Source organism: Vicia villosa, linkage group LG5, assembly GCF_029867415.1.
Source record: "Vicia villosa cultivar HV-30 ecotype Madison, WI linkage group LG5, Vvil1.0, whole genome shotgun sequence".
Taxonomy (NCBI): domain Eukaryota; kingdom Viridiplantae; phylum Streptophyta; class Magnoliopsida; order Fabales; family Fabaceae; genus Vicia; species Vicia villosa.
Window position 1 is genome coordinate 165349639 of NC_081184.1, and position 72089 is coordinate 165421727.

General features: G+C 31.3%; 7 protein-coding genes across 9 annotated transcripts; 5 read left to right on the plus strand and 2 right to left on the minus strand.

Annotated features, from left to right (window-relative positions):
• The first annotated feature begins 9369 nt into the window (after positions 1–9369).
• LOC131608092 (uncharacterized) lies at positions 9370–10304 on the plus strand. Its single transcript, XM_058880028.1, has 2 exons — positions 9370–9846; positions 9993–10304. Exons 1-2 carry the CDS (start codon positions 9427–9429, stop codon positions 10002–10004), a joined length of 432 nt encoding a protein of 143 aa, XP_058736011.1. The 5' UTR covers positions 9370–9426; the 3' UTR covers positions 10005–10304.
• A 6884-nt stretch (positions 10305–17188) lies between these two features.
• On the plus strand, positions 17189–19572 carry LOC131608093 (uncharacterized). 3 transcript variants are annotated; one of them, XR_009285495.1, is made up of 6 exons: positions 17189–17349; positions 17486–17550; positions 18162–18299; positions 18393–18497; positions 18578–18931; positions 19204–19572. XR_009285495.1 is itself a non-coding variant. In XM_058880029.1 (5 exons), exons 4-5 carry the CDS (start codon positions 18728–18730, stop codon positions 19411–19413), a joined length of 414 nt encoding a protein of 137 aa, XP_058736012.1. In that variant the 5' UTR covers positions 17189–17349; positions 17486–17550; positions 18162–18497; positions 18578–18727; the 3' UTR covers positions 19414–19572. The 3 variants fall into 3 exon arrangements, 2 of the variants coding, with proteins under 2 accessions (XP_058736012.1, XP_058736013.1); XM_058880029.1 differs by having other exon boundaries at positions 18162–18497; XM_058880030.1 differs by lacking the exon at positions 18162–18299.
• Positions 19573–29691: 10119 nt separating this feature from the next.
• On the plus strand, positions 29692–30443 carry LOC131608094 (uncharacterized). The gene is made up of 2 exons (XM_058880031.1): positions 29692–30157; positions 30329–30443. The coding sequence occupies exons 1-2, from the start codon at positions 29744–29746 to the stop codon at positions 30338–30340; spliced, it is 426 nt and encodes a 141-aa protein (XP_058736014.1). The 5' UTR covers positions 29692–29743; the 3' UTR covers positions 30341–30443.
• Positions 30444–33606: 3163 nt separating this feature from the next.
• Positions 33607–34679, plus strand: LOC131603707 (uncharacterized). The gene is made up of 2 exons (XM_058876123.1): positions 33607–34202; positions 34328–34679. Exons 1-2 carry the CDS (start codon positions 33675–33677, stop codon positions 34337–34339), a joined length of 540 nt encoding a protein of 179 aa, XP_058732106.1. The 5' UTR covers positions 33607–33674; the 3' UTR covers positions 34340–34679.
• A 2172-nt stretch (positions 34680–36851) lies between these two features.
• LOC131603706 (uncharacterized) lies at positions 36852–37918 on the plus strand. The gene is made up of 2 exons (XM_058876122.1): positions 36852–37580; positions 37738–37918. Exons 1-2 carry the CDS (start codon positions 36969–36971, stop codon positions 37750–37752), a joined length of 627 nt encoding a protein of 208 aa, XP_058732105.1. The 5' UTR covers positions 36852–36968; the 3' UTR covers positions 37753–37918.
• A 57-nt stretch (positions 37919–37975) lies between these two features.
• On the minus strand, positions 37976–41051 carry LOC131603705 (uncharacterized). Its single transcript, XM_058876121.1, has 6 exons — positions 40813–41051; positions 40639–40700; positions 39733–39868; positions 39529–39601; positions 38656–38721; positions 37976–38462 (listed from the first exon to the last, which is right to left on the minus strand). Exons 1-6 carry the CDS (start codon positions 40956–40958, stop codon positions 38250–38252), a joined length of 696 nt encoding a protein of 231 aa, XP_058732104.1. The 5' UTR covers positions 40959–41051; the 3' UTR covers positions 37976–38249.
• Positions 41052–51605: 10554 nt separating this feature from the next.
• On the minus strand, positions 51606–52272 carry LOC131608096 (subtilisin-like protease SBT2.5). The gene is made up of 3 exons (XM_058880032.1): positions 52143–52272; positions 51898–52045; positions 51606–51798 (listed from the first exon to the last, which is right to left on the minus strand). Exons 1-3 carry the CDS (start codon positions 52214–52216, stop codon positions 51736–51738), a joined length of 285 nt encoding a protein of 94 aa, XP_058736015.1. The 5' UTR covers positions 52217–52272; the 3' UTR covers positions 51606–51735.
• Between the last annotated feature and the right edge of the window lie 19817 nt (positions 52273–72089).

Consider the following 72089-nt stretch of genomic DNA (forward strand, 5'->3'; position numbering starts at 1 on the left):
AAAAAGTATGTATAATTGCATGGAAATATGAGAAGTTATGAAATTTTTTTGAAATATTTATACTTAAAAATAATTATTTTCAATCTTCATACAAATATGAGTATAGTAATTTCTTATTTAGGTATTTTTGAGAATATGATTTTTAAACTTGAAATGAACACCCTTAACTATTAATCAATTTGATATTTTTAAAAATTAGCCATATTTAAAATTTTAATAAATATAGTCCCAAGTACAAATTTATTGAAAAATAATATTCTACACAGACTTTTTCTTTTGACAATTATTATATGAAGTTGATTTTCTTGCTGCTAAATTTGAGGAAAATGACTCATGTTTAATGTATAAAGATGGAATTAGCAAACACTATTATTTATGTGGATATACAAATATTTTTTGTTGATTAAAATTTATAAATAAAGGAAAATATGTAAATAATAAATGTTCTATTATATAAATGTTCTATTATATATTTTGAAATAAGAATTTTCAAAGAATTTTGAATGGTTTAAATAAATACAAAGATTCATAATATTTTGAAAATTAAAAATATTAATTATTTATCATTCATTATAAAATAATCATCTAAAAAATGTAAAATATTCTTCTATCTTTTTCTCTAATCTTTCTTCTAGACAATTTCTCCCCTTTTTCATACGGAAAATTAATTGTTTTCTTAAACTTTCTATTCTCCCACCAAATCCTTATTTCCTTTCTGTTACTTGAAGTCAACATTTGGAAGCTTCATTACTAATATTGATGTTTTTGGTCGCCAAACTTGGCATTCCCACCTTTGCTTCAGTTGAGTGACTCAGTCAAATATATGTAGTACCTAGTAATTGTGATGTCCCACTCCATAACCGGGTAAGTACCGATATTACAAACAGATTAAAAATTTTAGATTTTAAGTTTGTATCCTTTTACTTTTCTTAAGGTTAGTATAGTTTTTTTTTTTGTCTATTTGTATATATTTGCTTGCATTGCATTATTTATTTATTTTGGTCTTAAATTGAGGTCGAAAACTCTATATTGTTCCTATAAGGATAAACAGCACATTGTTGAGGTATATTTTTTTTTATTTTAGAGATTGAGGCATTGGTGGACTCACAAATTTTTCAAAACATGCTGTATTATGAAATCCAAGTAAAATGTAGGACTAACGAAAAAAACATTAATTATACTATATATAGATATTAAACTTATGAGTCAGGACATTAAAATTAAGAAATAGAGTTATTGAGTGAAGATTTAAACAAACTTAAATTATTAATGAACAATTTAATTTAATTTTATGTACGAGGAGATTTTGAGTAAATAACTAGCTAGATATATGTGCGGCTACATAATTAAATTTATTTGATAGGTATAAAATATATTAAGACATATATATAAATTTGAAATAAATAATTTAATTGTAAAATAACAATTATAAATTCAATTGTATTAAATAATTATAAAAAAATAAAAAAAGAGGCACATGAGATGGAGAGAAAAAAACAAGAAAAATTTGACATTTGTTACTCAAATAAAGACAATTGTTGATTAAAATAAATTATAAATTATACTGACAGTGACCCGTGAGATGGAAAGTTATTTGTTTGCACTGCTATTGAGTATTATCTAATTTGATACGGTATCAAATGTATTTAAATACTCATGTAAACTTGAAATGAATTACTGAATTGTAAAATGAACAATCATCATTGTTGAAGCTGGCATAGCGGCAAGCAACAAAAGATTTGAAAATATTTATCCAGGAATTATCGTGTCCACGGAGAATAGTGTAGAATGTCATTCAAAGGTTTCTATGGTTTCGAACTCGGGTTTGAATGAACAAAAGTATAAAAATGGAAAAGTAAATATCAACACAAAAGAACTCATTCTTCGGAAACATAAGATTAATCAAACATTGCATACAGTCTACTTTTCACAAACTTAAACTTATCGACCAGTTATACTCAATCTAAGATACTCGTCAAGAACATCCGTATTCTCGCGTCGGCGATCTTTCATGCGTCACTCAAACACGAAAGCATTAAGGACAGATAGACAAGTGATTGTCAGCTCTAAATCTATCTTTAGAGTTCAGAAACTAACAGATAATCGTCCTAGATAAGAATTCAAGAAGTTTATCTCTAAAGCAACCCAAATCCCGAGCACAGAGCAAAATCTAAGACAACAATCAACACAGATTGTAAAGCAAGTTTTATGTAACGTCATGGGCGACAAATATACATGAGTTCAAAGTAAATACATACACAAAACCCAACTATAAGAGAAAACACAAAGAGGAAGAGAAATGAACTGAAAATCTCCTGGTTTGTCAGCTCCGTTCGACGATCAATTCACCTCCAATCATCCAAATGCAAGCTCCATAGTTGTTTTTTAACCCAATCTAACCTAAAAATGAGAGTGATGAAGTTTGGGAGCAAAAATTCTCAAAACCCCATAACCTCACTATGTTACAAATGAAAGAATATAAAGAAAAATCTGCGCAAGCTCGCTTAGCCAGCTCATTGGGCTAAGCGAACTACACTTATTCCTAAAATATCTAGTACAATAAACGAAATCTCGCTTAGCGAGGTGACTTCGCTAAGCGAGCTCAGAAAATCTACTCCTCTATGTTTTGTGCCTAAGTAAGCGCGCTTCAGTTTGGCTAAGCGAGCTTTTGCAGAATTTCCATTTTATTGCTCCAAAACTGCGTATTCGAAACCGTGCTTTCGGCACTTTATTCCTCGAGGCTCCGATATGCATAAATACCTATAAAATAAAGGAAAAACTATCAAATAGTACGCAAAATGAATCAAAACTCAAGTATAAGAATATATACACAAAAGTTGAGATTTTATTATAAAAATCAAAAGAATATAATCGATAAGTGCCACAAATATATACTCAAAATAACGAAATTTTGGCACCTATCAATCATATAAACTCAATTTAAATAACCATACAAAAAGAAGAAGAAAAGGGACATGTGAGATGGAGAAAGAAAAAAGGATTTTTTTACATTTGAAAATAAAATTTGTTGATTGCGTAGACGATTTGTTGATTACGAGTAATGGCGAAGAGTGCATTTTTAAGTTTAAGAGTGATCTTACGAAGGAGTTTGAGATGACCAACATTGGCCTCATGACATACTTCATTGTTATTGAATTCTACAAGTTTAAGAATGGACTGCTCATGCACCAAAGAAAGTATGCCCTTGAGATTTTTGAAAAAGTTTGAAATGGAGCGTTGTAATGCTGTCATTACTCCAGTTAAATCGAGGTTGTAGTTGTCAAAGAATGAGGATGAGCAAGATGTTAATCCAACTTAGTATAGGAGGTTGATTGGATCCTTGCGTTACTTGTGCAATACACTATCAAATTTGCCGTTTAGTGTCGGTATTATGAGTAGATTCATGGAGAGATCGAGGTGTCTCACTTGGCAGAAGTCAAGAGGATTCTAAGATAAGTCAAAGGATCTATTGACTGGAGAATTCTTTCTCCTGTAATGAGCACGAGAAGAAAATGTAATTTGATCGATTTTACCAATTCTAATTGGTTCAGAGATAAAGATGATAGAAAGTCTACAGTTGGATACATCTTTATGTCCGATGAAACACCAATCACATGGTATTCAAGGAAGGAACTGATATTAACACTCTCTTCTTGTGAGGCTAAGTACATTGCCACTTTATTGTGTGCGTGTCAAGCCGTATGGTTAATGAATTTGTTGAAGGAGATGGGCAGTGAAAAGGGTGATATTGTAACGTTCGTGGCTAATATTTTTTCCGCTATAAACCTTACTAAGAATCCAATTGTACATGCTAAGAGAAAATATATTGAAATGAGATTTCACTACTTGAGAGAACTTGTTAGTGAAGGAAGACTGAGATTGACATATTGTAGAAGTGAAGACCAAGTGGTCAATTTACTGACCAAAGGAGTCACAATTGAAGTGTTCAATAGATTGAAGAAGAACATGGGCATAGGAGACTTAGAGCACTTGAAATAAGGTGGTGTATTGTGAAAATCACATAATTCAAGTGTTGTGCCCGGATATTGTAACCGATTACAATGTTTTGGTAACCGGGTCACCAATATATTGATTTGTCTTGTTTAGAACAATTTTACTCGTGTAATGCGTTTTGGTATGCGTGTACCACTGTATTGAGAATTAATTTTAGAATACCTATAAGTGGATATTATACCCTGATTACAGACAAATATTTTCTATTTTTTCATTTAGTTGCTTGTATCCCAATCAATTGTACTTGTGTATATATATCTTTGAGGTATCAATTGTTTTTGCATATCCTTGGCTTGGGAGCTCAAGCTTTTGTGACCTTCTGGTGCTCTTGTTTTTGCATTTCTAGGGTTTTCCTCTTTTTGTATTAGTGTTTTCGTTTTTTATTGTGTTGTATTAGTGATTTTGTTTTTTGGTTGTTTTATTGTTGTGTTTTGTTTTTGCTGGTTGTTTCGGTACTTCTTGTGCTGCCTATCAGCTTCTTGTTCTATACTCTTGGCCTTTAGTGTCTTGTTATATACTGTATGCTTCTTTCTTTTTTAAAAAGAAGGTTTCTTATGTCAGTATTGTTGGTTGTTTAATGTATGTTATGATGTCCACTTGAAATTTTTTTGCACAAGTTGTAAGTCATGTTTTTAAGTTTATGTCTAAATCGAGAAAATGTCACTAGGAATGAGTCAATGAGTTTTCAGGTACTTGAAGGGTACGACGAGTCAAAGTATCAGGTTTAGTAGTGAACAATGTATTTTTATTTAGTTGCATGATATGTTCATTCAAACTATGGTGATATGGATCATAAAAGGTCTACAACAGGGTATGTCTTTACTTTAGCAGAAAGACCTATTTGTTGAAAATCATCGGTTCAATATATAATGACAATGTCGATAACTTAAGCATAATACACAATGGTAGGTAAAGTTGTCAATTAAGCCTTATAGGTTACATGGTTGGTGAGAGAATTGAATGTTGTGCATGGTAGAGCTTTGTTGCATTGTGATAGTTAAATTGCCATTTATTTGGCAAACAATCAGGTGTGTCATGCAAGGATCAATCATACTGATAGGAGGTTTCACAAGATCGCATAGTTACTTATATCTGGACATATATTACTTGAAAAAGTTCATAATTTAGAGAATGTCGTTGATATGTTTACTAAGTCAGCCATCAACAAAAAATTTAAGCATTGTTTGGACTTGTTACATGTTTTCTTAATTTTAAGTAGGAGGTGGAGATGGTTTAGTATGACATATGTTAAGATAAAAAGAAGCATAATTTGTGAAAACTTCAAATTTGTCTGGCCCAACCATTTTTGGTGGAGATTCTTGAGTATGACATTTGTCAAAACACTCTAGAATACATATGAGGTTGGCCTGATTAATCTAATAATGGGGCCAACTTCATTACCCTTCAATTAAAAGTGGGTAATTTTACCCATCTGACTTGGCTGAAACGTATTGGTGTAAAATTAGGTTATTTGACATATCATTAAGAAGATTTTATTTTTAATTGTTGCAGCATAATTCTTTATAATTACAATTGCATCCTTAATGTTTCCAATGCACTAATTACAATTGCATCCATTATGTTTCCAATGCAAATTTTGTTCGCTTGCCTCTGTAAAATAATTGAAGTTTAATGATCACTTTTACTTTGGTAAATAGATGTTTTTTTTAATGTAATTGCTATTTCTTAATAATAAAACTTTATAACTTTGGCATATAATTTAATTACGTACTGTATGCTGTTTACTATATAGTATATTGGCAAATAAAAATTTTATATAATTTTTCAAAAATATTTATTTATTTGTTACACTCTATTCTATACTAGTACTTAGACCCGTGCGAGGCACGGGTTAAATATTTTTTAAGTAAAACAAATATTTTAAAAATATTTATATTTTATAATTTAAAAATTTTACTTAAAGTAAAATCACTTTTATATAGATAAAATGTCATTGTAATTAATAATATACATAAAAAAAAGTTAATTTAACTATTTTTTTTATAAATTATAAAATAATTTGAATATTTCTAATTTATTAATAATTTAGATAAATTTTAAAAAAAATTAACTTGTTAAATAAAAAGAGAATCAATCAAGATGATATTCAAAAATGTATATTTGTAATAATTATTATAATAAAATTTCTCTTTTTATTAAATATAAATTATAATAATGGTCATAAGTAAACAAATTAAAATTTTCAAAAGCAATAAATAAGATGATAAATTAATTAAAACTACTATAAATAAATACGAAATAAATTCTTAAATTTATCATAAATTTAAATTTGGTTAATTATATTTTAATATCAATATAACTAATATATGTCACAATTTTAAAAATAAAAAAATGAAATATATTCTATCTATTATAAACTAATGTTTCATTCTGTTGTTAATTGTAGAAAATAATTTATTTAATAAAAAATAATTGACTAATTTAATAATTTTTAAATAAAAAATTATTTAATAATTATTTATTATTAATTTACTATATATTTGAACAATTATTTTCAATTATTATAATAAAATTTCTATTTTTATTAAAACTAAATTGTAATAGTGGTCATAAGAACAACGTTTGTGAATACAACGTTTGAATATCATCAGAGTCAAACAGCTTGGTGCAAAGCATCTTCTGATCTTCTGACCTTGAAGTGCTTCTGTGCGTGATACCATCAGAACTTCAGTGCTTCTGATCTCATGTTCTTCTGATGCTTCCATAGACCCATGTTCTGATTCTGCTTCGACCATCTTCTGATGTCTTGCCAGACCATGTTCTGATGTTGCATGTTGAACCCTTGAGACAGAGCTTCTGAGCGCTGAATTATGCATACTCTTTATATATTTCCTGAAAAGGAAATTGCATTGGATTAGAGTACCATATTATCTTAAGCAAAATTCATATTATTGTTATCATCAAAACTAAGATAATTGATCAGAACAAATCTTGTTCTAACAACATCTTGTATTGTCACATTTTATCATATATGTCAACAATACATCATCCATCAAACTAACAAATCATTTACATCATACTCATATTCTTGCATAGAATGTCTCATAAGCTTCATCATACAATCAAACAAATCATCACACAACTCATACTTTAAACATATCATGTATTGTCATATCTCATCTTATATATACACAATACATCATTCAATAAGAAAATAAATCATGATCTAAAATAATCAAAGTTACACCTCATTTCATCATCTAAGCACATAGGTTATTTCATAAGGTTCATCATGCTCGAAACGACACTAAAAACGATCATACGGTTTGAAAGTTATGGCTTTTATAAAATATTTTATTTTTCAAAAACAAACAGTGGTAACTGGTTACCCAAACCCCAGTAACCAGTTACTGCATCTCACGTAACCCAGAGTTTTGTTTTTAATAGGGGTAATTGGTTACTGCCATTTCAGTAACCGATTACTGCCTCCCAGACTTCAGTGGTAACCGATTACCCAAACCCCAGTAACCGGTTACTTCGTACCTGTAACCCCAAAATTGCCATTTTACAGCACCCGTACCATTTCACATTCCATCCAATGCGTACCATGACATGTTAAATCACCAAACAGTACGAGAATACACCTTTTAACACAGCTTTAGCACGTTTTAATGGTAATCTAACATCATACATAACATTATTCAGTCAATTCATCAAATCTCCCAAAATCCCAATTATTCCAAAACCTAACACATCTCACAATCGACATAAACAACATACTCATTCAATCCCACCATCTATAATCTCATAATAGATGCTAAATGGAAGAGTCCCCCCTTACCTTAAGGTTGATCTTGAGTCTTCCTCTCTTCACGCTTCTTCGCGTTCTCTGCTTTTTTCATGTTCTGAACTTTTCTTCTCCTTTGCTTCTATTCTCTCCTTTTCCCAATTATCTTATTTTATGAAAATAAAGCAAAATAACTTTAGTAATAGGGCCTACCAATCACACCCCTTCCATTACTAACCACAACTTGGCCCAATAACCTTATTTATTGACAATTCTCTAATAAATTCAATAAAATGTCAAATAATTCTTATAATTCAATTTAAAAATTAATTAAATTAAATTAAGAAAATATGGAGTGTTACAAGGTCTATGAATTATGATCTGAAAAGGTGATGGTGGACTTCTGAAAATGCATTTAAATTATATTTTATTAATTTAGAATATTTAATGATTATTGATTTATTTTAAATAAAATAAGAAATATAAAATATTTTTCCACATATATTCAATAAAATCACTCATAATATTTTTCCACATACTTTTTTGTAAAAATATTTTAAAAATAAATTTATAAAAATGAAAATATGATAGATTTGATAGAATGCATGTGTAAAAAATAATACTACCATAAAACTTATAAATTAATACTATATTTTACAAATTATTTAAATTTAAATAAAAATAAATGAAATAGTTTTTATCGAATAATATTTGAAAATAAAATATGTTAAGCAATTTGTTTGAGGGCCGTTGATAGTAAAAAAATTATTAATAAGTTGAATGAGGAGCACTTCACATAGTGTAGTTTAAGAAAAATAAATGATAAGAATAAAATAAATGGATTAGAAAGCATATGCATCGAAAAGTAAAATGGTGGCTACACAAAAGTAGAGGTAAAAATATCATTAATGATTTTGGGGTAAATTTATAAATATTTAAAATTAAGTCTATTAATAATAACTGAAATATAATTGACACATAAGTGTTTTAATGATTGACAAGTCAGATGGGTAGAATACCCAACTTTTTTGAAAAGGGTAGATAAGAATTCACCTCTAATAATTGCTAATTGCTATTCATAGTAGTCCACCCATGATAGATTTGTTAGGAGGAACATCACCCTACAAGCCACCATACATGAAGCATAAAAAATAGAGTAAATCAACTTTATTCATTCTGACATTTCTAAAGTTCACATTCAGATTAGAAAAATTTGTGTTTTTATTTGTAAATACACATCTAGACACAAAAACTACGTCTTTCCAAATATTTACCTCCAAAGTGATTTTGAGGAATAGGAAAACTCACCATCTAAAATGGACCACATTGGGATTCCATATTAACCATTATCAATTAGGCTTTCTCTATATGATTCTCATCTCTGCCAAATTATTAAAAGTGTCCGAACGAAATTAATTTGGTATATATTCAGTTGGCAAAATGATAAAAAGATGATGACACTATAGAATAAAATACCATAACATGCCATATTATTCAACCCACAAAAAAAAGAATATATATTCCAAAATCGTTCATTGATTGATTATGTAACGTTAACTTATCAATATTCAATACCTCACGAGTTCCTATAAATATGAGAATTCATTCTCAACATTTCAAAAGCACAAACAACAAGCAAACAAACATCACCACAAAACCAAACAATGGCCTCTGCTCAATGCTACAAAACCTGTGAACAAACCTGCCAACAGAAAACCCACCACCACCAGCAACAACATAGCTCAATCGGACAGAAGGTAACTGGCCTGTTCAAAGGCCACCACAATGATGGAACACAAACCAAAACCGAATACTATAGCGAGACAGATGTGATTTACCAACCAGGATATGTTGCCAAAAATCAAAGTAACACATGCACCGGAACACGTCACAATCACAATCACGCCGCTACTGGCACCACCGTTGTTACCGGCACCACTGTGGCAAAATGCCAAGGAAGAAATAGGAAAGAGAAGAGAAACATGTTCCAGAAGATCAAGGATGGTATATCAGGTCACAGCAGTGACAGTGGCAGTAGCAGTGATGAGTGTGACAGCGACAATGAAAACCGTCGCAGCAGAAAGGCAAGTATATAGAGATTTAGTATTATTGTTGATAAAAAAGTTTGATGATTATATTTATTTTTGTTTTTACTTTTCAAATATTTGACTTTTATAGTAAATTATTAAGTCATGTATTGAGTTCAAACTTTGTTTATGTGTGTATACAGAATTGCAATTGAGGAGCAGCTATACTGAAAATAAATTGGAGTTTGGGGATGGAAGTATTCAACTCAAAGTTCAATATAATGTGTGTGGTGATGGTTGGCAAGTATGAATAAATTGGCAACAATAAAGTATAAGTAATAGCAAAAACTCCTAAATAAAGTATCTTTAAAATAAAAATGAGGGTATGTGTGAAATTAAGCCAATGTGCTTTGCTTATGGTGCCAGTGTTAGTTTGAGACAAACCAAAAACAGATGCATGTAATGTACTTGATCGATGTTTATGTATGAATAAAACTGTATTGTGATGGTTAAAATCGGTTTTTGCTTTTTTTTAATCTTTTCCTTTTTAATGTGGTGTCTATATCATATCCAAATGATTAACAATTTGAATTTCATATTGTATGGGAATTTGAAAAACCATAGTCAAACTCAAACTAACAAGAAAATAATGTGGAGTAAATAATAATAACAATGACAATTAATAACTAAACACACAATAAACACAAATACAAGATAAAGGATGAAAAAGAACAAAGACACTTATACTTATTTTATCAGTTTGATCAAAATTGGTTTACGTCCGGAGGGAAGAGAAATTTTTCAATCTACTATGTAATAGTTATTAAATAAGTTAGAAAAAAATTAATTACATAGTAGCTATGATAACTATGTGTATATAATTTTCTTTTTATACAGGAATTTAGAGTAGTTAGCTAGCGGTTGTGGTGCCTCATCGTGTCACTGTGTTAAGAGATGACTGAGGAAAATGAGAATCGAGGGTTGGTGTGTGGCATATGTTATTTTTACCGAGACCCCATGATGGACACCAATTGTGCGTGCAAGAAATACAAACAAGATGACCCTACATACAAGAAGGATCGAATGAGGGTTTGTATCTTTTGATTATGCAAAATTAGTGAGTTTTCTTCCAACACTAGAGGTTGGGTATTTTGTAGACAGTGCTTTGGAGTTTGGGCTGGATCATGAAAAGAAAACGATATGTGGGAGGAACGGTTCTTCCTACTCGCTCCGTCTCATAATAAGTATCCCATTTGGACTATGCGCGGTTCTTAAGAAAATAATTAGATGTAGATAAAATTATATGTTTGTACAAAAATGCCCTTAGAAATAACTTTTCAATTTTTTTTAGTTTTTTAATGTAACTAGTAATAAACCCGTGCGTCCGCATGGGTTCTGGTACGGGACACACATTTGACCCAACTATACATTTAAATTAAGAAACATAATTTTGTTAAATGAACATAATTAAAGTAATTCACATTAAGTTGTGTATAAAAAAATAGGAACAACAACAAAGCACTTGAATTAGAGAAATAAATCATATTAATTAAAATTAAATTATAAAATATCAAAATATTAATTGATAAAATAAAAAATCGGGATGAAAGATTAATGTTTATGTTTTAAAAAACAACTATTGTTAAAAAAAACTATTAAATACATACTGTGTAAAAAAACAATTGTGAAAAATAGAAAAAAAAATTATTTTTTTTAGGAATGATAGAGTTATAATAAAAGGATTATAAAGTTTAAAAAATGAGACAGATAAATATCTAAAATTAGAATTAGTGAAAATCAATAGAAAAATAAATTTACAAAAAAGCCTAAAATAAAAATGATCTAAAACAATTAAGTTTAATGTTGTATTTATTAAATTTTGGAATATAATTTAAAATATATAAAAACGAAAATTCAGTAGTACAATTGACATGAGTTATAAATTTATTTTCTTTAATCGTACAAAAATATAAAAATCCGTGAGTTTGCATGGATTTTGGTATGATTACCCGTGCCTTCACATGATACGGGTGTGTTACCTGTGCGTTCGCAAGAGTGGTGGTGTGATATGCACTTTTTTTTTTTAAATGTAATAATGTGTGAATAAGAAAAACAAAATAGTTTTACCGAAGTAGTTTTTTATTTTTAAAAGAAAGACATATTTTTATGATAAAAAACAAAATTCTATAAATTTTTCAATTTTTAAAAGAAAGGCATGAATAATATATATTTCAATTATTTATATATTATTTTAAAAATTATGTTTTGCATTTTAAATTAAAAATAATTTAAAAAATATATATTAAATACATAATTAATTAAAAAACAACTAATTTTTCTCGTATTTGGATTCATACATTATTTTTAATATTTTATTTTTATTTTCTTTAATTGTACAAAAAATATAATAACCTATGCTTTTATTCGAATTTTGACATGGTTACTCGTACGTTCATATGGTACTGGTATGTTACCTGTGCGTTCACACATATTTTAGCCTGATTACACATGCTTCACACAGATTTTAGCACAATTACACATGCATTTACACGGTACATATGTGTCACTCGTGCGTTCGCACGGGTACAAGTATGATACGTTGAATTGTCTTCGGATGTTTTTAGAAATTAAAAAAAGAATAAGAAATTAAAATTTACTTTAGAGGAAGTGTTATAGATAAATTTAATTTATAAGATATTTTTAGTAGAAAAAGAAACGAAAAAGGCATATAGTAAAAATGTTTTAAAAATAAGAATAAAATACAACTTTAAGGTTATATTAAAATTATTAGGTAAATAAAGAATGAAACCAAAATAACATGTGACGTGTGAAAATATGAAACTTACAAATATTGGACTGTCATATTTTAAAACTCTAATCGTTGCTCGTTCATTCCCTCTTCTCCATTCTCATAATATTCATTGTATAAGAGCTCTTTAAAAGTGATATTTTTAATGTGATTAAAGTAAAAATTAAACACTTGTAAAAATTTAATTATTATAAATATTAAGATGTAATATATTTTCGTTTTTTAATATATATATATATATATATATATATATATATATATATATATATATATATATATATATATATATATATATATATATATATATATATATATATATATATATATATATGTAAATTAAATCTCACTATTAATCAGCATACCATTGATTCACTAAGTTACAAACATTCTCTATTGTACCACTTAATATATACATATTGAAGGATACTAAACATTTTTTATCTTAAAATAATATCAATTTATTATTATTTAAGCAAATCACATTTATCATTGTTACATTAATTTCAAATAATATGAGAGTAAATAATTAATAAAATGGTTAAGCATATTTTATTTCCAATTATAAATTTATTAAGGAAATAGAATAATTTGTTTTAAAGAAATTTGACACGGGCAGAGCTATTGCTGGATTAGGCATATCTCCCCCTAAACTTCAAATTAATGTTGTAGTTTGATTTGCAAGAAACAAAATGAATACAAAATCAAACAGTTATTGGCAGTGCAACACATGTAATAAGAATCACAAAACTATATTAGTTTAGAACATGTGAAAGTACAAGATGAAGTTGAAAAGAAGTTACCAGCTGAACTATCCAATGCTAACTAACTCCTAACTGATTTTCTGTTAAGCTTTTTCAGTTAGTTATTTGTTAGTTAGGAAACTGTTATAGAGTTGCAATAGAGCTGTATAAATAGTTGAACCTACTTCTATTGTAACTATTGAGAAAGAGTGATCAATATACATAAAGTTTTCTCTGCAACTTTATCTTCTTCTTCTTCATATGAACAATGGTATTTCACCATTGATTTTTACATGGTATCAGGAGCAAGATCTCCACCATTGTCTTCCGCTTCTCATCACCTTTCTCTTTCACTCTATATTTTGTCTCGATCCACTATTTTTCCTGTTAATCAACACCTTGTTGATTACTCTTGATCTGTTCTTGATTTCTTTTCTGTTACAACTTCAAGAATTATTCTCATTTTGCAACCATGCCTGCAACTAATCCCGGTGACTGTGGCTCTCCGACCACCGTCCATTCTTCCCGGGAATATCAAACTGATATACTCAGTCCCTACTTCATGCACCCCAGCGAAAACCCTGGTAACATTCTCACCACCCCTCTCTTATCTGGTCCCAATTATCACTCTTGGTCACGCGCTGTGCAAGTTGCACTACGATCCAAACACAAGCTTCACTTTATCAATGGCGCTTTGCCTCGTCCACCTGATGAAGACCGTGATTTCATCGCATGGGATAGATGCAACACCATGATCATGTCATGGATCAGCAATTCAGTAGACCCAGAAATCTCTCAAAGCATCCTATGGATGGAGACTGCTGCAGACATTTGGAAGGAACTCAAAGAAAGATTTTACCAAGGTGATATTTTTCGCATTTCTGATTTACAAGAGGAGATTTATACGTTGAAACAAGGTGACTGCACCATTTCTACTTACTATACGAAGATGAAGAAACTATGGCAAGAACTTGACAACTTTCGTCCCATTCCACACAATGGTTGTGCTGATGCATGTATCGTGCTTGATAAAATGCGTCAATATCGAGATAATGACCAGGTTATACGATTCCTCAAGGGCCTCAATGAGCAATATGCAGCTGTGAGGTCCCAGATTATGCTCATGGAACCCCTCCCTAACATTGGAAAGGTGTACTCATTGCTTGTCCAACAAGAACGCCAATCCTCTATCCAACTTGAAGAATCCAAGATTCTTGCTGTGTCAAACAATCCATCCACCAATCAGTATCCCAACAGAAATTTTCCTCCACAATCTCAAAGAGGAAGAGGTGGCAGACACAATTTTGGTCGAGGGAGAGGCAGAAACAATCGCATTTGCACTCATTGTGGTATGACTAATCATACCATTGATCAATGCTTCAAGAAGCATGGCTTCCCTCCACATATGCAGCAAGGAGCATCTGTGAACAATTGTCAGAACAATGGTGAAGAAGAGGACATCAAATCCATAGCTTATGATGAGGAGCATACTGAACCTGAAAAAGGGTATTTGTCCTTCACTCCAGAACAGCATAAGGCCTTGCTATCAATGCTCCAACAGTCATCTCATATCCAGTCTCATAGTGTAAACCAAATCACCACCAATTCATCTGACCAAACAGGTATTGTTTGCACCATACATGATTTACATAACTCAAATCATTCATTCATTCTAGATACAGGAGCCACTGATCACATATGCCATTCATTGAATTTGTTTCAAGTCATTAAGAAAATCAAACCTCTACATATTAAGTTACCTAATGGCACACTGGCCTCTACAGAATATGCTGGAACCATAGTCTTTGATAATAGGTTCTATCTCACCAATGTCCTCTACTTTCCTAATTTTGCCTTCAATCTGATATCTGTCCCAAAAATCACTCAATATTTGAACTGTTCTTTGTTATTTGATGGCTCTAAATGTTCTATACAGGACTCTTCATCCAAGAGAATGATTGGTGTAGCTGAGATGAATCATGGCCTATATGTGCTTACTCAACCTTCCATCAGCTCTATGACCACCCTCCCCAACCATTGTAGTAAAATTCTTTGTAAATCCATTAATACAATTACCAATTGTAATAAACATGATGATGGTAATTTGTGGCATATGAGGTTTGGCCACCCTTCTGTAGATAAACTGCATGAAATCAATAAAATTTTCCATTTTGCCAAATATACAAAATCTATTTTACCTTGTGGTACTTATTTTTATGCCAAGCAAAAATGGTTACCCTTCCCTACCAGTTCCAGTATATCCACCAGCACTTTTGATTTAGTCCACATGGACATTTGGGGACCCTTATCCATTCAATCCTTGTCAGGTTTCAAATACTTCTTAACAGTTGTAGATGATAAAAGTAGATATACCTGGATTTTTTTGATGAAACTGAAGTCTGAAACTGTCACTCTTGTCAAAAACTTTGTCCACACGGCTTCAACATAATTCAACACCAAAATCAAATGTATTAGAAGTGACAATGGTCCTGAATTTAAACTCACTTCCTTTTATAATGATCATGGCATTTTTCACCAAACCTCATGTGTTGGCACCCCTCAACAAAATGGCATTGTTGAGAGGAAACATCAACACCTACTAGCCATTACTCGAGCTCTTTTATTTCAGTCTAACCTGCCCAAGATATTTTGGGCACATGCCATCAGTCATTCAGTCCACATAATTAACAGGCTACCAACACCCTACTTGTCACAAAAATCTCCCTTCCATGTTTTGTATAATGAAGTCCCTGATGTGTCCAATCTCAAAGTTTTTGGTTCCTTATGCTTTGCCACTACCCTTCCTGCTCATAGAAAGAAACTTGACCCTAGATCAAAGAAATGCATACATCTTGGTTTTAAACCTGGTGTCAAAGGCTTCATTCTATTTAACCTCCACTCAAAAGAACTATTCCTTTCTAGAGATGTCATATTTTTTGAACATATTTTCCCTTATCAAAATGTCACTGATAACAATCTTGCATCTCATGTTCATCATAACTATCTTCCTTATGATGACACTTTCCTTGACACATTCATAGACCCAGTGGACAATACCCTATCAGACAATACCACAATCCCTCACCTTTCCACATCTACCACTGAACACCTTTATAATCCTCTGACTCAGCCATTTGTATCACCCATAGAACAAAACAATACCCCAGTTTCTCAGTCCCACTACAACATTTTTCACTTTAGGCAACGGAAGAATAGGCAACGGCTAGAAAACCGCCCTTAAAGGTATAATAGACTACGCTTTTAAATGTGTTCGTGAGTTTCTATACAACAGCTGGAAAACCGTCCCTTATTTACTTCGCGCTACGGTTTTCAAAATGCGGGCATAACGTAACCGTTGTCTATTCATCATAAGCGACGTGGATAGAATTTAACCGTCCCGTATACTTTTTATGCCGCGGTTATGAAAAGCGACGTGGATAGAATTTAACCGTCCCGTATACTTTTTATGCCGCGGTTATGAAAGCGTGGTTGCATATTTTATTGAAACAACACTTTAAAAGCGCGGCTTATTATAATTTAAGTTATTTGCCATCTTATTAAATGTAGAATAGGGGGAATCGAACCCAGTCCTTGAAGGTTATTTTATTTGTATTATATTTTTTTAATGTGATTAATATAAATATGAAAAATTAATTTAGTCAAAATGTACATCCTAAGATTCGAATTCAGGTTTTTATCAACAACAGAATTTTTCAGCGCCACTACACCACACATGATTTCTTGTAACAGTTTGAACCTTTATTTAATATATACATATATCTATATTTAACGTTTTTTATTTTTATAAAACTTTCATTGATTGTGAAAAACTTGAAACCCTAAACTTTCTTTCTCTATACAAATTACAGAGTTGTGTCGTTTCCTCTCTCGCTCTCCATTACGCCTTTCTCTGTAACTCACTCGTTAACTCTCTCACGCCGGCCACTATTCTCCGCCATTGCACGCTTTCCACTGCTCATGTTACATCATTTACTGCAATACCTCTCAAAAGTAAGTTTCTCCTTTTCACTCTCAAGTTCATAATCTTCCTCATGAAGACCTCCGACCACCACACTCCTTTGTTCTTCTTCTATTTCATTTACTTCTCTATTTTGAGTACCTTCTTTTTTCTTATTTGTGAAAATAGAAGCAGTTAGACAGGACCACCGCCTCAGACTCCCTCGTATTGTTGTGCAGTATTTTTCTCCAAGGGTGAGTCTCATTGTTCTTGAAAATACACAGATACTTAAATTGTGTTCATGCTACATCTTTGTTTTCATTTGCAATAGAAATGCAATTAGAACCTAATTATGGAATATGTAAGGGAAGTTAGGGATTTTCCATTTAAATTGAAGGTTGGATGACAAATCATTAGAGGAAATAAAACTAAAAATAAGCAGCAGTTGGACCTGTGTTATTAACTACATGTGTTTCTTCCTACATCTTCATAAGGTTTTGTGATTGGCCGTGTTTTTGATAGTTGATCTCTGCTTGGAATATGTGCTGTATCTTAACATATTCAAATTAGTTAACTTTGTGTTTAAAATCTGTTGATTGTAGTATATAGAAAGAAACAAAGTGTATTTTTGTTTATTAATAATGAATTATGAATGAGTTCCAATTCAGTATTTTTGTTGAGGTAAATTAGGGAGATAGAATTATAATTACAAGGTATCATTCAAACTTCATGTTATCTTACTTTTTGCATTGTTTATAAAATCATAAAGAGCTTAAAAGTTATAGATTATCCAAGTGTGTATTTTTGGAAATTTGTCTTAAAAGGCTAATGGGCTTGATTCTAATTACTAGTATTCATGTTGCAGAATTTATACCAAGGTCTCTGAATCTATTTCCTCGATTATCGAGAGACCTTATCATATGAATAACACTAAGGACTTAATTTTGGGTTTGTAACCTTAGACCTCAACTTCAAAAGTAGTCTTTTAGAAATAACAAATCTGGTATGGTATTTGTGTGTGATTCTCTATATAATGTGTTTTTTCAATCTCTTATTAATTAATATTTGGTTTTTTAATATATGAATATTAATGTAGCGGGAAAAAAAGGATGGACAAGAAGTCACTCAAGCTGAGATGTTTATTGAAACTCGAAAAAGTCGTAAGGGAAAATAAGTGGATGAGGAAACCCAATTTACGATTGTAAGTTATATTTATAATATCCATTTTAATTGCACATGTAGTTTTTAATTTTGTTCAAAAATAATAGTTTGATATATTAGGATAAACTTCAAGAGTCTATTGAAAATTCAACTGAAGTTGGAACACAAACATTTCAATCATTGTTTGGAAAAGAAAAGCCCGGTAGAGTGAGATGTTATGGAAGAACTGTTACACCATCATTGTTGAAAAAGAATGAAGAAATTTCTTTAATGAAAATGCAATATGATGGTAAAATTTCTGACATGACACAAAAGATGGGAGCAATGGAGGCGCTTTTGAAAAGCATGTATATGCAACAAAATCCGCATTTAAGTGAAGAGGAAGTAGATGAAAAGATGAGAGAAGCTTTGCACAATGATAATATTCCAACACCACGCTCATCGACATCAACCTATGCTCCGGATAATCAAAAGGTATCACAATTGATTAATCAAAATCGACATTTATTATTTTAAGTGTCAAGTTTCTATTTCTTTAGTGTTTTGATGGGTAAGATTTATGTATAAATTTCATTAAGATTTGTGGTTAATGATGTTTAAAAATTTGGTTATTATGTTCAATGCATGCTTAGTAAATTACTGCACTTTGCATAGAAATAAATTTGCTTCTTTGGTGTCTTTAACTTTAAAAAAGTAATTTTTTAATGTTTGTATTAATTTACAAGTTTTTTTCTTCATATTTTCAGGTTAGAAACGAAGATGATCCTCTGGATGAACAAGATGAAGATCTCCAAGATGACGACGATCTTTATTATGATCAAGATGATGAGGATCTTCAATATGATCAAGATGAGGATCTTCAATATGATCAAGATGACATTCTTCAAGATGACGATTCTCTACATGATGATTCTCATGATCCTCAATACAATGAATGTGATGAAGACCTTCATTGATTCGAATATGAACAATTATATTTTGTTTTATGGAGTTACATAAGTCAACTAGTTAGTTTATTACATTTCAAAGAGTTTGGATTTATTTTGAAAATTTTATTCTTACATTTCAAAGAGTTGATTACACTTCAACTTATTAATTAATACTTCATATTGATATTTTTTGATCAATTTATATACATGTGTTTCTTCTCTTTTGATTAATAATATTCACATATAATCTATAGGAATAAAATAAAGGTTTATGACTGAAATGTATCACCATATAAATGTATAGGAAATTTTTTACTAATTAAATTTAAAGCTATAGAAGTTACAGCATTTACCTCTTTTTTTTTTAATTCATAGGCAACGGTTTTTACTTGTTGCTTATTAAAAACCGTGGACTTTTCCTAAGTTTTAGGCACGGTTTAGCGTATTTCGTATCAATGAAACTATACATTAGCTACGGTTTCCGTTTGTTGCTTTTTACCAACCGTTGCAGATTCTTGTTTTGGAGACGGTTATTTTGTGTTGTTACTATAAAACCGCGGCTTAACACTACAACTAAAACCGTGGACTTTTGATGTTTCTGGCGACGGTGTTTTGAATCCGTGGGTAAAAATAGAAAAACCGCCCTCTAAATGAATAGGCAACGGGCGTTTATTCCACAGCTGAAAAACCGCCCCCTAAAGTCTTAGGCTACGGTTATTGCACTTTAGACCGCGGTTTTGCGTTGTTGCCAGAGGTCATTTTTGTTGTAGTGTCCCCTATGCAAGGTACACATGCCACAGTACCATCTCAGTCAAGCCATCCTACCCCTGCACCTATTCAATCGAGTCCTCCCATCACTCAGCCTAGTAGACAGTCTACAAGACAAACACACCTCCCCAAACACCTTCAAGACTACCATTGTTACTTACTGAGTAACACACAACATGATTCATCATCATCTACACTTCATTCCTCTTCTAAATGTAAGTATCCTATTTCTTCATCTCTTTCATATAATAATATCTCTCCCTCATATCATCATTTCATTTCCAATATTTCCCATATATCTGAACCTACATGCTATGAGACTGCTATATGTGATGCAAATTGGAAGCATGCTATCAAGACTGAACTGTCTGCTTTGGAAAAGAACAATACTTGGACTCTGGTTCCTTTGCCTCCTCAGAAACATGCTATTGGTTGTAAATGGGTGTTCAAACTCAAACTACATGCTAATGGCTCCATTGAGAGGTATAAAGCAAGACTGGTTGCCAAGGGCTTCACTCAGACTGAAGGTATTGATTACATGGACACTTTCAGCCTAGTTGTGAAAATGACAACCATTCGGGTCTTACTTGCCATTGCAGTCGTTCAACAATGGCCCCTATATCAATTGGATGTCAATACAGCCTTTCTTCATGGTGATCTGAATGAAGAAGTGTATATGACTCCACCACCTGGGTTGCACACTCCTTCAAGTCAACATGTTTGCAAACTGCAGAGGTCACTCTATGGCCTCAAGCAAGCCAGCAGACAATGGAATACTAAGTTAACTGACACTCTTATTTCTTGTGGATATGTTCAATCCAGGTCTGATTATTCCCTCTTTACAAAACTTAGATCTCATGGTTTCATAGTTATTCTTGTGTATGTGGATGATCTAGTTTTAGGGGGGACTGATGCCAAAGAAATTGAACATATCAAAGCCACTCTAGATGATAAGTTCAGCATTAAAGACTTGGGAGCCCTCAAATACTTCTTAGGATTTGAAGTAGCAAGAACACAAGCTGGAATATCACTGTGCCAAAGGAAATATGTATTGGACTTAATCACAGATGCAGGGCTACTAGGGGTAAAACCCTGCAACACACCTATGCAACCACAACTACAGCTGCACAAATCCTCAGGAGAACTCATATCCAATCCTACAGCTTATAGAAGACTTGTTGGAAGATTATTATACCTAACTCATAGCAGACCTGATATTGCTTATATTGTAAGTAAGCTCAGTCAATTCCTTGATGCACCAACAAATGAACATATGCTGGCAGGATTACACACTCTGAAATACCTCAAACAAAGCCCTGGACAAGGCCTATTTTTCAGTGCCACTTCACCTTTGACACTTAAAGGTTTCTCAGATTCAGATTGGGGGGCTTGTCCCGACACTAGGAGATCTACCACATGATTTTGCTTCTTTCTTGGGAGTTCCTTGATCAGTTGGAAGAGTAAGAAACAAACTGTGGTGTCCAGGTCTTCATCAGAGGCAGAGTATAGGACTCTAGCACATACTACTTGTGAAGGACAATGGCTCAAGTACTTGTTGCAAGACTTTCACATAGAACACTCAAAGCCTATCATCATCTATTGTGACAATAAATCTACATTACACATAGCTGCCAACCCTGTATTTCATGAGAGGACAAAACACATAGAGATTGACTGCCATGTGGTTAGAGACAAAGTCCAAACAGGTCTCATTCATTTGCTGCATGTATCTTCACAAGAACAGGTTGCTGACATACTGACTAAACCTTTGCATCCAGGTCCATTTCAAACTTTACAAACCAAGCTATGAATGATTAACATCTTCTCTAGCTTGAGGGGGGATGTGAAAGTACAAGATGAAGTGGAAAAGAAGTTACCAACTGAACTATCCAATGCTAACTAAATCCTAACTGATTTTCTGTTAAGCTTTTTCAGTTAGTTATTTGTTAGTTAGGAAACTGTTATAGAGTTGCAATAGAGCTGTATAAATAGTTGAACCTACTTCTATTGTAACTATTGAGAAAGAGTGATCAATATACATAAAGTTTTCTCTGCAACTTTATCTTCTTCTTCTTCATATGAATAATGGTATTTCACCATTGATTTTTACAGAACATATATGACAGGAAGAATGATAACAATTTTTCATGTCAACCAACTATATAGTAAAAGAGACATGTTATATGATGGAGACTTGTATTGTAGAATTCACTTGCTGATGTGGTCATCAGCATACTATTTACCAAATAAAGGCCACCGAAGACACAAAAGATGGCCAAAAAATGGTTATGACACAAAGCAAACTTAGAAATGATTTCCGGTTCCTGATGCCACTGAAAAAAGAATTAAAATACAACCTATAGCATACATTTATAGATTCACATATGATAAACTGTAAAAACTTAAAATATTTAACAACATAAAATAATAGAGCAAATGACTATAAGTGTAGAGCCCTTGGAAGTAACATCAAATGAGTTGGAATAAAAGAATTGAGTTGTATTTGAGCATTGATTGTGCTGCAGACTACAGGTTCAGGTTTTACCAAGGTCATCATCCCTTACTTTTATGAATTCTCAGTTGTCTGGATTGTCTTAGAATGGACAGCCTGCCATGATGTATAACTCTTTAACATCAATTGTCCCAGTTGATGCAGCAGAAATCCATGGGCCAACCTCAGCTTCATCAACAACAACAACAACAACAACAACAACAATCCCAACTACAAGCATCTGTTCATCATCAACAACAACAGTCTCCGAGAATGCTAGGACCTTCAGTCCAAAAAACACTAAGTTTAACATAATGAGCACATTAAAAAAAACATACTTGACATTTGAATGAAACCATGATTATTGTTAGTATGGACATTTCAGTACCCTGAAAATGTTCTTTTCATGACCTCTAGAAATAGCTCCGGTTAAAATAATGACCATACGGAAGAAGGTATAACAATACCGTAATTACTTCACACTCATCATATGCACTTGCCTCATCAACACGCTCTTTAATGTGTAACTATCGCACTTGATCTGAATGAGAAAATTGAATAGGTATGACGTACCGACGAAAGATTTACCGAATCAGACATACCACACTTGATCTGAATGAGAAAATTGAATAGGTATGACGTACCGACGAAAGACTTACCGAATCAGATGTACCGATGATTATCTGCGGTTATTTGCTTGATTCGGGCATTGAAGAAGAACCGACGAAAGACTTATCCAAACCAATTGCTGTACCACTGAGAAATTCATTATCTGTAACATCTAAAAAGGAATTCTTTTTCCTATTGGCTTCTCCTAAAGTAATGAAATTGGTATTTTCTGTAGCCCGCCGGCGAATCTTCAGGTAGCCGAACTTTCCCGCACCTACTAAATCTCTCAATTCTCCAAAAGCAAAAACATGTCCTGTGATAAAACTTATGATATTAGCAGCATAAAAGAATGCTTCTATAACATGTGTTGCATACATAGTCTGTTTCAATTATTCACCAGTTTAAGATGATTTTGCTAGTTTTTATTGTTTGGATTTTCACACGAAAAGAGATAGAAAGCAGTAGAGGATAGGTGCAATCATGTTTATTTATCACTGTTGGATGCAGCTAAGGACAATGGGAAAGACCTGCACCAAATCAACTGCTATCCGCATGAAAACCTGTAGCATGCCGCATAAAATTCGGTTCAGTACAATATCAAAATAAACGTTGAAGGATGGACAAATTACACATTTGTTTTGTCTATAAAAGCTACTTTCATCTGCAGAATCAAATAATTGTTGAAGTAAACATTACTATAGGAAATCAAAAAGGGATTTTATGATACATAAATCAAAACAGAAATATGAGGGGATGGAACAATTGAAAAGATGAGATCTTTATGCTTACATTGGTGGAAAATTCAAGTTGATCAAAGATAAAAATATATATTACAACAGGGAATTTATAGTCCTGTTGGAAAGTCAGGGTGTGTTTCACGATGAAATTACAACATGCATATGCAGTATCAGGAAAAACATACTTTGTCAACTGTATAGCCTCCTTCATTGTTCGATCATAAGCCTCTGCAATATTTCCCGAGGAGAACAGTGTCATATGCATTAGAATGTGTAGGTGTTGGAATACACAGGCATATGCAACGAAATTGAACATATAGCCCACATCTTACAAAAACTGTAATTAACAGGCATTCGAGTGCGACAAGAGCGTGCATTTCCAGAAGAATAAGAGTTGCACTCCTCAAAAGGATCCAGAGATTGATCGAGTTGAGAAGATTTGAGTTTTCAAAGCATTAGTTTATAAATAAAGATGATATTATTAAGGCTGCTCTAACAGGTTTCTCATTGTAAGGCTGAATAAGTCTTATTTCTACTACACTAAATCAAAGTATAGAGCACAATTATGAATCTTACTTTGATAATTTGAATCTCTCTCCCTATGTCATTAACATTCAAACTCTTACGCTAAGAATAACCACATGACCACTGTATGAGTGCACATTTTGTTTCGGGTTTAACGACACTGTTAGTTTCTTCTTACCACATTGAGTTGGATGAGCATGGAACAACTACAAAACATATCACTACAAATTGATTTCAAACCAGACTACTGCGGTTAACCCGGTCGAAATCGACTAACCAAGCATCACATCGATAGATTACAAATTAAGCTAATCTAATTAAAAACCATATCAGGAAGTTGCTGCAGTGTCAAGACTCAAATTGACATTAAAAATAAATATTAGAGGAAAAATTATGAAATTCCAAAATATCCTTTAATTTTTCACATTACAGTGCATACCAAAAGATCTACTTATATGACCTCGGAATGTCTATCTCCACTTTCCCCGCTGTTTGTTATGGAAGAAAATTCTAAGCAAAAAATTCAATGGTAGAAATGACATTTAAGTCATAAGCAAAAAATTCTAAGATTACTTATATGCAAAACCAGCTACTTGAAATACATGAGGGGTTAATTCTCTAAGAGACTCCATTACCAAAACTGAGGCAGGGTGTGAGCAGCAATGCAATTTCAATATTGTGCTAAGATCATATTTTTGTCCTGATACTAATATACTGACCTGAAAACAAACATTGTTATACTACAAGCACTGCATATCGAAGAAAATTAGAACTTGTAATAAGTTCTATAAACCATTTCAATAATAACACAACACGTGAAACAAAAACCATTGCTCAAAACTAAGATGATGTTGGTTCTAAAACTATTATACAACTTCCCTTTTGAACACGATGAAAAGTTATGCAAGAAAGAACTATATGCTCAAACCTTCCATCTACTCATCAACATCGCAGCAGTAATTTTTTCCGTATATTCCCGCAATATAAAGACTCCAACAGGCTGCAACGTAATCACAACTGCATTTTAAAATCATGAACCATATTCTCAAATTAGACAATTTACTTCATTGGTTTTTACTTTAGTAACAAAACCTGAAAAATCAAAAAGTTGAAGTAGTTGATGATACAAAACTCAGGCTTCCGACTGTCCCACCTCTACTGCGAACTATACCAAAAAAAAGGATATCAGAAAAAGCCAACATCTTGGTTAGATTATCTGAAACTCCATAAAATTTATTGAAACATGTTATATAAATTGTTGTTACAGCTGTTGAATGTAAATGTTACTTTTGAATTTAGAAAATTAAATTCCAATTTCCATTTGAGGAATATCAAAATCAAATACATGTGAAAAACAACTAAAAAGTATAATCTACCATAGATACAACATCTCACCATCACCAGCAACATCTTCTAGCTCATACTTCCTAAAACAGACACCTTTCCGAAATAAATCACCTTATCGAAGGTGAAAAACCTATCAATGTATTTTCCAACGATATCCTGAGACACTATAACAATAAAACATCAACAACCACAAATCTGAAACAAAAAAATTAAGAAAGTCATTGGTATAGAACTTTAATCAAACACTTTGCAGGCAACCTGTTTAAAGTCAATATTTGAAGGAACAAAACACTAACAGGGTTTATACCATATATGAAAGTCAATGATTTGGTCTGAACAAAGTTGCCCCCAAAGAGATTTGAAACCCTCTAATTCAATACATTTTAACAAACATGAGAGATACAGTATAAACAAAAACCATATTTTCTCTAATTGTACAACAAATAAACCAAAAACCATGAAGTTCACAATCATATTAACAGAGCAAATCAAAAAAATAAGGTTGAAATCTAATTTGATTCAGAATAATAACCGGCAACCACCGCGACCAAACACCGACGATAAATCCATCATCGAAAGTCATAAATATCGTCGTTTGCGTTTCAGCTCTAACCATCATCACCCAACGAAAAACGTAGATCATCCAAAAAAATACTCTTATGAGCTATATCTTCATGATCTGTTAATTTCACCCTACAAAATGTTAAAATGAAGAAGATGCAAAACTTCAGATCTTAGAAAAGAAAGAGAAAAAGGACGAGAGAGATCAAGTAAGAAGAAGTGTTGTTGATGTATTTTGACAGCGGTCTTCCACATCTCTTTTCGGTCGTTGATGTCGTTAATCATCTCGAAAGATCTTGCCATTTCTAAAGTCTTTGAATATGGTAATTGAGGCTGTAGAAAATCAAAGGCGAAGATTGATGGGTGTGAGAAGAGAAAAGCTTGATGAAAAGGTGATGGGTTTGTATCGATTTAGAGAAACCCATGTTTGCAAGCAAGGCCAAACATTCAGACTGAGACTAAGATAGGAAAGAGATGGGAAAGAGGAAGGTGAAGTGATTAGACATGTTAAGTAAAGTAAACAGTATATTGGGTTTTCAAGAAAAATAGTAGATGGAAAAGTTTATTTTATGTTCACTTATGCAAGAAAGAAATTTTGAAAAAAAAGAACCAAAATAATTCGTTGGGAGACGCAAGATTGTAGCATGGGAAGAAGAGGAAGGGATGCAATTCAAAGAAGCAAGCCACGTGGATCAACAACAAAGCAAAGGGGCATATTGGTCATTTCCAGAACATTAAACTTTCTTATATTGTAGATTACCATTGAGCCACTAAAAGGCAACTATGATCATAATTATACCATTTGGTACCGCTTGAGTATAACAAAAGCTTTTGTATACCAACCAATCAGTATACATGCAGTAAAAAAATGTAATCAATCACTATAGAAATCAATCAATTAATGTGTGTACATGAAGTAAAGAAATCACTAATTTTTTCACTCTCACTTTCCAAATTCTCCCGCCACTGAATATAATTTCCCACTTTCTTTTACCAAATCACTAAATTTTCCCACCAAAGCTTTTGTATATATAGAGCATTATTAAGACTATTTTTTTTATTTTTAGAATGGAGTTTAATTTAGGGATACCTGATCTTAATATTGATATTTCAAATGTTGAATTTGCACAAATTCAAATTCCAGATCTAAATATTAATCCAAATGATGCATCAAATAACCTTTCTTTTTTTTATATCTTAGTTTATTTATTGTAAATTTATAAAAAAAATTTTTAAATTTATACAACAAGTATTAGAAATTTATGTTGCAAGTATATTCAAGAAATAATTTAAAAAAAAAATCATGAGAGAGATGTGACTAAAAGTTAGAGAGAGTATTAAGTTAGGAGTAGCATGTGTTGTCAAAACATTTGGAGTGTAAATATAAATAAGGGTAGTATTGGAAAAAAGTACTTAAATACTGCATTGGGATTCTAAAGGGACAATTATTTTGAGACATGAAAAAAGTGGAAATGGAACACTTATTATGAGACGGAGGGAGTAACAAGTATGTGGGAGGAATGGTTCTTCCTCCTAGATTGGAGGAAAAATTTCTTTTTTTGCAGACATGACAAAAACTGGAAAAATCCAAGATATCTCATGCTACGTGTTGGTGAGATGGACCTGCAATAGACATGGGTTTGAGTCGGGCGACCAAAGCCATAATCGGGCGACCCCAAAATGCGCCCGCCCGATTCCTCCAATGACCGTTTCACAACTCATTTGGGTTGGTTAGACCATGCGTTGCTACTCTCAAAGGCCCAATAAAATTATCCCAGTCCATATTTGATTAGGCCCTCTAGATGAATTTGTTTATGATTTGTTTGATATATGTAATTTGTTTAGTATTATTTCAGACAATTATAATCATTTTATCATTCAATAAAGTTTTTGCCTAATGCTTGATTCATTGACAGATAACGTTATTGATTCCAAGTTGTGCTTGAGTACTAACCCTAACTTGCACAACTTTATCCAACTTTAAATTCACCTTTAGTATTTCTAGACATAAGATATTAGTTAAATTGAGATATATTAGTTAAAAATCGATAAAACTTTTTACAATTGTGAATTCACCTAAGACATTATGAAGTTGTAAATGCATCAGAGGGTTATGTACCAAGACATTGGGCAAAATTATTTTGTTAACTACTCATGCCAACTAAGAATATAATTATAGATTCAGACAGAATTACCAAACAAGTAGATACAAAGGATTCAAAAAGGGCCTAATCGTTTTCATCAATAAATTTTTTTTAATTCAAAAAGGGCCAAATTGTTTTAATCAATATATTTTTTTAAATGTTATTTAAAAACATTGTCTCTACCAAAGTACATTACTAATTGCTACCATAAGTACATTACTAGTTGTGGAGTCGAATTATATTACTTGACGACAATGAGTACACTTACCAAAAATCCATAAAGTATCCATGTCTCCCCCATTAGATTTGGTGAACTTGGAGACTTTAATCCTTCGAGTGAGTTCGGACTATATCCGAGAAAGCAGTCATGGAGTATGGACTATTTTCTTAGCCCACTTTAAAACTATGTCTATTCAAACATCTCTAGAATATTTTCTGTGTTGTAATCCTATGTTCTGCCTTAGGGTATCACATTAACAGCATTTTGGTATCACATTGACATACTCCATGCAAGTAGGATGCATAATAGGAATTCCTTGAGGAATTTCATTGTTATCACCATTGTTTTGTGCACCAAATATCTTAGCAATACGACCCATTTTTAGGGCCAACACATTATACATATCTATTGTATTTTCTATAACTAAATTAAACATTGTGGCATTTCGGTGTTATTATCTTCCATTTCATGTTTGAATGACTTCAACGTAGTGTTATCACAGGTGGGAATGTTAGCACATCAAAAAATGGTTTTCAACTTTTCAATTGTAAATGCAGCTTGGAAATATACCACAAAAACTATTTTGAGAAATAGTAAAAGTTCATCCATTAGTAGCACCATCTAAAATGGACCACTCTAGGATTCCCAACTGACCATTACCAATAAACATATATGATTCTCAAAATGATGATATATAGGAAATAGAAAAATTAAATTGGTACATATTCAGTTGGCAAAATGATAAAAAGATGGTGACACTATATAATAAAATACCAAAATACGCCATATTATTCAACCCACAACGAAAAAGAGATTGATTCCAAAATTGTTTATTGAGTGGTGATGTAGCAGTTAATCAATATTCAATACCTTACTAGTTCCTATATATATGTGAACCCCTTCTCAACAAATTCAAAGCATAAGCAACAAGCAAACAAACACACAGTTTGTTGCAATGGCCTCTGCTCAGTGCTACAAAACCTGTGAACAAAGCTGCCAGCACAAAAACCAGTACCAGTACCAGCAGCAGCAACATAGCTCAATAGGACATAAGTTAACTGACTTCTACAAAGGACACCACAATGATGGAACCAATTCCCAATACTATAGCCAAAAAGAGGTGATATATCAACCTGGACATGTTGACAAATATCAAAGTAACTCATACAACCAAACACGCTACAATCACGCCGCTTCTGGCACCACCATTGTTACTGGCACCACTGCTGCAAAATGCCAAGGGAGAAATAGGAAAGAGAGGAGAAACATGTTCCAGAGGATCAAGGATGGCATATCAGGTCATAGCAGTGACAGTGGCAGTAGCAGCGATGAATGTGACAGCGACAATGAAAACCGTCGCCACAGGAAGGCAAGTATATACATTATTTTTAATTCTTATTCTAATCGTTATTATTGATGCAAGAATTTTAAGATTTTATTTATTTGATTTTAATTTTGAATAATTCTACTTTTTATGGTATATATTTTATCTCAAGTATATTGTGGTCAATTTGATTCCTCATGAAACTTTGTTTTGCAGTACTGCAACTGAGGAGCAGCTGGACTAATGATAATAAATTGGAGTTTGAGAATTGAAGTTTGCAACTCAAAGTCCAATATAATGTGTGTGGTGATTGCTGGCAAGTATAAATAAATTAGCTACATTGAAGTATAAAACTGTAGCAAAAAAAAAAAAAACTAATTAAAAGTATTTTTAAAATAAAAATGAATGTAATTTGATGTGTGAAATTAAGCCAATGTAATTTGGTTATGGTCTAGTCTGAGCTTGAGACCTAATTGTTATATATATAAATAAAACAGTATCTATATCATTTCCAAATTATCAGTAATTTGACTTTGTAGGGAATTCGAAAAACTCTGTTCAAACCAACAAAAATAATAGTATTGAGCAAATAACAATAGCAACTAATAACAAAACACGCAATAAACCAAAGCAGAAGATAAAGAAGGAAAAAGAACAATCATGCTCATATTTGTTTATTCAACTCGATCAAAATTTATTTATATTTAGAGAAAAGAGAAATTCTTCGATCAACTATGTAATTACAAAAAGTTATTTTCAGAAGTACTACATAATCAATCCCCTAATTTCTACCCCTTGAAAATCGAGGTCATCCAACTAAGGCTTGCTGCTAGGATGCTCGCACCATTGCCAATGGTACTCCCGAAACCTTGCATCATAACTCATCTGCCTTGCAAAAGAGGTAGAACCAAAAAAAAATATATATATATATATATATATATATATATATATATATATGTTCTATCCGCAGCCGCCTTGCGTCTCTTGCAGAACCCCTTGTCTATGTGGCATTGCTAGTCATAAAATTTATTCTTCATCCTTTGGAATAAAAGAGATTTTAAGATATACACAGTGAATCTCCACACTACCTTCAAATTGATGTTGATGTCAATTTAATAACCAATCACCTTGTTGATCCGTTTGATCTTTGAATTTATCTTCAATAAAGTTGATCAAGTCCAAGCAATTCTTGAACCATGATCTAAGTAATGATTTGTGATCACATTCACCATATTGTCTTTTAAAGCAAACTACTCAATCATGCCTTATTTGATTCAATTATGTTTCTAACAAAGTGCAAGTGAATTGATAACACTGGAAAATAATGATTAAGTTTTATTCACATATGATAACATTGCAAATCAGAGGAGAGTATGAGACAAAGGATCAGATCATGCAACCATACTTGGTGATCATGAGAATAAAGAACAAAGTCAAGAAGAGCAGAGAAGAGCTAGACCTCCTCAAAAAAATGTTGAGATCCGGTAGTACTAAGTGAAATTGTAATCAAACAAAGAACAAAGTCAAAATACAATAAAAAGGTAGTCCTTCAAGAGTTCACTTTCTACCACGCGTTTTACTTCTAAAGTCTCAAGATATCTTGAGAAAACTCCCTTTCAGGAGGGAACGATAAACCATTGTCAAACTTCCATCTCTTTGGATCGCTTGATATGAGAGTTGGCTCAAAAATTCTCATGAGTGATACGATCATTAAAGATCTTTAGACTCCACAAATATTAGGACAATTGCGACTCTTGAGCACTACCAACAAACAACTTGATTAATCTTTATCAGGATCATCAAACACCATCTTTCTCTGGTATAATTAAAAAATACATATGCTTTGTACAACTTTACGTAATTTTTATTTAGATCCTTCAAAACTGCAAAGCAATCTTGTAAAAAACATAAATTTTTCACCTTGGGTATCTAAATCTTTTTAGGTCCTGGTAGTGGTTCTAAGAGGTCTAGAATTATTTTCTCTAGAACATCTTGAATCATTTTATTTGGCATAACAATAAGGCTTTAAATGATCGAGCTTCTTACAGAAATTTTATTTAAAGATCATATAGTTGGATTTCTTTCTATCATGGCAAATATTTTTATACATAAGTCATTTTAATTAAAATAATCCCTTTGATTTGATATAATTAAATAAAGCTTATCTTTATTCTTAGTGAATTTTCCTAAGATTTCATGTTAGCTGATTAATTCAATTTTTAGAGATTTGCAAGAGTCGCATTTTTCTGATTTTAAGGTTTCGTTTCTAATGCTAGCAATTTCTTCATCAATAATTTTATTACTATTTTCTAAGAATTCAATATACTCCTTTAAATTAACAATGATCTTTTCTAATTTATTATTATCTTTACCGAGTTTTACAATAACCTTAAACATTTGATCATACGTAAAGGATGTTACCTCAGTGTCGTCTTCTCTTGAAGCTTTGAAGCACTTATGATCTTCTATGTCATAGTATTTTTTTATTTTTTTGAGAAGATGTTTCATAAAAGTCTTATAATATATCATCAGAGATATCTCAAAATGTTTGAGTCTCTCGATATTTCTCCCATTCTTCATCTTCTCTTGTGTTTTCTATAACTAGATTTAACATTATCGGAATGTGGCATCTAATATTCATCGTCTCATAGTTACTATCTTCAATTGATGTTTAAAAGATTGCAACAAACTGTGTTAATAATTGAAGAATGTGTTTGATTCTCTATAAGTCCCTCATAGTTACTATCTTCAATTGATGTTTAAAAGATTGCAACAAACTGTGTTAATAATTGAAGAATGTGTTTGATTCTCTATAAGTCCCTCATAGTTACTATCTTCAATTGATGTTTAAAAGATTGCAACAAACTGTGTTAATAATTGAAGAATGTGTTTGATTCTCTATAAGTCCGTGAAGAAAAACAACCTTGCTCGTGTCGGATGATCCATTCAAACCCCAAAATTTCTCTCTACATAAGGACTGAGAAAACTAGAAACAAAGGCAGTCATTTTTCAGCTTAGAATGCTATAAACGCAGCATGGAAATAGACTCTCTTTTTTTTACTCAGCCTGGAAATAGACATAAAACTATATATTTTCGACTATTTACCTCCAAAGTGATTATTAGGAATAAAAATATTCATTTGTTAGTAGCACCATCTAAAATGTGCCATCCTGGGATTCCATATTAACCATTACCAATTAGAGTGTATGTATATGATTCTCATCTCTGCCAAATTATTTTAAGTTTCTTATCAAAAATAATTTGGTATATATTCAGTGGGAAAAATAATTTTAAAAAAGGTAACACTATAATAAAATACGTAATATGCCTACAAAAACAAAATAAAATAAAAATACCATAATATGCCATATTATTCAACCCACTAAAAAAGAGATAGATTCCAAATTTGTTGATTGATGTACTATATCATGCAACAGTTAATCAATCAATGCCTTACTACTACGTAACACCTATATATATAATATATGTGAACACATTCTAAGAACATAAGCAAACAAACATCACAAGAAAACCAAGCAATACACAACACACTTCGTTGCAATGGCTTCTGCTCAGTGCTACAAAACCTGCGAACAAACCTGCCAACACAAAAACCACTACCAGCAGCAGCAGCAGCAACATAGCTCAATCGGACAGAAGGTAACTGACTTCTACAAAGGACACCACAATGATGGAACACAATACTATAGCCAACACAAAAATCACAACCAGCAGCAGCAACATGGCTCGGTCGGACAAAAAGTAACTGACTTCTACAAAGGACACCACAGTGATGGAACACAAACCAAAACACAATACTATAGCGAGACAGATGTGATTTACCAACCAGGATATGTTGCCAAAAATCAAAGTAACACATGCACCGGAACACGTCACAATCACAATCACGCCGCTACTGGCACCACCATTGTTACCGGCACCACTGCAGCAAAATGCCAAGGGAGAAACAGGAGGGAGAGGAGAAACATGTTCCAGAGGATCAAGGATGGCATATCAGGTCACAGCAGTGACAGTGGCAGTAGCAGTGATGAGTGTGACAGCGACAATGAGAACCGTCGCCACAGGAAGGCAAGTATATACATTATTAGCAGCATAAAATTAGAGACGGAAAAATTCGACCGTTTATGGTATATATATTTCTCATGTATATATATTGTGCTCATTTTGATTCCTCGTGAAACTTTGTTTTGCAGAACTGCAACTGAGGAGCAGCTGTACCAATAATAATAAATTGGAGTTTGAGTATGGAAGTTTGCAGCTCAAAGTACAATATATGTGTGTGGTGATTATGTGCAAGCATGAATAAATTAGCTACATATAATAAGTATTAAAAATGTAGCAAAAAAAACCCTAATTAAAAGTATCTTTAAAATAAAAATGAATATAATTTGATGTATGAAACTAAGCCCGTGTACAATGTTTGTGGTTCAAGTCTGAGTTTCAGAACTACCATAAAAACAAATGCATGTTATGTACTGCGATCGACATAAGATCGATGCTCCTATTATTATATATATAAATAAAACTGTTTTGTGTGCATTAAAATTGGTTCTTGCTTTATTAATATTTTCCTTTATAGTGTATATATTATCAGCAATCTGGCTCTCATGTCTAGAAAATATCTTCATCTAAACCTTATGGGTAATAGAAAAAGAGTAAAAGAAGCAATCAAACAAACAAAATGAAAAAACCTCAAATATACATGAGATAAACCATCCAATAATCAAGCATCAGAAAAGAGAAGAAAGCGGACCACTCAATAATCAAGCAACAGAAAAGAGAAGAAAGCAAAGCAATAAAACTGCACCTCTACTGGGAAGAGGACATGGTAGATCTCAGCTCATAGGAAACCATTATCAACACAGAGTTCTCCAGAAAAAAAAAATAGCAAAAACACCGCACCACAAGATCATAGTCAAAGACTCGTAAGCCGCTATTGATTCAGACAAAAGATAAGGTTCTCAAGTCAAGCAAAGAAAGCACAAAAGTTGGCCACATCCACATACCTACCAACATATTGTTTCCGAACTAGGAAAATCTTCTTTTATTCCAAATCCTTCACATTAGTTGATGAGCTAGAAAAAATAATATCATTCCATAATTTCTAAATCAACAAGACAATAGAATGTCAGATAATGTCAAGTCCGCCCCTAACCCTAGACCTACCTCCCGAAGAGATAAGTACTCAAAAAGAAGTCAAAAATCCCTAGGAAGAACCAATAACAACCTCAACCATTTAAAAATTTCATACCACATAGTTGAAGACACCTCAAATTTTAAACAAATGAGAAACTGACTCTACCAACCCGCTATACACAACAGAAGAAACATCATCTAGATCAACTAAAATCTTATACTTAAATAAATTTTCGCTAATATGGATCTTATCTTGCAGAAGTTGGCAAGAAAAAATCACAACTTTAGAAGGAGCACAATTCACCCTAATGAGAAGGAGAGTCAGGTCCACATTCTAAGAAGAGACTACAGTATGGATATTTAGTTCTAGTATGGCAAAAAAGTCGAGGTTATCGAAAACACCTCATTCCTAGCATGTCGTCACCACCACCTATCACTATTCAAGGATAGAGTTGTTCCCTAGATAATTGGAAGAAGGTTGGCAACCATCTCCGGTTCATACACAAAAGAGATCTCCACCTCAAATCTCAAAACAGAACATCGTCCTCCCATAGACATATCACAGCCACTAATCAGAGATACTAAGAGCCTAGGAAACCTGATCTTAAGGGAGACGGATACAACCCATAGATCAACCGAAAAAGAAGTGTGAAGACTAGTGCCAATTGTCCTACTAATATTATCCACAAATCAATCAGAAGAATCGTTTGTTTTGGATTTAAGAAGAGACACTCATTTCTATCAATGGTCGCATAACGGAAACCTAAAGATTTACCATCAAGGAGAAAACAACATAAACTTCATATTTTACTGATAGGATATCATCTCAGTGACCAAGAGCACCAAGATCAAACTAAATTAATGGTTTGGTAGTAACCGATCAATCTATAGTAATTAAAATAATGATTTACATACCAATTTTTTTTAAAGAGCTGTACATTACCGTTTGATAATTCTCAGACAATAACCGACTAAAAGTTGAATCATTTGTTAATTTTTTTGGGGAGAAATGTTTTTTTTAATACCAGATGTTAATTTTTTTGGGGAGAAATGTTTTTTTTAATACCAGATGTTGTGCTACGTGATGCATACGTTATGCATCTGCCATACATGCCACAATCTTGCCAATATGAGTGGGGAAAAAGCAAAAATAAACCGTCAATTTGATCAACTAATGCAAGGTTACTACAATCAATTTATGTATCTTTCACACTCTTCACATTCTTTAAGTTATAAAACAAAAATATCTTATAATTGACTGACGCAAAAAAATTGAACTATTTTAATAACAAATCTGACATGAGTATGATTAGTTTACTCAAAAGCAAAATGGCATATTAGCTTTTGTTTTCAAAAATAATTAATACAAATCTTAGACCAAAAATTGTGTGGGAATATATTCATGTCTTCACGATCTGCGATACTAATTCCATGAAATTATTAGGTTCTTTCACATAATTTATTAGTGAATACTTTCTGACATGACCCTGAGAATAAATTCTGTTTTATGTTGGATTGATAAATGATAATATTTCTTTTATTGAGGCCATATTTCGAATAGCATAATTGAATAGTTATTTTATTGCTCCACTATGGAAGGAGGAGAGAAAGCTTCACTCACTCTTTTGTCAATAAAAGGCCCTTAATGCGCAATTACCCTGCAACATCAAAGAAACAATTCAGAGTGAGGAAACAATAATGGCTTCAGCTCAGTCTGTGAAACCCTCTACTGCCATTGAGGCCTGCCAACCGAAAACCCAACACAGTTCGTTCGGTCAGAAAATATCGGAGATGACTAACAAAGCTTTCAAAGGACATCATGCTCGCCATGGCAGTACTCAGAATCAGGTCCAAAGCTACAGCTCTCAAAGTCAGGTTGAATCAAATGGCCATAATGGTACCAAAACAGAAACTCACCACTATGGTCAGACTCAGACCCAACATGACAAGAAGCATGGTGTCACCAAAACCCATATCACAGTTTGTGTAGTTCAAGCAGAAATCACTGAAACCAGAGAGAGCCCTTTTCCTTATGGTGCAACAACAACATGCTTTGGGACTCCTGCTAAGAAAAACAGAGATCTCAACAATAAGAAGGATATCAATTTGTTTCAGAGGATTAAGAATGGAATGTCCCGCCATAACGGTGAAGGAAACAACAGCAGCAGCAGTGACAGCGAAAGTGACAATGAGAAGAAATGTTCAAAGACAAAGACAAAGGTGGGTGCAACAGACAATGAGAAGAAATTTCCAATGACAAAGCCAAAGGTAGGTGCACTTGAAGATGAGAAGAAATGTTCAAAGCCGAAGGTAGGTGCACTTAAATAAACAAGAGTTCTCAAAACTCAAGCTCATCCAAATAATAATATGAATCCAAAAAAAATTTACATTAAATGCACACGTGTTGGATTAGAACAAGATGTAAAATTTGTTTTATTAATTTATCTGTTTTTTATTACATATGCAGAGAATTGATGCATAGAACTAAAAGCTGCAAACGGATGCAACTAAGCAAAGATTTTAAATAAAGAGTGTCTTTATAATTTTATCAGGTCATTCTTGTACTCAATAATTGGGGCAAATAAATGCCCATATTTCACTTGTCTGTGTGTACCTTATGATGAATAATAGATATTGAACTTTGCCTATTTTCACTAGTATGTTCCATGGTAGGATCTTACATGCCTTCGTTATCAAGTCTAACATTAATATGTAAAACTGAATTAAGTTAAACAACATGTTCTCACCAAGTAGGTTTCTAGTACTGCCAGAGCAACAAATTCATATATGTCTAATGTCTACTCTGCTAGCAAGGAAAATAACTTGACCAAATCACAAAAAATAAAATTACAGCCCACTCTTGACCAAATCACAAAAAATAAAATTACAGCCCACTTGCAAGAACAAGACCTAGATTACTACAAAGCTACATACAGCAGAGTGTATATACAATAGCACAAACCTTGCTACACTGTAGAATCAACCTTCAAGGGATCTGGAAATGAAAGCGGCAATGGCCTTCATAGCAGCAACTTCGGCATCAATCTGGGTGGAACCGTTTGCTTGTAGATGCTTCTTGCCAATCTTAAAAGAGTGATCGCCACCATCAATGATATGCAGCTCAGTGAGCGCTTTCATCTTCTTCCTAGTGGTCTCTAACTTATCAAGTGGACAGAGACTATCCTTGCTGCCCTGCTCAAAACAGACATAAGACTAGTGTTAGGAGACATTAGCATAAACCACAAATTTATGTGTGCAACAGAATACCATACTGATAGAAATTAAAAAAGATTCATGGTTCACCCAAAAGACTAAAAGTGTATGAAACTGGAGAGCTATGACAACAGAACAATACCATACTGCAATGACTAATTAGAAAGAGTACCTGTACAAACATTGTAGGAACTGTTAGCTGTAACAGTGTTTCATCTCTAACCGCACCATTGATTCCCTGGAACAAACGCAACACAATTGATGTAACTTTCTGTTATATTATTTAAAATTTTGACCTAAAGTAATAAAATGACAGCCTCGGTTAACCAAAATACCCTAAGAAAAGCAATGCATCAACCATAATTGCTTTAGTGTGGCATGCCAACAATTTCTCAACAGAAAACTAAAAGGAACACAAGTGCAGATGATCGTTCAATCCATGAACAAATGAAAAGGAAAATATTAAAAGAAGTAGCCTAGTATAGATTTTAGAGCTCTACACACATGACCCAAGGATGACAACTTCGTTTGAGTTGGCAAACTAAGATGGCTAGCATTAGGCCAAACATTACATATGAAGTGAATTGCTAGAGAAAAGCAAAACAATTCAAAAGAATTGAGATTAATGAGTAAACTTTAATTATAAACAGAAGATAAAGTAGATGATGAAATCCAATAAGTGTGGCTCAGTTGACGACACACTCTAAGCAAAGCTAGTAACAGAGAGGCTCAAGATTCGATTTTCACATGACATAATCTCGAGTGGCAAAATGCTTCAAGTGTGACTAACCAATGATAGTTTAATAGCCGATCCAAAGGTTGAAGCAGTACCGGGAAAAGGCCCTAAATACATTGTTTTGATAAATAAATGAAGTGTAGTTGTAATTTTCAACAAAATCACAAATGGTGCAGGGCCTACACTCAAAATATAAGCAAATGGTTTAAAATTTCTTCAGAAAGTAAAAGGGACTAAAAAAACATTTTTAATAAGTTTACTTAGTAGCCCAAAGATTAGCATGAAATTATCAACGAAAAAAAATCAAACCTTTAATGGGTAGCCCAAGCATAGAACGGCAGAAACATTGATGTCTTCCATGTTCGCCGCCATGCATCCAACTCTACGATAAAATAAATATAAAGTAATCATGTCATAAACATCTTGCCACTGATTATCTTTATTAGGACTTCCTCATGCAAAACATAAATGTCCAAATTATAGTTTAAAAAAATAAGAATAATAACAACGCACCTTGAACCCATTGATTTGCCAGCCAGTATGAGAGGATGACCAGGGTATTTAGTTGCTGTTTCTTTCACAATATCTGAATGAAACTCCACCAACTTTTCTGCCTTAGGAGGAGCCCTCTTTTTCCCACCAGACATGTCTAGTAAATGGAAAACCCATCGGATTCATATTGGAAGTTAAAAAATATATACATCAAACAAATCAATGTCTTAAAAACTAAACTGAACATTTTACCAGTGAAACCTACAAATCACAGTTCAATTGGTTTAAATAGTTCTAACCAAAACGAAACTACAATCAAACCTCTCAAAAAACCAAACTGTATATAGAGTCATTTCAAGGTTCAACCAGTTTCATTTATTATAATATTGAAACAAATACAACCATCTCAAGGCTCACTAAAGCTCAACTAGAGATCATTTTATTTACCAAAACAAACACAAAATCTCGATAATGAAAGTGGCCAACCATATACAATCATCTCAAAGTTCATTAAACTAGAGATCATGCTATTTTACTAAAAAAAATAAAGGAAATCGAGATAATGAAAGCAACTAACTTTTTGTTAAGAAATAGTAGTTCGGTCTAACTAATCCCTACAAAACCGATTTGTAGTGTAAGGATTGTTCTCACTTATAAGTACATGTTCAAACCATATATTGTCCGATGCGAGACTCTTAACACACTCCCTCACGCCCAGGACTGGACATCTAAAGCATGGAAATAAGTGGTGGGCGGAAATAAGTGGTTCAATCTAACTCAACCCTACAAAATCCGTATGTTGTATAGTGAAAATTGTCACACTTATAAGCACATGTCCGTGTCATATATTTGATCCGAGACTCTTAACAAGCATTGTCGAATGTTAAATCAATGCAATGCAATGAATTTAACTGGAAACAAACTCACAAGGGTAGTCAAACGTGACAACATCAGCAGCATGTAGGGTTTCCATCAACATACTCTTCCATCTATCACAAAAAATTACAGTGAGATCAGTTTTTATCAATTTTCACAAAAACAAAAAACCCTAAACATTTTATATGTAATTAGAAAACAAGTAAAGAAAATGGAAAATGGAACCTTTGCATCCAATCAGAAGAGGAAGGAGCACCGGCACCGTGAGCAAAGATAACCACCGGTGGCATTTGTTTCGTCAACGTTGATGCAGCTTCAATCTCGTCGTCTTTGCTCTGACGACGTCGTTTTGCGGAAGGTGTTGAATCCATGCTTTGGGTTTTGTTTGGGAAATGGAAAAATGGCTAAAATGAAAAAGCATGACCTCACTATTAGTACTGATTTTCGCGCCAAATTTACAAGGATATAGAAAGTGGAATTGAGTAATATGATATCTCTCCTCTTTTTATTTTGTAAAAAAAAAATAAAAACCACTTGTTTATAAATTTCATTTTCATCTCATGTCTAATTGTATTTTAGATTTCTTAACTTTACTTTTCTTACCTAAATTAATCTTTTCTAGTATTTGGCTTATGACATAATAATATTTAAGATTTGATTTTAGTTTCTAAGGTTTTGGAGGATTTGATTTTTTTCATAACACCAAAATTCTCTAATTTGGGAACTCAAAATTTATATTAAAAGAGGGTTTTTTAGGGCTTAGACAAAATGTTCAAAAATAATTTTTGTTATAGTATTTCAAAAAGTAAATATACATTAATGATAAACATTATTTTACCATTCTAAACAAAATCTTTTTTATAAAAAATATTTTAAAAAATTCTATATTTAAAAAAAAAAAATTAAGTTCTCCCTTTCCATCCCCTCTAAACTCCCAAACATAGTGTTTTTGACTTGGGAGAGAAGTTGTGAAGAGGAAAATAGATAAAAGAGCATAAGAAGGGAGAAAAGGATAAGAAATAAAATAGATTTTAGATATTGTTTGGTTTAATAGAAAAGAAGAAATTGAGAAAAAAGAAATGTTTCATATATTGTAATATTCTTATGATTAATAACATTTTTAAAAAATATATATTTATAATTTAATGGACAAAATAGTCTCTTCTTATTAATTTGTTTCTTGTCACTTTCTCTTCATAATTGAAGAGAAATACAAAAGTTGCGGGATTTACTTTTTTTTTAATCTCTCTTTTCAATTTATCTTCTTCTCAAATAAGAGAAGTTATCAATCTCTTTAACTTCTTTCTCATTTATTTCTCTCTTTTCTACTTCTACTCTATTAAACACACCTTTAATTATTGAACAATACTTAACGATTTTTTATTGATCGAGAATTTTTTATAAGAGAAATTAAAATTAATAAAGGAGGGTACCTCAATCCTTACAAAACAATATGAATTAAAAGATTCACGATAGCACTCTAAAAATCAACCAAAAAAGAGGGAAGAAACCAACATTACACAAAGCAAAGAAAATTACACAATCAGTATCATATAACTATCAAACATCCACATATAAGAATAATTTAGCCCACCACTATACTAAAGAAAAACAACAACACCGCAAGAAGGCAGCAAAGGAAAATAACACACAACACCAAAAAAACACTCTACACACTTGTGCCACAGCCCAAACTACATAGACCATCAATGAAAATAGCTTACAATTTGCAACGGAACGAAGAATCCATTACAATTCAAAATATGCACCACTTATAAAACTCCAGGTTGACTCCAATATTTGGTTCCTCGACTCTGGCTGCTCGAATCACATGACTGGTTGAAAGGTGTGGTTGGCAGATTTCGACGAGTCGAAGAAAAGCAAGGTCAAACTTACTGATAATAGCTTATTGCAAGCAGGTAGTACTGACTACATTGCTATTTAAAGGAGCAATATAGCAAAAGTTATTATCAAAGATGCACTCTATATTCCTGGAATGAAGTGCAATCTGTTAAATGTTGGACAACTGAAAAAGGGTTTTTAGCGACTATGAAAGATGGAACTTGGGAACTGCTCGACACTCAGAATAATTGGGTCCTAAAATATCATATGTCGAAGAATATGACATTTAAGACCATAATCAGTTCAACTAAGGTACAATGTATAAAAATAGTTGTCACCATAAGAATAGTTGCTTGTGGCATTTGTGGTTTGGCCACTTGAACTTTCAATCACTCAATCAATTATTTAGTCAAGATATGATAACAGGTATACCAAGTCTTGCGATGCCTGAAAAAATTTGTGAAGGATGCTTAGTAAGAAGAAATCCAAAAAAAATGTTTATTTTGACTATGCCAATAAGATACTCTTGCATACTCGAAGTTATACATTCAGATGTATGTGGCCCATTCGAGGAGCATACCATTGGCAGAAACAGGTATTTTATCGATGAGTATAGTCGAAAGCTTTGGATCTTTGAGATCAAGCAAAAGGACGAAGTACTCAAAATATTAAGAGATCAAAATGCTTGTCAAAAACCACAGTGAGAAGAAGATCAAATTAATGCGAACGGATGGAGGTGACGAATACACATCCAAGATATTTGAAGAACTGTTAGGAGTAAATTAATGGTAAATTCATGTGTTAATATAAGTGATTTCTTCTCTAAACTAATGCAAATTGTGATAGATCCATAGGTTTTTAGTGAGAATTGAACTGAAAATGTTCAGTTCATGTGTAAAGCAAATCGAATCACTTGTGGGTATTATTGATGCAGGTTTAGAGTTGAACTGGAGCTTTAGGAAAACATAAAGAGGAAAGGAAGCTGGAAGTCTCAAAGGAAAAGCCAAAAAGATGAAGTTTGACAAGGGCGCGCCGCGGGAGTTCTAGCCAGCGCCGCGCCAAAGTCTCTGTTTTTGATCGCGCCGCGCGCATCCGTTGCCACGCCGCGGCCTCGGCGTTACAAGCCCAAAACTTATAAATAGAAGCCCTAGCTTCCAAGTGAAAGAGAGATCTTTGGTGAGCGAAATTAGGAGAGCATTCTGAGTTTGCAGTCACGAACAACAATTGAAGGCCAATTCTTTACCAATTGAAGAAATTCCGTTGAAGAAGATGAATCCCTCCATTGATTCTTGTGTGTGCTTCATGTCTATGGAGAGCTAAATTCCTCTTGTTGAGTTTAAGGTAGTAGTTAACCTATGAATATACAATACCATTGATTCTTTCCTATGAACAATTGTTTGAATTTTATTATCAATAAGAAACCTTGCTTTTAATTTACATCATTGTTGAATCCTTGATCGAAAGAGAGGATTTTTACTTTTGCCCTAGGTTACTATATTGATTCAATTGCAATTTGCAGAGATGGAATTGTGATTGGGTTTTCATGATTATCGTTCTTAATTACTATTATCGTTATTGATATTTGGAGAGATTGAATCTCATACCGGTAAAAGTTATCTAATTTGGTTTGCAGACATGGAATCATATTTGAGGATAAGTGAAGATAATAGTTCAAATGATTGTTCAATTGTGAATTAATCCATAAGTTGTATAGGAATAGGTTGATGAACCCTAAAAGCTCAACATATTTCCTTAATCGTTAACAAATTCTCATTATTTGCATTCTTATTATTATTTAGATTTGACAATATTAGAATCATAAAACAAATCCAATTACTTTTTCTCACTCAAAATAAACAACTATAGAACGGCAGTGATATTAACTAGGGGTGGCAAAGTGGGCGGCCCGCCCCGTTTAGGCCCACCCCATTTAAGCCCGTCCAAAAGCGGGGTGGGGCGGGGCGGGCCTACTTAGGTGGCCGAGCTCAAAAGTCATGCCCGCCCCGTTTACTAACGAGTCGGCGGGTTGGCGGGCCGGCTCGCTAAATTTCATTTATTTTTTTATTTTACAATTTTATTTACCACATAATTTACAAAAAAATTAATTATTACCAAAAGATCGATAAACTATTTTTTTAACAACGCACAATAGAACTTCAAACATGTCTTAAGTCCAAACACTTCAAAAAATAAAACAAATAAAGATCAATTATAACAAAAAAAATAACGAAATAAACTCAACCACAATAAAAAAACGTATCAAAATAAGTAAATAAAGAATACATATCACTCTAATCCATTTTAAAGACTAACTTCTAAAAAACCCAATTAAGAATTTACATAAGATAGACATTGATAACAATTACACTGCATAATACATCACGGTGCATAAAATAGTAGTTCATAAAATATCAACACCTAATTTTCTCACTAATTACTTTATATAAACTTTTATATTGACCGATTCCTTAATAGTTAAATCCAAAATTTGTCACACTTATAGACTCATCAAATCCCTCCTTTTCTTAAAATCAACATCTATTTCTAAAGAAAACATGTGAGCTAATGTATTAACAACTTAATAATTATGCATGTTATACAACTATTATTTTCTTTCAAGCTTTTCCAATCAACACATGTATTAGAAAGTTATAGAAAGAACGTTACAATTATAATTCAATTTGTATGTATAATAATTTAGAATACAATTCAATCAACATAATTATAAGAGAAGAGTGTTATTTTTATAGTTAAAGTTGTTTTAATTCTAAATAAAAAATAAATTTTTTTAATAAAAAGCCCGCGGGCAAAACCCGCCCCGCCCCGCCTCGGCCCGCTTTTTTAACCGAGTTAGGCGGGGCGGGCCAACTTAAGGTACCGAGCCGAAAACCTCAGCCCAGCCCGCCCAAAATGGCGGGTCAAACGAGCCGACCCGGCGGGCCTGGCCCGTTTTGCCACCCCTAATTAACCAATCCCTGTGGATACGATATATTACCGAAAATATTTACCCACAAATACTTTCAACAAATTGGCGCCGTTGCCGGGGATCGGTGTCAATATTGCTCGCATTGCAATAGTTTTTATTCTGAGTTATTTTTATTTTTCTGGTTGTTTCATGTATTTGTTAGTTTTTGCAGATTTAGTGTATGCACGGCAAAGTTTCCGGCGATCAACTTCTTTTTGATCCCGAGATCGAGAGGACCGCTAGGAGAGGAACATACACTACTATTTTTAGTTATTTACTCAATTTTAGATTTTTAGTTTAGTTCCTTTATTTTAGATTTTTTTGTTTAGTCCTTAATTTTAGAATTTTTTATTATTACTTAATTTTAGATTTTTTTTATTTTTTTGTTTAGCTACTTAATTTTAGATTTTTAGTTAGTTACTCTATTTTAGATTTTTTTAGTTTAGCTCCTCTATTTTAGATTTTTAGTTAATTACATTATTTTAGACTTTGTTATTGCAATAGTCTTTTAATTTTGATTTTTGTATAAATGTTTTTATCTTGTTATTTCACTTGTTTGCTAGTTTTGTAGATGTTTGTTTGTCAGAATGTTTGACCCAAATACAAATGACGCGATTCATGCTCAAAATGAGATCCTTTTTCAACAAATGGAGTATCTCTTTCAAAGTGTGTCACAGTTCACACCTCAAGTTAGTGAGTTTCATGAGATCGGATGGTGTACACCGGAAGATGCGATGGAGTATCATATGGCTAACCATGAATACCAACAACAAGGGTTTTCACACTATAATCAAGGTTATCAAAGAGGACCCACTGAGTTAGAGGAAACCATGAATCAATTCATGCAATTCTCTTTAGCCATTCAACAAAACCGGGAAACGCAAGATGTTCAACTTACCAAATTCTTCACCGAGCAAAACGTAAGTCAGGCCTCAACTTTTCAAAACCCTATGACTTGTGTAGAAACCTGCAATGCTACTTCTATAAGGAGTGTAAAAGTGGTTGATGAGGAAGTTGAAAACAAGGATGTTGGAAAGAAGAGAGTGGAGGAGGAAATTAATGACAAGGAAGATGTTGTTGAAAAGGATAATATAGAGTATGTAAACATCAAGAAAAATATAGAAGTTGAGTATGAGCTTTCAATGAAGCTACCTTATCTAAGACCTCCTAAAAAAGGAGATGATGTGTTTGTTGAAGGAACAAAAAAGGAGGATATAATCAAAGAAGTCGTGAATGAGTTAGAAACTTCAAAAGCTGAAACTTTTTCAAAAGAGAATATGATGGACTTAGAGTTGAAGAAGAGTAGTAATGCAAAGGAGCACAAACTCTCATTGGAATTACTCCCTCTACAAGGTCCTAATAAAGAAGGGAATGAGAGTCACTACTTTCGGCCAATGAAAACGTTTATCCGTTTGCAAATCACCATCCCATCTTTAGAAGGTTTAGAGTTAAAACCAACATTTGTCAAAGTCATCAAGGATAGATTCTCACCGACGAAGAAATTAATGGATAAGGAGGTTATCTCTCTTGAGGAGAGGACAAAACAAATGAAGGAAGAGAGATCACGAGTTGAAGTGGTAAGAATTAAGGATGAAGAAACCAAACAAGCAAACATTAAATACTTTTGGGGTTTCACATTGGTAAGAAAAGTACCAAGGAAACGAGACAATGGTTGATGATTCAACCATGAACCGTCAAGCCATGTGACGTTAAACGAGGCACTTCGTGGGAGGTAACCCACACTTCTAATGTTTTATTTTGTTTTGTTTATTTTTATTTTTTCAGGAAATAATAAGGGGACCTTTCTGGTGAAAGTTAGGAAGAATGAATTGATATGGCAATACCCCTTGTGAGTCAACCCTCTCGGGCTTGTTTTGAAACATTGAGGTCAATGTTTAGTTCAAGTTTGGGGGTGGATTTACTCTTTTTGCATTTTTCAATTTTATGCTTTTATGTTTGTTATTTGTCCCCAGTTTAGAATGAGTAGTTCCACAGCATAATGAAAATCTCAAGCAAAGTACCAACAATGGAGCAACATGCGTGAAAGTGGTAGTGAGTGAAATTTTTTAAATTTTTTTTTTAAGTTTTCACTTTCTTTTTCAATAAGTGACAAGGCATGTATGAATTTTTGAACTCAAACTCCTAATGTGTGCATGAAATTTAGGTTGTTAGTAAATTCTTAACAGAAGTTCTTTATGGTACACTATTTTATTGGATCGGTTTAGCCTTAACCATGGTGAGGAAAGCTTTCCATTGTTTACTATATGCAGGAGACCATCAATTGTTTTGACTTGTTTGTATCATGCTAAACCGGTTGTTGCATCGTTTGTGGAAATCTGTGAAAGTGATTTAGGCGCTTGTTTGAATCTGAGAGTCCTTTTAGCCTAGTTTAACGTAAAACTTATTTTCTTCTGTGAGAGTGTGATCTTTTTGCTAACCATTTTTTGAGCCTGAGGTCAAGATAAGCATCATAATATGCACCGAGGAAAATACCTGGTGAGTTTTGATCTCAATAAAAAGTTTTGTTTTGGACCATCAACCATAAAATTTGGTGATGTGTTTTCTCTTTGACCGTTTTAGAAAGTAGGGGAGCATTCATATAATCTAGATACGGGTTGATCTCCAAGTTGGGGAGAGTCACAATCAAAAGAAGAGTAAGTACAGGTAGTAATCTGTGAAGGATAAAAGAAATTCATAGCTTGAAAAAAAAATTTGTTGAAAAAGAACAACGTTTGAATCTAAACAGTTGTTGAAAAAAAAATGAAAAAGCAAAGAAAAAGAAACACTGAGCTACGAATGAAAAAAGATGAATGGGTGAAAATTAAAGTATAGAGAAGAAGGAATGAGTTATGATTTGGATGCTTCCCTAGATTAGGAACAACCCTTGATTATCTTCTTTTCTTTGAATCTAAACCGCATTACAACCCTAGAAAGACCTTCTGATTCTCAGATTCCACACGACTTGATGCTAACAATTTGGTGAACGTATGATATGGATCTTTGTTGATTTAATTGTTTGGATGAGTGTTTAACCCCTCTTTTATTCATCATACTTTTTGATGAGAGTGATTAGTGCTGATTCAATTACAATTGTGTAGTGTTTTGAACTTCTGGAGGTAATTTGCTTTCAAAATTTGTTTCATGTGTATGTTCTGAGTTTGCAGGAAGAGGAGGATTATTTGACTTGGTTACTAAATTGAACCACTTGAGAAACTTTTTTGAAAAACTTGTTGCATGACTGTTGGTATGTTTTGTTGGAGGTAAGTAATTTTGTTTAGGGACAAACAAAGCTCTAAGTTGGGGAGAGTTTGTTAGGAGTAAATTAATGGTAAATTCATGTGTTAATATAAGTGATTTCTTCTCTAAACTAATGCAAATTGTGATAGATCCATAGGTTTTTAGTGAGAATTGAACTGAAAAGGTTCAGTTCATGTGTAAAGCAAATCGAATCACTTGTGGGTATTATTGATGCAGGTTTAGAGTTGAACTGGAGCTTTAGGAAAACATAAAGAGGAAAGGAAGCTGGAAGTCTCAAAGGAAAAGCCAAAAAGATGAAGTTTGACAAGGGCGCGCCGCGGGAGTTCTAGCCAGCGCCGCGCCAAAGTCTCTGTTGTTGATCGCGCCGCGCGCATCCGTTGTCGCGCCGTGGCCTCGGCGTTACAAGCCCAAAACTTATAAATAGAAGCCCTAGCTTCCAAGTGAAAGAGAGATCTTTGGTGAGCGAAATTAGGAGAGCATTCTGAGTTTGCAGTCACGAACAACAATTGAAGGCCAATTCTTTACCAATTGAAGAAATTCCGTTGAAGAAGATGAATCCCTCCATTGATTCTTGTGTGTTCTTCATGTCTATGGAGAGCTAAATTCCTCTTGTTGAGTTTAAGGTAGTAGTTAACCTATGAATATACAATACCATTGATTCTTTCCTATGAACAATTGTTTGAATTTTATTATCAATAAGAAACCTTGCTTTTAATTTACATCATTGTTGAATCCTTGATCGAAAGAGAGGATTTTTACTTTTGCCCTAGGTTACTATATTGATTCAATTGCAATTTGCAGAGATGGAATTGTGATTGGGTTTTCATAATTATCGTTCCTAATTACTATTATCGTTATTGATATTTGGAGAGATCGAATCTCATACCGGTAAAAGTTATCTAATTTGGTTTGCAGACATGGAATCATATTTGAGGATAAGTGAAGATAATAGTTCAAATGGTTGTTCAATTGTGAATTAATCCATAAGTTGTATAGGAATAGGTTGATGAACCCTAAAAGCTCAACATATTTCCTTAATCGTTAACAAATTCTCATTATTTGCATTCTTATTATTATTTAGATTTGACAATATTAGAATCATAAAACAAATCCAATTACTTTTTCTCACTCAAAATAAACAACTATAGAACGTCAGTGATATTAACCAATCCCTGTGGATACGATATATTACCGAAAATATTTACCCACAAATACTTTCAACAAGAACTCTATGTAGAATATGGTATTGATCACGAGGTAACTGCTCCTTATACACCTCAACATAATGGAATAGAAAAAAGAAGAAATAGAAACATATTGGAGATGGCGAGATGCACGCTGAAGCAGAAGAATGTTCCAAAATCCTTATGACGTTAAGTTATCGCCATTGTTGTTTATATTCTGAACAAGTGTCCTACAAAGAAGTTGAAGAACAATCCTTGAAGAAATCTGGAGTGGCAAACTATATAAACTATATAGTTTGAGAATTTCCAAAATTTTCCATTGCATAAGAAAGCTATGTAAGAGTAACCACTATTATCAAACACAATAACAATAAAATAATATTTTTTTCGTAAATATTTTATTTTATTATTTTGAATAATAAAGAAAAAATAAATATTTTTAGTTATAAAAAAAACTTGCATATAACAAACTAGTTTTCCAACAAATTAGTTTAATTAAAAAATATATAAAAATATTTATAACCCACTTTCTAGATAAAAGAAAGAGTAATTTATGAAATATTGTCTAATGGATAAAATTTATAGTATATTTAAATGAATATAATATAATAGAATAATGAAAAATAAAATGTGATAACATTTATTTTTTAAAATCAAACTATCTTATTTTATTCAATATAACTCCATTCAACCTTATGTCATACTGTATTTAAATTTAATCTAAATTCATATACTAATATTAAAAAAAAAAATCCTATTAAAGTATATCAGAATTATAAATTTCAGAAGTTTCTCATCCAACTCTATAGGTCTCTTATACACCATGTAAAATTTCAATTTTGCCGCCTGTTTTCGTAGATACACATCCGAAAGCACCCCATATTTAAAAAAAAATTGTTTTCTTCCGTAGGTGCATACATCTACGGAAGCGTATGCAACATAGTGAAACTTGAAATTTTTCCAATTAATTAGACCGTAGATGCATATACGGAACACTCTATTGGCAAAACCCCAAATTAATTGAGAAACCTCTGTAGATGTAACTACGGAAGATTTTTTCTAATTAATTGAGAATTTGAGATTTTCTCAAAATTTAATTGAAGATTTTCCCAATTAATTGAAAAAAAATTCAAATTAATTAAATTTGATTATATCTAGTTAATGTTAAAACATAATGAAATTTAGGATTTTCCCAATTTTAATTTCTTAATTAATTGAAAAAATCTCAAATTAATTAAGTTCATAAAATCTTCAGTAGATGTATCTATGGAACATTCTGGTTTTCTTAATTAATTGAAAAAATTCCACATTTTATTATGTTTAAGGAATTCAGTAGATGCATCAACAAAAGCACAATAGCAGTCTAATCAATTCAGTGGTACGCCAGAGATTGGGAGTGAAATTGTCTAAATTTCAACAACAAATTTTCTGGCTCCACCCTATAGGAACAACATATTTGTTATACATCAGTTTTACTCATTGGACAACAATGGTTGGACTATATTGACACGCAAAGTATACAGCTACATTTGTTAAAGTAGGTCTGTGAGTGGGGTAACCTTGTAACAAAAATGCATATATATTTTTAGTATCATAAATAATAATAATAATAATAATAATAATAATAATAATAATAATAATAATAATAATAATAATAATAATAATAATAATAATAATAATAATAATAATAATAATAATGATAACCAATCACAAAACTAGGCAGAAAAAAAATCTAGAGAAAATAGAGTATCAATTAATTTTTTCATATCCTTTCATACAACACAATACTCTCAATGACAAATTGAATTCATTCAAAATTCAACTAATGCATAAATAAGCAATTATTCTAAAACAAAGTTCTTCATCCAAAATAACTTCTGAATCTCTTCCTTGAACCTGTTAAACTATCACTTCATTTTTCTCCACAACTCTCACTCCATTTGCTGATCTAAGCACATTGGCCTGTTTCAAAGCATACCAAATTATTAAACTAAGACAAAGAAAAAAAACATCATAAGTCAAACAAAAACTATATCATATGACAAAATCATGCTACATTACTTGTTCCTCAGTGATTTCCACAATGAAAGCATCAACAATAGCCAAAGATGATATCTTGTTGTAACTTCCTGCCTCTAAACTTCTTGCTAAAACATCATCATGCTTTCTACTAAGGTACAAATCAAGCTCAATTGCCCCTCTCTCAGTTCTAAGTATAACACCAAAAAAAAAAAACATCAATGTTCAAATTAATAATCAGCAATGTTTAAGAATGTTTAGGTAATGTTAATCGAATGAAGACATACCGATTATTTTGAAGGCGATCGTATTCTCGATCATAGTTCATGAAGACACAGTATTCACTTCTTGTGCTCCCCATTGAGAATGTTTTTTCTTTCTTTCTTGTAAATTTGATTGGTGAAGATATTTGTAATGATTTTCTTCTGCACCACTAGTTAGCTATATATATAGAACAAAATGTTTCATGACTTTTACAAACACCAACAATAATAGAGAAGAATAATGAGCTGGCCCACGTTGGTTTCATTTCACTATGTTTTTTTTCTTTCATACAAAAAAAATAGTCTAAAAAAATTTATTTTAGTCAAACATTTTACATAATTATTTGAATTCAAACTCAAGATATCTCAGTTATATGTGAGTTTTTAAATTACTTTATCTAAAAATATATTATTTAAAGAAAATGGTTTTCAAGTCCTATAAGGAAAAAACATAAAATACTTCGAGAAGATTTGATAAACAGCGGCGGAATAATTTTGAATCTGCGACTCGTCACGTATTTAACGTTTAACCCCGCCTCTAGTATTTTAAGAAGAAATAAAAGTAGCTTTCATAATGGAGATTCAGTTTTGAGCCTAGAAAGGTAAGTGTTGACAGTTTCAAAATTATTTGAAGTGGGCATGGACCATGTTTTTGTTGAGCAGAAGCAGAATCAGTACACTATGATGCAGTAACAAAATAGTCACATGGTTAGTTTTACTATTGCCCACTGTTTGCCAATTCTACATAGGCATTCTGATTCATGTTATTCCCGTTTACGGAGTCGGTCATTTTAGTAGTTGTTGAATCAAAATTTGATGTTTCGGAGATTTTAAATTTAATTTTTTAAAATTTTTAAAAAATGAATATTTATTTGAATTTTATACTGTCTGATACCAATAATAATTATTGACACGGACGATTACATTCAAGCAAAAGCCCTAATGCAAGAAATGTATGAATGCACACAAATTTGTGTGTGGCTTAACTTGTGTTCCAAGTTTAGTAAAAAACTTGGGTTACAAGTCATTATACTAAATTTATAAGCCTTAAAATTGACCTACTGAACTAAACAGATACTAAAACAAAACATTTTAACTATTTTTATATATATTCTATAAAACAAAACTCTTTTACTTTTTTAAAATTTTTTGACCAAAAAACTCTTTTGATTTACCGTTGGTAAAACGTATTTCTTAAGGTTTTTTTTCTTTGAATTTTGGAAGCCCTTAAACAAAAATTTGGATCATGTTATGTTTGGGCTTTCCTTAAATAGATATCCTAGTGTGAGACCCGCACCTTCTAAGGAAAATATTCTGGTAAACAATTATTTTGGATATTTTATATAATATTTTTTATTGAAAAAGATGCATTCATAAGGCTAAAGCATATCTGATTTTTTAACATGAATAATAGTATGATAATTAGAATTTACTTTTTATATAATTTTAAATTTTAAATATTTAGCACATACAATTCACAATTAAATTATAAAATTAATATTATTTTATGTCTCACGAAATTTTAAGAAACATGACGCTACAAATTTCCTTGTTAAACTTAGTTACACATCTTAAACTATAAGACTTAATTAATAGTAATATTTTAAAGATGAACAAGTGAGGTGTTACATGTTCAGACTCACATCATTGCATCTGATTTCCCTTCACAACTATTAATATAACCGGCTTAACAAGACAAATTGTTATATTAAATTAAAAGAAAACTAAATATACAAAAAAAATAAGTAGACACTGAATATATAAAAATTATATTTTTAATAAATATAGTTTTTTTTAGTATGTAACTGATATATGCAAATATACCATTTTTTGGTTTTAACTAATATGATTTTATTAAAAATATAATTTATTTGTTTAATTTTGATCTTTATTCTTTAGAAATATTTATCATTTAATTTTAATATAAATTATTATAGGCGAGTAAAAGGGCAGATACAAGTGAGATCCATACATCTATTTCAACTAAACAAGACTCATTAAAAATTATCCAAAGTATACAATAAAAACACGTGAAACAGAGGGTTATTGTGTTTGCAGCAAAAGTAAGTTTTGTAATTATCGTATCGATATCGATAATACTACCACCTATTACTCCCATTCATATCTCCTTTTGGTTTCCACGCAATGAAATCAGTGTGTTACCCAATAAAATAATATACATTACTATTAACTAACATAGAGCATTAAGTCCAACAGTCGCAAAGGAGCGAGACTCCACACGATCATGCTACAATGTGTGTGGATAATGAGCCTATATCAATGTCTAGGCTTATTACTCAATAGATTATTATCTTGGATCTAGTAATGACAAACACCTTTCGTTGTCATGTTACACCATGAAAATATATTTTAAGTTGCAAAGCTAAAACAAGCATTAAGATTAAAGAGTCACCAATATTATAACATGGGTAGATTTACATAGAACGTCGCGACCTATTAGTACATGAATATAATGACTACATCTAACTCCAACAATAGAAATTTTAGCTATGCTTACACATGGTTAGCATAACAACTGGCATTTCTAGAGACGTTGAATTCAGAATTGGGATATGCGCTGTCACATAAGCAACGCTTCCACCTTAAGACTTCCTTTCTTATCCTTCCATTGTAAACAGTAGTGAACCTACTCTAATTCTTTACTCCTTCGATCCATTAAAAACTCCTTTTGCACTGAACTAAAAAAATTATATTTATAAGTAAAATTATCATCGTCGCGTTGGGCGCACCACCCCTTTGAGTAACACGTTAACCATTGCTTCACTATGAAGTACTTGCACCAGGTGTTGCCACCTAACCCTACACTTCTCCTAGCAGGTCAATATATGGGGTCTAATGATCCTTAATTCTTCAGGTTTTTGCTTTTGCTTGTTTTCTTCGTGCTAATTCGTGGTTTTTCAGTTCTTTTTGTTGCAAATCATGATTATATTTCAAAAGTTTAAATAGTTTTGATAAATATGAGAAAATATTTTATTTAATATTTATTATTATTAACAATTATTATTCATTTTATTTATTATTTGTAACGGTTTGATTTGACTTAGTCAAATCCTTGACTCCCCCTGTCTCTCATATATAACAACTCCTCTACTTTTATAAGAAAAAATACAAAAAGAAAAATAACATCTCCTTCTCTTCTAATTAGTTGTTCCTGGTTACATCTTTCAGTAATCTTAAAGATAATTTCTTGTTGTTCTGATGCCTCGGAGTCTTATTAAGAATCTGGGAATAATATGTTGAATCCTAGGGATTTGCGCTTATGAGGCGGATAAATCCTTAAGGACAGTGTACTTACACGCCTCAGGTTTATTTAATTGTTTATTATTTTGTAGGTTTAATACAAGAAAAGAGGATTGAACTATGCAGGTGACCAAATTCTACAACACTTTTCACTTGTTTTTGATAAATGTATACAAGAAAAGTTCAAACATGTGTTTCTTTACTTTTTATAAATAAATCGAAGGTTTTTATGATGATTACTTGTAAAATAAGCAGATAAGTTCCGATGTATTTAACGTAAATATGAAATTTATCAATTCCCCCCAATTACTCTTTTGTTTTCCTCAAACAAAATTATCAAATGATTAAAAACATTATTGCATGTTTCTTTTAACAGGTTGATTGACTTTGCATCAAGAGCTTATGAAATTGTATTTATGGCATGATGTTCTTTTTCAAATGCAAGTTCATAATCAACATCATGACTATCCATGGACCATAACATACATATGAATATTTTTATTGACAAATGTAAGATTTTTAAAGTAAGTCAAAGTCAATAGTTGATCATTCATCAGGATCGTTATCTCACTGAGTATCTCTTAATGGTTAGTGTTTCCCTAAAAAATTCAGACAATACATATATTATATTAATAATTTGTATTTCGTCTCAGTCTTATCACAAGATAGATGATTTGTCATGAACCACTGAGGTCTTTCTTTAGGTTGAAACGTGGTTGGGATCACAATTTTTTGGTTATTCTTTGAATTCAAAAGCCTAAAGATAAGAGAGGGTGCAATATTTATTTTTTCATGCATTTCTCCTTCTTTATTTCCACTTTATTACAACCAATTTTTAGGTGACTTTTTCTTTCGTATGCTTGACTTTTTGATTTTTGTCAAAGCATTTTTTTCTTTCTTTCCAAGCACCAGTACTAGTTGAGTTTCTTTTGAAAATTTTCATTTTTCATTTTCTCCCCAATTTTCGCTTTTAAAACTCCCTTGATTTTTGCTGCTCTCCTATCCATAAGATAAGGTATTGAAAATTGTTTTTCTTTTCAACTTTTGGCTAATGGTTGTAATTTTGAAAGAATAAATTTCATTTTATGACTCAAAGGGGTTTGTCAAAGGATTCTCACTTTCACTAGGTAGACTTTTTGGGTAAAGTAGTTTTTCACTCAATACAAACAATGCACTGATCCTTTCCATGACTTTGAAACATATCAAGTAATTAGCAACACTAATGCAGAGTCTACTTAGTTGTTATGCATGTCTACTCTCATTATTTGGTAAAACACGAGGTTATACACTTCTCACTTGGGTAGACTTTATAATTCATGACTTATGTCAACACGTTTTCTCTAAACCATAGAACAAATCAAACTTTGAATAAAGCAAATAATTTATAATCATGTTATTTTTCAAAGATAACGAGGCATTAATTATGAATGAAACTTTTAAAAAGAACAAAAAAAATTACGTTATTTGATTTCTGACCTTTTGTAGTCAACTTATTGTTGGTGCTTCCATGCCTTTTCACCTTTTTAGATCATTGTCGAATCATATGCCGACAAACTTCCTTTAGGAGTATTTTTTTTAAAGAATTTCAAAGATTTAAAAAAAATTGACACTTAGTCATGAAAATAACTTTAAAAAAAACAAGTATAGGTTATTTTGGATCATAATTGCATTCCACCCCCTGCATAAAACATTTTCCTATCCTGATACAAAAAAATAATTCAGTGTCAGCAAAGATGTTCAGTCCCAAGTTCCTCACTTAGCCCGCACCCGCCTATGTGACCAAGCTACACTAAGCGCATTGGGTGGCGCTTAGCTTGCGCTTGGCACACTGTGTATCATATTGGGTGAGACCTCTGTGATAGCAGCAGAACATGTGATTTCTTGTGTTTTATTTCTTCTGATTTTTTCATATTTAAAATTGGAAGTAAATAAACAACAATGTCATAATATTCAAAATGTGTAGAAGTGTCCTTGTACTTAGTACAAAATACCAACACACCTAAGTCCAATGTGCATAGTGTTTATGTAAACGACGTTATAAACAAAGATAAAACTACATATACCAAAATTGGGTTTCCTCCCAATGAGCACTTATTTAACGTCATTACCTCGACACTTGTTTTCTTTTACATATCATATAAAGGTATGACATCGATGTTGCTGTCATTTTGACCAAGACATGGTTTTAGTTTGTGACCATTTACAATTCATTTACTTGGGTGGTTAGATCTTTCACTTCCATTGTTCCATGCAATTTTACTTTCTTTAGTTTGAAAGGTCCTGACCACTTTGACTTTATTTTCTCAGGGAATAGTTTAAATATGAAGTTAAATACGAGGACCAATTTTCCCGGTTTGAATTCTTTTCTTATTAAATGTTGATAATGGTATTTCTTTACCTTTTCTTTATGAAGTTTGGATGATTCATATGCTTGATTTCTTAATTCCAACTTGTGTAGTTGTACTTTCCTCTTTTCCCTTGCCACTGATCGGTCAAAATTTAGAGCGCCCAAGAGGCTTTATGCTCTAACTCAACTGAAAGATGACAAGACTTTTTGTATACCATGTGGAAAGGTTCCGGACATATATGAGATCTGAATGTTATGCGATAGGTCCACAATTATCCATCCAATTTTGATGATCAATCTTTTCTTTACGAAGACATTATTTTTTCTAAAAAAAATTGTATACCCTATTGGAAACTTCTACTTGACCATTGCTTTGGGGTGATATGGTGATTCTACTTTGTGTCCCTATTGGAAACTTCTACTTGACCACCCGTGTTAACCACCAGCTCTTCTCCAATACCATAATCCAAATACCAATATGGGTGGACTGTATCTTTCAATACGAGCCGTGTTGTCCACCAATAGAAGAAACAAGCAACAACACCACCCAACCATGTTGATTAACACGGAAAATGTTGCACAACACTATCGCCCGTGTTGATAACACCACCCGTGTTGGCTTCAATTTCAATTGGGAAATTTTGTGATGTTGTAACTTTTTCTGCCTTTTTCACTTCCCAACTGTTCCATGACCTAAAGGAAGATTTTTTAATTGACTATCATGGGAATTTATGTGTGAATTCATGATAGAAGGTTTATAAGAAGCATAAGAATCATAGGAGAAATGAGCTTCATACCCTAGCTTTAGGTTATTTTACAAGTTCATTTTATTTTGCAATTTCTTTTTCATCAAGTTTTGTAATAAACTCCATTATGGCTATATTATTCAAGTTTTCCTTGCTTTCTTTCCAAATTATTATTTTTATTGATTTTATTTGTTCATCGCTATTACTTCTATATTGTTATTTGCTTATTCGTTTGCCATGTCTGAGTAGTCGATTAGGGGTTTAGGGCCATGAGGATTGTCTCGTGACAAACCTCGTATAGATTGATGGAAAATTTGTTACGAGAACAAGGGAAAATTCATTTAAGTGGTTCTCTTCTTTAACTATTTAAATTTGTTGCGAAAGTAGGAAGGAATTAGATATCGTCTATACGCTGAAAGGGTGTACAGTGATATTCGAATTAGAAACACCGAAATATCGAATTGAGGCGATATATGTGTCTTAAAAATTTGATAGATAAAATACTTTTTTTAATGGCTACTTTGAAAACTGACTCAGAACCAATACACTACGTTGAGGAAAGTGGGTAGGATATTTGATCAAAGTAAGACAACACACCGACGAAAGTGAGTGTTGTCTACCTTTTTTCTATGAAACTAGCTTCAGAATCATAAATTGTGCTTTTTATTATAACTTTTATTAGTTAAAATTGTATCTATTTCAAACTCAAACCCTATTTCAATTGCTTTAGCTACACAATGATAGGCTAGAATTCGATAATCAAATACTTGATCTCTGTGGTTCGACAACCTATTTACTACTTTGAGATTGTCGTACACTTGTAACATGTCAAGTATAAAGAAAGTAAGTTCATGGTAAGAATGATACCTATAAAGAATGGAAGCAAGCAAAAGGAATATATATTAAATGCAAAATTAAAGCTCCGTTCAAAAGAGGGTAATACGAAGACTTTAGAAAAGGGAAAGAAAATTACTCTCGCAAAGGGGAAAGTTGGCTCTCAGGAATGATGAACAAAATCTTTCAAAAAGGCAAGAAACCCTTATATAAAGGAAAGCTAGTTGCGGCCTAGATCAGAAGGAAAACATAAAGTTAAAGACCAATAGTCAGATTTCACCTTGGAAACACAAGCAAACTTGAGTGCACTTGAATGCCCTATAAGAGAGCACCACACCCTAACCTACGAGATTAAGGGCACGTGTCTGAAAAATCGCCAAAACGCCCCCGCTATTTTTACAACTCCCTCATGGTTTTCCCACTCCCTTTTATTATCGGTTGAGTGATGAGATGTTGACCTCAACCTCTAAAAGACTTCATGGCTACTAAAACACGTAGGAAGCCTTGGAGCAACTGTTTTGAGCGGGCCAAAGACCCAATACGAGTGAGATCCATACATCCAACCCATACAAGGCCCATTAAGAACTATCCAGTGTATATAATCAAGTTACATGAAACGCAAGATACATCTTTGTGATCTCATAATTTCACTTTACTTTACTTGAATTTCGTAACTAACTTGAACGTTGGAGTGCTAACATTGCAAGTCCACCTTGCACCATCGTATCGAAAATTAATATCATCCCCTCAAGAGTCCAACATCAATCATGGTTCCAGTACGGAACATAAGCTAATATAAATGAAAAGTAAAATAACTTTTTTATAAAAAATCTTGGCACCCGACTAATCAGAGAGATCAATTTTTTTTTGTTCTCACTACCAAATCCAGCGCCAATCACCATTAAATGAATTAACGATTGGTTCAAAGAGATCAATTTTACTACACTAGCAAATCCCCATCCCGTATTAAAATTTGAACAAAATTCTATAGCAATTGATATTAGACATGAATTGTGAATACTTATAGATTCGAACATGAGTAACTATACTCCTGAATATTAGCCTTTACCAAGTCAACTTTTTTGATAGATGAAGAAAAATAATTTATATGTATAACGATCAAAATTAAACAAAACTAAATTAGAGGTTTTGATTAAAATCAAAAGTAATATATTTACGTAGATTAAATACATGTATAAACAGAAGGGAAAAAAATACAATATAGTTAAGATAATTTAGTAATTGTAACCAAGCGTTTGGGCTCGAGTGGCAATCGAGTCTTTGCAAAGGACGATATTCGGGGAATACCGAGTTCGATTCCTGGCATATGTCGGAACTCGGAACCTTTGCAAAAGCAAATATATATATATATATATATATATATATATATATATATATATATATATATATATATATATATATATATATATATATATATATATATATATATATATATATATATATATATATATATATATAATTTTCGACTACACTAACTGTGATTGATGACTATGGTAAATTAGAAAATTGACCAAATTAAATTATATGAAATGTATATTAAAATATTACTTGATTTCCCTATTTAAATTTTTTTAAGGTGTCTATTGGATTGAGTTTTCAAATATTTTTTTATTTTACTCAACAACGCGTATAATAATAATATACCTGGGAAATAACTCCAAAAACTCCCAGAGAAATTTTGGCTACATTAATAATATCTTGGTCATGAAATTCAATACAACTTCGAACCTTAGCATACTCATCTTGATGTTAATATGTTATGCTGAGGTAACTATTCTAATATATGTTCCATGTTCATAAACAACACTTCGTTAATTCCACAATATATTTACAAAAAGAAGAGAAAAACATGAAGTTTGTCTTTAGAAAAGTATACTATCGAATTTATTTTAAAAATATATATTTTAATTATTTTTCAACAAAATAAAAATGTGACTCCCTTATAAAAAGATATGAAGTATATCTAAAAGTGCATTCTAAATTTCAAAGGGATTATTGATTTTTCTCAAAAGTACAATAAAAAAGTAATGTCCTTAAGAAAAAAAAGGTCAAAGCTCCACACACATTTGAAATCTAACCTTCCAATCCACGTAACCTAAATTGATCAAGTGCAATAAAAAGCCAAAAACTCCAAACAATATGAATAGGATCATTTGGGCCCAAAACCCAAAGCTCAAAAAAATTGAATTAACTTATAGGTATGGGCTGTTCCCTCTTCACTTTGACAAAAATAAGATGGGTATGTGCGAGAACCTATGCACTTTTGACCTCCTCCTAAGAGGAGTAATCTGATGATGAATTTCTGATTGTTTAGGATCAAGTACTGGTTCTGATATCCCAAGGTCTTCTTCTTTGACATTAGAAACATACCTTAAAAATCAAAAATGAAAAATTGAAACAAACTAAAAACATATTATATTTCTACATTCCTTTGATATTCTCTTGGCACTTATGCACCTCATCTTTCGAGCCCATTCTACCATCAACTGTAAACAATTTTAAAAATGCCACGTATTGGAGTGTAACAATGGTATAGAATGCTCGTGCATAAGCACTTTGGTTCAAGTGTTAAAGACTTAAAGCACATCGTTAACATAGCCTTATCCCTTACGGTGGTTTCAAAGAAGTTGGACAGGTATTCATAAGGACGGAACAAGTGAAAATGCAAAAAAAATCCGAAAACAGATGTAACTTCTAATTATCATAACCACTTTCTCTAGTGATGTAATGTAACTAATATCTCAGCAAATACTTATGCACGTTCATTTGTGATAGTATTTTGCATAATAAGAATCGAAAACGTTTTGGGGACTCTGCCAATTTTCCTACCAGTATACGTTAACACACAACACCCATATCATATCTCCAAATTCATATACCCCAAATCTAAATAATGTAATTTTAGAGCACATATCAACCCTGATTTTTAGTTGCAAAACAAAACTTTATCATAATCATACACATAATCAACATCAATACCAACAAAAAACCAAGAAAAAACGAGAAGCGATTGGAATATATCAAAGAAGCTACCTAACTTATCTAGCAAAAAAACGAAGAGAGAAATGATTTGCAGCGAACACACCTTCTCATTGGGCAAGGAGAACGTAAGCAGAGATGGATATGTGAGCCACCTTGCTTGAAGACTGGAAGAGATACATGCATATGACTGCAAGAATGGAACATGAGGCGTTACATAAGCGAAAAGGCGAGAAGAGTAATAGAGAGGGCTTTGAGTATGTCATGGTTCTTGCCTTTAATGGGATACACAAACAATTACATAAAATTATTAACACGTGAGGAGAACGAGGGTCTCTTTTTCAGTTTCTTCTACAGCAATCTACTTTTAATATAATAAAGTAGAATACATATGAAATCCTATAATTATCCTTATAATCACCAATTTGAGGGTGATAATCGGGAACATAACGGTAATTGCATCTCATTTATTATTATAATTAATAAGATATATTTTGTAATCATTGTGTAACCTCTCAATGGTCCATTTTCTTTTCCATCATTAATAATTACGTGGCCTTTGTATTGGAATTCTGCTTGGAATACAGCAAAATCTGCTTGGAATACAACAAAATCTGCTTGGAATAGCTAATTTCCAGGGTCATTACTTTAGCTTCCAAAACACTCTTTTGAAAGAATCAATATGAAGTTAGCTTCCAAAACACTCTTTTGAAAGAATCAATATGTAGCATGCGTTTTCCTAAACTATCTTGGAACTGCAACAAACGATTTACATTCTTCACCATCTTAGAATTCTTCAAAACCCTTCAAATTATATTCTCAACACAATAAGTTTATTTTATTTTATGTTCATTTGTTATATTCATATTTGTTAACAATTTAATCTTCGAATGTCTCTTAACGATTTAACTTTTAATCTTTGAATGCAGCCAGAAAAATGAGTTGGAGGATTTACTGTATCAGCCTCCAATGATTTAACGATTTAACAATTTTATCTTCCTCTCAGCCTCAACAACACTCTCATCCTCAATCAGCCTCCAATCAAAGCACAATATATTTGCTTTTTTGCTAAACTGGTATTTTTTGAAATTTTCAGAAGTTGTTTTAATGTCTCAGTGTTTTCATGTATTGTGTTTTCATATTTCATATTCCAATCTATTTCTCTATTCCAAAGCTCCGGTTAGGGATACTCTGCAAACTTCATTTGGTTAAACTTCAATTTTATTGTGGGTTATTTATATGAATTAATTTGATTTTAGGTTGTTTATATAAATTAATTTGATTTTGGATTGTTTTAATTCATCAATTTTATTTAGGGTGAATTTGATTTTGTATTAAAGGTTAGTGATGGTGGTTTCGTAGATGGATGAAGGTGCGTGAGTGGTTAAAGATCGTTGCTGGACCGAGATGGAAAACATTCATTCAACTATTCAATACATTAAGAGCCGTAACGTGAATGTTAAATAAGTTTCATTAAACTACGATCAGTTGAGTTTCGCTCTCAATTTCGATGACAAGGATGGTGGCAACAGCGGGGAGTATAGTTTTGCTTACGGTTACAGTGATTTTTCTTCGCATTTTGTTTCTGTTCTGGCGTCGGCGAAATGTTTGATGGTTCTAGGAAAAGAACATTAAGCAAGCATATCTCCTCAAATCCTTCTTGAGTACTATATGGCCGGTTCGAAAATCAATCTCATAATAATACCTATTGATTCAGGTTAATTACCAAGAGGATTATTAGCATTAAATTTCCTATAAATCAAAAAATTTTCATGGTATACCTGTACTGCAGAATTCAAACCTTAAGAGATAATTAATATACTGGAAATTATTCAAAATGTAGTCTGTCATTATGCTTGGACATTTGTTTTAAGCAATTTTAAGTGTCTATTTACAGGAAAACAGTAGTATAATTGCATTGATTTTGAAATTGTTATATTTGCATTATGTGAGTAACTTTAGAGAGGATACTTTTTGACATGGAACAAGAATAGTAAATTAAACATAAATCATGAAATAAAGTTTATCCAAATATTTGAATTATTTTATTTTTTCTACAGATTATTTGCATTAAAGCCTTTATATATTACCGAGGTTGAATTGATTTTACAATTATTAGGTTAATATTAGGTTACTATATTCAATGCAATTTTAATATTTCAAATAGTGCAATTTCAAAATGTTTATCGGTTATATCCATGTTTTAAAATGATTAATATTCCAAACAATACTAATTTCAAACAATACATTTTCAAAATGTTTATGGGTTGTATGTATGTTTCAAAATGATTAATATTCCAAACATTGGTTGTATTTGAAATTTATGAGAGATGTGATAGTATTGCAAGGTTAATAGTATGTAATCATAATTATAAAATTCAACATTCATTATTGAACACTATTATAATCTACTATATTTACACAATAATATTATTAGGTTTTAAAAATCAGTGGGCTTAAAAAAACAGTTTTTATCATCCGAAAATAATATTAAAAAATTTATGTTTTTAAAATTATATATTTTTTAAAAGGAAAAAAAATGCGGTTATTGAAATCACTTAGGGTGAGATTGGAATAGAAGAAATAAGTGACAGAGAAATTAAAATCATTTAGAGTGTGTTTGAAATAGAAGAAATAAGTGAGAGAGAAGTAGAGAGAAAAGAAATTGAGAAAAATATTTTTATTTATCATGTATCAATAAATATTGATTAACCTATTTTTAAACTATGTATCTAAATATTTATTAAACTATTTTTAATTGTCATTTCATAAATAATATACTTTAATTTATATGTAATTTAGAGTTTTATACGACAATTTTAATTTGAGAACTTATCAATGAACCTCAGGCCTTTCTTATGCATAACTGAATTGTCCATTTTGTTTTCATGCTTCCGTATATGTATCTTCAGAAGCACATTTTTTAAAAAATTGGTTTTTTACGTAGATATATCTATGGAATCCCTTAAATCATAGTGAAACGTGGGATTTTCTCAATTAATTGGAAAAATCAGAATGTTCTGTAGATATATCTACGATTCCGTAGATGTAATCAAACTTAATTAATCTGGTATTTTCTCAATTAATTTGGAAAATCTCCAATTAAATTACAAATTAATTGAGAAATCTCAAATTCTCAATTAATTAGGAAAAATCTTCCGTGGTTACATCTACAAAAAGGTTTCTCAATTAATTGATGTTTAACGAGTTTTTGCAAATAGAGTGTTCCGTAGACGCATCTACGGAGCTTGAGATTTTCCCAATTAATTCGAAAAATCTCAGGTTTCAATATGTTTTATACGCTTCCGTAGATGCATCTATGAAAAAAACCTATTTTTTTCAAAATATGGGCTGTTTCCGAATGTGCATCTATGAAAGTTAGGGGTAAAAATAAAATTTTGTGTGGTGTTTAAGAGGTCCATGGAGTTGGTTGAGAAGCTTTCTTTAATTTTACGGAATACATTTAAAATATTAATTAATTAATTCAATTATATAAATTAAAATAATTTTACGAAAATAAGTTATAAATATTTTTATAAACGTTAAAAATTTTACTGTTGATATAATTATTTTTATAAACGAGAATACGTTACAAATATTTTTATAATCGGAAAAAATTTAACTGCAATTATTTGTATAGAATGAGTTACACATATTTTTATAAATGGAATAAAGCAGCGGACACATATGTCTCAGGATTCTGTGTGAAGTGTACTACATCATATACTCATATATTACTCAACATAATTTTTGTGTATATCCTAACAACTAATATAACCTAATAAATTAAATTAATATTTATATGACAGACATATTTTAAGATATTTTTCTCTCTTAATTCGTATATAATTTTATATATATTTCTTAACCATAAATATATAATATTTATTTAATATTTATATCGACTTTAATCATATTTAAATTATGTATAGTCATTAGTGCATTAATGATTTCATTTAGATTTTTATTCCATTATATTATATATGTCTCTTCCTATTACCCTAATTTTTTATACATCCTTACCTCATTTTTGGATATGTGAATCGGGGTTACAAAATTTTGTTTTTAATGATTTTTTGTTTTTAATGCTTTGCATAATAAATATGTTACTTCAACGTCGATGGTTTTTTATTTTTAATTGCTAATTATATTTGGTATATACAAACAATTCTAAATAAAAATTATTGTATTTCAAAGCATTCCAAAATATAAAGTAACGATTTATAAGCAATAAGTTTCCCAGTAAAAACTTTGGGCATTCCTGCACTCCAAAATATATAAGGTTCCGTGTAACTTTTTAATCTATAAAGTCATAAGATTCCAATTCATAAAATCATAAGATTTAAAAAATAGTATTAAAAATGTGACTATTTCAATTAATTATAACTTATTTTTTATTTTCAAAGATAACCTAAAACCTACTTTAATATTTTATTCCCATTATATTTTTTAATCGCTCCTACAAAAGTACTTAAGATTTGACTTTTATTTTTATGAGTATTTTCTTTCCAAAAAGAAGTTGATGTTTCAGTAATATAAATAATATTGTTTTTTCCATAAAAAAAATTTAAAAAAAAATTGTTTTTATAAATTTATTTGAAACAAGAACAAAATTCAGAAACAAAATCTTTGCATTCCAAGAGTTTCATACATTATTTTTATGTTTTTTTAAAATGACTATCTCTTAGTATTCTCATATTTTAAAATCAAATTTAAGTTTTAAATTTAAATAGACAATAATTATCTAATAAATTACTATTAAAAATATTAACTATTGTTTTAGTTTTGAAAATTGAAACATTAATGATTATTATAACACAAATCACGCTTCATGATAAATTATATTTTTAACCATCAAACATTGTGCGACCCATACGAACACACGCATAATTAAAACAATATAATATAAGGACAACTAATATATTATTTCCTTACTTATAAAATTATCATATTAATTATTTTTCTTTTGAAAAATAATATTTTATATTTTCTACTCCTACCCAATTATTAGATCAACATAAATAATAATTAATATGGTAATTTATATTTAAAAAGTGGTGTATTAATTGTTTCTTATCCCATGCAATGTTGCATAGGTTAGAAAAACCCTTATTTAATTGGAAGTTAAATCATTTTATGTCTTTTGATTATACTGTAAATTAAATTCTACACCTTATGTTTTTTTTTACTAAATAAAATATTCATTCATTTCAATCAATAGAGTACATTATTGCAATACAAATTAAGAATCGGCAAAAACAAAAAGGATGAATCTCCAAACAAACTCGCAGCATCCAAGTTAATATCATAAAACGGCAAATTGCATATGCCTACGAATATAACTATGACTATATTGAAATGTCTGAAATATTGCATACACCTTATGTTTTTTATTGTGCAGAATATAGTCACTTTATGGTTTTTGTGCCTATACCAGTTTATTAAGGAAAATTACTAATCAATGTTGTCTTTTTGACTATGAGGTTATGAATGATTGTAATTTGAATTACACACAATTATATACATATGCAAAGTTGTCATTCTTTTGATTCAATTTATTTCATCAATATAATATATTTATTTACTACTTATAACGACAATGTTCGAACCATGCGAACACACGAGTAGATGAAAACTTAATTATTTCATTTATTTTCTTTACTAAAATATACATTTCCAACAGGCCGACACTATTTAATTTGTATATTTTTTATATATATTTCTTAACCTTCATTGTACTATATTTATTTATTATTTATAACGATATTGTACAACACGTGTTAATGCATGGGTGGATGACAACTTAATTATTTCATTTATTTGTTCTATTAAAATATACATTTCTAACGTGTCGATACTAATATTGCGTAGCCCAAACAAACACACGGGTAAATTAAATTAATGTTTATATGACATTCAGAATTTCAAATATTATATTTTTTTAACCATCAAACATTGTGCGACCCATACAAACACACGCATAGATGACAACTTAATTATTTTATTAATTTTTCTACTAAACTATACATTTCCTACGGGTCGAGATTACTTAATTTATATATTTTTTATACGTTTCTTAACCATCACTATACTATATTTATTTATTATTTATAACGACATTGTGCGGTCCATGTAAACACACAAATAAATGACTAATTAATTATTTCATTTATTCTTTTTACTAAAACATTTATTTTTGACTGAACGAGACTACTTAATTTATATATATATATTGTATACTTTATATTTATTTATTATTTATAATTACATTTTGCGCGACCCGTGCGAACGCAAGGGTCTCTTGCTAGTTTCATAAAATTATTAATAAATTTTATATATTTCGATTAAGCATCTGTGTAGATAAATAGCTCAGCGGTGGGAATGTGAATTTTTGGAAATCTGGAACACGCATGCTTGTAAAATTTGTGAATTTGTGGGCTATAACTGACTTAAAAATTGAAATCGAGTTATATTTTTTTATTTAATATTTGTTAAGTCAGTTTTAAATACACTTGACTTAGAGTCTGCTTGGTAACAACAAAAAAAGAGCTTTTAACTTTTAGCTTTTAGCTTTTCAACTTATATTAACAAAAGAATTCTGTTTGGTAACTTTCATTTAACTTTTAGCTTGTAGCTTTTTTTATCAAAAGCTATTTAAAGTAGCTTTTGAGCTTTTAGCTTGTGACTTTTTATTTCATTTATACCCCTATTATTTTAACAAAAATACAATTTTACCCTTATATATATATATATATATATATATATATATATATATATATATATTTAAAACAGTTTTTGCATTGTATAATTATATTCGTGTCGATTAATGAAAAAAATGCAATATTTAATATTTTTTAACGACATTAAAATTACATGCTTTGTAATGAATGTAGAGATAGCGTTGCTAATTTTTAAATTTGTGAAACATTAAGAGATTATTATTTTAAATTAGTATAATTGAATTCAAAATCGTAATGATGTTATTTTATATATTTCATGAAATTTATATATAATTGTTCGATATATTTTAATGTTATTTTTAATTTTAATATATATTAATTTTTTTTGCATGTGTTTGCTAATATACGTATTTTTATTTTATAAAAATTAATTTAATTATATAATTCAATAAATATAATGAGACTATCAATTTCTTAATTAAGAATGTTCTTTTATGTCATTTTATATTATCAGCTAGTATAACAGCTAATTTACCAAAAACTCAAATTAACTTATCAGCTATCAGCTACCAGCTACCAGCTACCAACTACCAGCTATCAGCTACCAGCTAAAAGTCATCAGCTACCAGCTAGTTTTACCAAACAGAGCCTTAACCAAGTTATAAATATTTATGAAATTTCTACCACATTGCTTCTTAAGTCAGGTGGAAGGTGAACTGACTTAGGTTATGTTTGGTAAAATTAGCTGGTAGTTGATAGCTGATGACTTGTAGCTTATAGCTGATAAGTTAATTTGAGTGTTTGGTAAACTAACTGTTATATTATCTGATAAATATAAAATGACATAAAAAAACATTCTTAATTAAAAAATTGATAGTAACATTATATTATTGTATTATATAATTAAATTAATTTTTATAAAATAAAAATACATATATTAGCAAACACATGAAAAAAATTTAATATATATTAAAATTAAAAATAACGTCATGTTATGAATAAATATTATTGTGGATGTCCATATATATTCTTATCTTTCATCTTCATATTCCCTATTAAGTGGTATAATAAGGTTATGATTTTTCACCTTCCTAATATCCTATAGATAGAGACCATTTTGCAATGTAAAGCGATCTACTTGAAAGATGATAATACAATATCATTTTTTCTCTTCTTTTCTCTCATTCATCTCTCCTTCATCTATATTGTTTTGGTTAATTTCATAACACGTTATCAGCATGAAGCTCTACCAAACTTGAAAAAAATTTGAAGCCCTAATTATTAGAGGTAATATTAGTTAATTATTTTATTATTTTACTTTCTCATTATCCATGTTGAATTTTGATATTATATCTTATTAAATTATCAATAATCTCTAAAGGATTACAAAAACAACGTGTTTGTCATATAGTTCCCGAAGAACTTAACAAATATCCATTAAAGATAGTATTAAGTTTGTTATATAGTTCTTGAAGAACATATCAAATATCCTAGAAGGATAATATTGAGTTTGATATATAATTCCTGAAGAATTATAAAAAAAAAATGGTGATTGTGATTGAGTTCCTGAAGAACTACACACAAAAAAACTTTTTATCACTACGAAGATCATTTGTGATATATAATTCCCGAAGAGTTAAAGTTTTAAAATAATAATTTCTCACACCTTAAAATATTTTATCTATAATATTAGAAGAATTTCATCATGATATTAATGAATCCCAGAAGGATTGCATCTATACTAATAACAATCCCTGAAGGATTGCACAAAGAATAATTTTTCTTGACCGTTGTTTATGGAAATAGTTAGTGATGTGATATTTGTAGAACTAAAGATTCATATTAAACTATCTCCAAATTATTGTTCAAAGATTGAGTTTAATCGATTATTGTGTTTATAATAATTGATGAATTCCAGAAGAATTCAACGTTCAATCACATTTAAAAGGCCGCATCTATAATATTATTGAATCCTAGAAGGATTGTATCAATTATGTTAAAAATTAACAAAATGATTGCTTCAATAATATTATCGAATTCTAAAATGATTGAATCAATAATATTGAAGTATCCCAGAAGGATGATTTTGAGGTATGATTTTGAGGATGATCTTCATGCATGCCAAAAATATTGCAAGAGTAATATTAAAATATCCCTGAAGGATTTCATAAAATTTGTTGTTGTATCGATCGAAAAATTTATAATTTAGAATATGCTCATAAAAAGATTGACATTCTAGAAGAATAACACAAATAATTTTAACGCATCCCAGCAGGATGGTTATATGTTTTCGATCATTATTTATAACAAATTATTTATATAGTTATTGAAGATCTTATCAAACATCCCTGAAGGATAGTAAAACAACATAATTATATGATGATATAATTTTGATGATATGATTTTGTATAATTTTCATAATTATATGATAATATGTTCATATGCGTGTGTATGATTAAAAGTATTAATCATGGGATACTATCATATTGATTTTGAATATATTGTCAATCATTACACAAATTAGATTTAGTTCTTGATGCTCTAAAATTAGGATGATCGGTGTTTAATTTATGTACTCAATTGTAATACCTCATATCAAACAAAGTCTTGCTGATACAATTTCTTTATTCATATTATTTCTAAATATTGATATTTTAACAAGAGAATTAAGACATTGCAATAGTCTAAAGTTGCTACATATTTTAAAGTTGTTATAATAGTGTTTAGATTTCTCATATAAATCTTAATTATACTATTATTTTCTTTTTACAAGTATAGTGTATGGATGACATTTGTTAGTCCATCTTAAAGGCACACGAAAATAATCTCATATTTTGATAGAGTCGAGATTCGAATGAACTTTAATCCTTTATATTTTCTTTTTGTGTGTTCTCTTTATGTCTTGTCAAATATTTTTGTTATAGATAATTCACATGAATTATATTGAAGGTATTGAATATCTTTGTATTACACAAATGAATTTGGACATAAAATATATAATAGAAAAGCTATCGGCTTTTCCCTCGGGCTTGTACTACACTTATATTAGTACAATTGAAGCACATGTCATTGTAAACCAGTAGTTTATAAATTACACTTAAAT

Excerpts from the sequence above, each read along its gene's own strand:
- LOC131608092 (XM_058880028.1), top strand. The coding sequence starts at position 9,427 with ATGGCCTCTGCTCAATGCTACAAAACCTGTGAACAAACCTGCCAACAG.
- LOC131608093 (XM_058880029.1), top strand. The coding sequence starts at position 18,728 with ATGAAAATGCAATATGATGGTAAAATTTCTGACATGACACAAAAGATG. Across the intron at positions 18,932-19,203 it reads ATGCTCCGGATAATCAAAAG|GTTAGAAACGAAGATGATCC; the intron begins GTATCACAATTG and ends TCATATTTTCAG.
- LOC131608094 (XM_058880031.1), top strand. The coding sequence starts at position 29,744 with ATGGCCTCTGCTCAGTGCTACAAAACCTGTGAACAAAGCTGCCAGCAC.
- LOC131603707 (XM_058876123.1), top strand. The coding sequence starts at position 33,675 with ATGGCTTCTGCTCAGTGCTACAAAACCTGCGAACAAACCTGCCAACAC.
- LOC131603706 (XM_058876122.1), top strand. The coding sequence starts at position 36,969 with ATGGCTTCAGCTCAGTCTGTGAAACCCTCTACTGCCATTGAGGCCTGC.
- LOC131603705 (XM_058876121.1), bottom strand. The coding sequence starts at position 40,958 with ATGGATTCAACACCTTCCGCAAAACGACGTCGTCAGAGCAAAGACGAC. Across the intron at positions 38,722-39,528 it reads GCTTGGGCTACCCATTAAAG|GGAATCAATGGTGCGGTTAG; the intron begins GTTTGATTTTTT and ends CGTTTGTTCCAG. Across the intron at positions 38,463-38,655 it reads TTCCTACAATGTTTGTACAG|GGCAGCAAGGATAGTCTCTG; the intron begins GTACTCTTTCTA and ends TGTTTTGAGCAG.
- LOC131608096 (XM_058880032.1), bottom strand. The coding sequence starts at position 52,216 with ATGGGGAGCACAAGAAGTGAATACTGTGTCTTCATGAACTATGATCGA. Across the intron at positions 52,046-52,142 it reads GATCGCCTTCAAAATAATCG|AACTGAGAGAGGGGCAATTG; the intron begins GTATGTCTTCAT and ends TGTTATACTTAG. Across the intron at positions 51,799-51,897 it reads TGGAAATCACTGAGGAACAA|GCCAATGTGCTTAGATCAGC; the intron begins GTAATGTAGCAT and ends GCTTTGAAACAG.